Source organism: Rhipicephalus sanguineus, chromosome 4 (genome assembly GCF_013339695.2).
Source record: "Rhipicephalus sanguineus isolate Rsan-2018 chromosome 4, BIME_Rsan_1.4, whole genome shotgun sequence".
Taxonomy (NCBI): domain Eukaryota; kingdom Metazoa; phylum Arthropoda; class Arachnida; order Ixodida; family Ixodidae; genus Rhipicephalus; species Rhipicephalus sanguineus.
In genome coordinates this window covers 206,627,570-206,698,739 of record NC_051179.1, presented here as the reverse complement: position 1 = coordinate 206,698,739, position 71,170 = coordinate 206,627,570, and the positions used below count along the sequence as shown (strand labels likewise).

Here is a 71,170-nt window from a genome sequence, read left to right as displayed (position 1 = left end):
GAGTGTGATGGTGCACATGCGCTCATGTCCGACGGTTTTTTTGGCTTTTTATGTTGTCTGTAGCAATAGAACGAGGAACTTGACGTTGGGGGACGTACTGTCACTCGAACTGGGAGCGGCAAAAGCACAACGAGCGAGAGAGGAGGAACGGTTCGGTAATATCGTATACACCGTATTTCCGTAACGTATTACCGTAACTTGCTTAAACGCTCTACTATTGTAGCGTAGGGAACAGGGATCCTATCGAAAAACCGATATGCACTATAGCGGGCGTTATATGAAGACAAGTTATATTAAAATTGCCCCATCAGGATTGCTGCTAGACCTCGACACGTTATATGGCCGGCTGATACCGTCAGTCGTTTAAAGCATCGATAAAATTATGCTTCGCTTAAGGAGGCTGTTCCATGCGCGCTGGGGAGCTTCGTTGATATCCTGCGCTTCAACACGCTGCATTCGATAAATGTTTTGGCCACCAATTGCCAGGGTCAGTTTCCAGGTCAAGCGCGTCATTTGCATTCATTGTGTGTCCCGTATCAGTGTTACTTCCAAAGACCACGTTTTCCCGCTCAATTTAGCGCAACGCTTAATTTATTTAAAGAACGTTAGGCGTAACCTAATGAAATCTCAGCGCTGCGATGGTTCTTACAACAATGTCTAGGGCTCGTGAAACACATGGACGAATACACGACGTAAAGAACTCGTGTAAACTGACCTGTCTTTGGTAAATTACAATGATGAACTACGGGTGCTCTCCTTGTCTGCACAACTTTTTAAAATTATCTACTGTACCATTCTTTATGTCCCACTTTGACTAGATCGCAAGCAACCGCTTTGGCTGCCGCAAAATGCCACGTCTGGACAGCCAACTGTAATCTGTATTTCTCAGATATTGCTAAGGCAGAGACAATCCCCCGCTAAGCGTGAATCTAAAGACAAGGACATGTTGGCTAGCAATATATCATGCTTCAGTGCGCTTCTAATGCCTGTGGCACTGGGAGCCTCATTATGAGCGAAAAGCGCTGGAATAATGTGCATTAGTTCTCCATCCGTGACAGCAGTGCCCTCTAAAGTAAAACAAGACCCTAAAAAATTTTTAAAACGAAGATATAAAGCATGATAAATAGGAACAAAAAAAAACTTTAAGCGCGTTTGAGCTTCGCCTTCAAGAGTATAATGCGATAGCGTAACCGAGCTACGTGGGCACCGCCTTCAACCGACCCACAAGGAAAGGAACGTTTGTGCGCGTAACATTAGCCGCTTCAGACTATCTCAGAATGTCTACTGGATGTTCAGTTGCTAAGTGCTGACTACGCCATAATTCTTCCTTTTGCGAATTGGCGAAGCACCCATACGCGTCCGTAAGGTGTCTCGTGCACCTGCACAGTGGCACACTTTGTAATGGGTGGGTAGCTTTAAACCAGCCGCTCGTTGCACACTTCACTTGTTTTGACGCATGGTGCGAGTCTACGATTCTGCCACGCAGTATTACATGCGTTAAGAAGACAACATCCACTACGTGACATTCTTATAGCGTTTTTTTTTTGTTTCTTTTTTTACGAAGCAGCTTCAAGCATTGGCGAGGCTCCTCGGTAGAACACCTGCTTGCCATGCGAATGTCTTGGGTTCGATTCTCACCCGTACCGAACAATAATAATATATGCTTACTTGCATCTATCTCGAATTTTCGCTCACGCACAAAGCCGATATTTCGCTCACAACCACCGACGCAGACGCCGACCCCGGAATTACTGCGTAACGAGGTCTTTAACGCTATCGCGTTAAACAAGCATGTGTTTTTACAGCTGAAAAATAAAGCTAGCAACCTAATGGTCCGCAGTAACCGAACCCACAACCTCCAAATATGTTACTACCGTTACGCCATCAAAACAGGTAAGATTTGTTTTGTATAACGCTCTTAAAACCCTTCTCGGTTTCGAAGTAGCGCGTCGAAACGCTTGTCCAGTTTTCCACTTCGCCACGGCGCATTTGTTCTATACAAGCTTAACGCCACTCTTCCGTCTCGTTCTCCAACGATTCACACGAAGAACATGTCTGCGTACACCTCTCTATCGGAGAGGCACGAATCCTTGCGAAGCGTGTCATTCGCATGCTCGCCATGGTTTTTGCTCGAACAATGTGTATCGACAGTATGGTTCAACCAAACAATAAATGTCCCCAAGCTGAGCAATCCCCACAGAATCACCCAATTCACGAGGAGCGCGAGAGAGAAAGAAATGAGGGAGTCCTTGTGGGCATTCTTACGTACATTCCCGTATCCTGTATGGCGCCCTCTTTCGCCCGATCACTCGAACACAGCTACGTATTTCGCAAGGGTAATCAGCGCCAAAGACATACGAAACACGCGCGCACAGGACAAGTTATGAACTAACAAATGAGGTCTATGCGATAAAAGGGCATTTCTAACAGTGTAACTCGTGACCAATGACATAAAGCCGCTCACACGAAACATATAGCATCTAACAGACAAGGGCTGTTATCTTTTTAACAGAAGTTAAGAAGTTAAGACGCCGCTGCTTCAGTCACTTCATGCTTGAGTACCTGGACGACACCCGAGGCTCCAGCCACGAACACCAGGCTTCCTCTTGCGCATACCACTGAAAGCGAAAGCTACCACGATTCAGACGAAGTAATAACACCGTTCCTTTTAAGCGTACTGCCGGAGCGGAGGCTCAGCGGAGCCGCCGACGCCAGAATCCTGCTGCCGTAGGCGTACACACGAGGGGGGCAGGGAAGTGGGGCGGCCGCCCCCCTTAATCATCTTAGGGGAGTGCCAAGTCTGTCCCATACATTTCCACAGTCGGACCTGTCCTGTCATTGTTTAATGTGAAAGGTTATGGCCGTGCAAACGTTTGACGCTAATGGCGGCCTAGGACCACTGATGCTGCATTCCAAGAGCTGTTGCTTCCCATTTTCACCGTCGGAAAGTCGGGGACCAAAAGCAGGCGCCGTTATGGAACGCACGTCATCGTTTGATTTTAATCTTTGCATCCTTCTGCGAAGCTTGTAAGCTTGTTTTCTTGGGAACGCAACCAGGGGGGGGGGGGCACTGCGGTGAGACTTCGCCCGTTCCCCTTAATGGGAAACCCTGTGCACGCCTATGCCTACTGCACTCCTGTTTCGCATTAGGTAGTTTTGTACCCGTCGGTGACATTTAACGCGATAGCTTAAAGTGCTTGTTTCGAAAAACTTGTGGTGTCGGCCCGAGTGAGAATCGAACCCAGGCCTTCTGCGTGAGAAGCAGGTGTTCCACCACGGAGCCACGCCAGTGCATGGGACTGCATGCTTTCTAAAGAAACCTCATGCGAATGTCACGTAGTGGGACATGACTCCTTAACGCATGTAATATTGCCTGCCAGAATCGTAGAACTGCACCAGGCATAAAAACACGGAAAGTGCGCAACGAGTGAGTGGTTTAAAGCTGCCCACCCTTTACAATGTGTGCAGCTGCGCATGTGCGCGCGGCGCATTACGGATGCGTAGTGGTTAGTTCTCCAATTTTGCAAAAGGAAGAATTATGACGTAGTGGGCACTTCGCAACTGTGCTTGCAGTAGGCACTGTGGGGTAGTTTGAAACGGCCAATATTACGCTCACAAATATTGCTCTCCTTGTGGCACGGTTGAAGGCGATGCCCACGGGACCTGGTTACGCTAGCGCGTTCTACTCTTGAAGGCGAAGCTCAAGCGTCCTCCAAGTTTTTTTTACAATGAAGCAAGTCACGTCAGCGAAGAAAACATTCACGACTTACTTCCACCCAAGTTCATCCTCGTGTGGATAACCTGTGAACTTGCGAGTGGGTTTTCTGCTGCCAGATGGGTCCATTGTCCGGGGTGCAGTGATGTTCTTCAAGACCGGCAGGGCAATATCGCGAGCACGCCGACCGGCTGCCGCTGCGTCAGTCACAAACTGCCTGCTGGTTCTCCTGGAGTGAGTCGGAGATGCGTCTTCTTTTCGTTTACGGCGTGCAGCTTCGCGTAGTGCGGCCTGTGTTGAAATAAGGAAGTCGCCAGTCACTGGATGAAATGGTCAAGAACGTGTGACATAAAATTGAAAGCTGAAACGCCTTGAACATAACATGATAATATGAAGAGTGGCATGGTTCAACTTCTTATGCTACAGAGTACACTATTGCGTATACATAAGCGGCCGCAATTTAAATGGTAACGCTGGCAGCTATGTATCATTGATATACATAATAATTTCAGGGTTATATTTCTTTCTTAGACAAGAACGCGTATGTACGAAGTGGATTACCTCATATGTGTAACACTATCGCTCCAATTTTGATCATGCCGGTAATTCGCTGGCGTGTATTTCAATCTAGCAAAGTAAGTCAAATGAAACGCCACATTAGAGGGCTACGGAAAATTTTGGAATACGTGCTGTTTTCAACGATTCTTTCTTAATGCGGTACAAGGAGGATAATCCTCATTGATACGGTAGGCTATTGGCATACAGCGAAAATAAAGCACGCAACATTTCTGTATTCTGCTTCCATATCTTAACGTGTCCGCCACAGCCAAGAAACGAGCTCACGCCCTGTCGCTCTCCTTCACTAACAAACTACCTCCAAGCTACTATCTGGACCTGAACCAACTCGCCCAGTCTTGCGTCCTTTTAATAGTATGTGTATTCAGAAGAACACTACACAGGTATTGCAGTGGCTTCAATATCAGAACATGTGCGGCGGACTCGTCTCTGGTATCTACATGTCGATGCAGGCGAACGAGGTCTAGCCATGATTAGAATGACAGAAAGCCGCTGTTCATCGAAGGAAAGGTTCAGAAGTACAGACAAGGCCACAAGTGAAACGGGATGCATTAAAGCTCTTACACAAACTCTCAATCCTGTGGTTTCACGTGTCAAAACTACGATACGACTGTGACGCACGACGTAATGACGAACTCCGTGTTAACATTGGCCTCCTGTGTTTCATAAACATTCACCCAAATGTATGTATAATAGACAGCAAAAGTTCGCGGATCATGACAAGCAGAAGCTAAAAATTTGTTTTTGGCACCCTCCACAGCATAAAACTGCTTCAGCGCATAGTCGCACATGCTCATTTAGGGTAAGCTACGTCGCGTAAATCAACCTACCCAAACTGCGGCATCAAAAGAATCCCGAGCACTTGCTTGTGGCTGTAGACGGGCGCCCTTGCCGCTTGACCCTATATGAAAGTCAGGCAGCCGGGGTCTGGGAATCGAACCTTCTACCTAGTGCTTAGCCGCGCATCGACGTAGGCACTAAGCCACCACAGCACGTAACCAAGATGCTTCGAATACCTCAAAGAAATCTTACGTTCGAGCAGTTACCTCTCTCCTAGGCCAGTGCTTGCCCCTGACTGAAGGATAGCACTTCCATTCCTGATCGTGCGCAGCTACGTCGTTTGTACTACTTCTTTTCCGCCACACTTAGACCTTCCAGCGGGCAGCCGACTTTTGTGCTGCCTGTTTCCCAATCACTTGTGTTTTTTAGACGCGAAGCATCTTATGGCGGAGTTCAATCCGCTGGTGGTGGTGTGCGGCGTGACCACCCTTACTGCTCATGCGCAAACTCTCTCCCCGCACCTCCTCTCCCCCTTTCCCATCTCCTCTTTCCTTTCCCCCTCTCCACTCCTCCTCTCTACTTCCCCTCTCCACTCCCCCTCTGAAACGCGGGCTCGACATGCCGAAACGCTGCTTCGCATCGCCTTATGGTCCCCTTTAGCGGGAGATGGTGTGACTTTTCTTCTTTTTTGTGTGAATTTTGAAGCGAGGACAATAAAGACGAGAGACACGAACCTCTCCCTTCGCACCATCCCGGTCCTCGCTGTCGGCCACGAGGCTCTCTTCGTTGAGGAGGCGTCTTCGATGGCGGGAGGCGAACAGCACCATGGACACCACGGTCACCACCAGGAAGGCCACGGCGAACGAGTAGCATGTCAGATCCGGCCTGCAAAAGTAAATAGGGCGCCGACGTACCGCAAAAAGTCAAGAGCGTTGGTGTGGGAAGAGGTGCAGTAGTGAAGCTTGGCTTTCGGCAGCTTTTCAAAGCACTTCTTTCTCTGAACAGCCGACGAAAGTGCGCGATTACATATGTAAAAATACACTAAGAAACGTTACAAGATAGATTACGTGTGAAACCATGGCGGGCACCACATCAATATGTTATATCTCTCTCAAGTATCTTCTTATCAAAGCTCTTAATTTCTCATGTTTGCCGATAATAACTCAGTATGGGCACCTATGAAGGAGTAACAACGACATGAGAAACATGAATGACTTCTTGATACGGACATTCAAAAACTTTACCAACCGCCGCAACCGCGCTTAAACAACCACACAGACAAAATTGCCATGATGCCATCCGCCGCCAAACGTATGCGTAACACCGCGGAAGCGTTGTTTATCGCTGCCCTGTACGCGATATAATGATTTTCGGCATTCGTAACTCGCTCCTACACGAAGGACAGCGGTTTTGTCCGGCAAACAAATGTCGTATATTTTGAGCAAAGGTGGCGGCGCTAGTGGCACGGAAACCGAAACCCCAAATTAACAAAACTATCCCCCTCGTATTCATCTTTGCTAAACTGTTGAAGTTCATGGCTTTTATGTATACTGACGGCTCCACAGACAGAATATATAAAGGTTTTGAAAGCGCGAGAAATTCAAAACGTGTAGTAACAGTTTGCTTTCGGCCAGCAGCAGAGGTGAGCGATTTTAGAGCGGTGCTCTAGTATTTGTTACCCAATCAGTGCAAAAAAAAAAGGGTGTGCTACGCGGGGCTACGCAGCTGCTCATAGGGATGGTAACGTTTCGTAATGCATTAAGAATTCAGCGATGGTGGCTTCTCGAGTACTCATGTGGCATGATGTGGTCGTTTTTAGACTCCGTACCTCATCGGCTTCGCCCAAGGACCTTTTTTCCCCTTACAATGAACGACAAATTCGTGAATCACTCTAAGAGAGGACAAAGCCTCGTCAGGCATCATCATTATCAACCTGACTACGCTCACTGCGGTGCAAAGGCTTCTCCCAGGTTTTGCCAATGAAGCCGGTACTGTGCTTGCTGCGGGTTCATCATCTGCCCACCTAACCTTCTGCCTCCCCCTCGTGCGCTTCCCTTCTAATGGAATTTAGTGTGTTGCTCTTAATGACCAGTGCTTACCTTGCCTTCGCGCTACATGACCTGCTCATGCCTTATTTTTTCTCTTGATTTCGACTAAGATTTCCTTAACACTTGTTTGTCATCATCATACAAAATATGTTCATCAAGCATACCACAAGTCATTTTGCACGTTCGCACCCATTGTGTTACCATGCTTTTCTGACAGCGAAGCCTACGAGAAATGGGATCGAAGGTGCATACTAACCCGACAGTGTCCCGTTCCCTCGTGACGATCACAAACAGCCTCCCGTCGCTCGCAGGTAGGTCGCTAGTTGTAGTGTCCGTAGAGTCCCAATGGTCACTATACCGCTCCGAGGAATAAGGGGACGAGGAACTCATGAATTGTACGAGTTTGGACGTCTTTGTGGTGGCGAGACAGGTCGACAGACAGCCTTCACGTCTTCTTGTCTTCTTCGTCTTCTTCTTTAACTAACTTCACAGCTGAAAATCCTGCCGCTGATGTTCATTTTGATCATGACCATTCTTCAAGCGATACAGCTACGGTTAGACCAGAATAACGGATATAAATTTTACTCTCGTTCACGCCACAATCGCCATGTGATTATGAGACGCACTGTAACAGTGCATTCGCATATACAGGGCGTCCCAGCTATCACGCAGCACGATTTAAAAAAGGAGGAACGCCGTTACGCGAAGCACACCAAGTGCATATTCTTCCCAGTATACTGTAGTAGCCACTACTAATTTTTTCGTTAATGAGCTTTAGTTAATTAGTTCTAATTATGCTTCTAACTCGACAAATACTCACCTAATCACTAAAACGTCAATGAGGCATATGTAGGATGTTTGAATGATATCTAATTGTGCTATTTTCAACAACGTACTAATTGCGTGCTCGCTTTTTAGGAGCTTGCTCCTTTTGCGGGTGGGTAGCCTCTCAGCCCTCCTGCTGTGTACGCTAGTTCTCATTGCTCCCGCTAGAGCCTAAGCTGGGCTCTCCGCTGATTCAAGAACGCTCACTATATGGCGCGCCGCCGCTCACGCGGCTCCGCACTCGGCGCGTGCTCTAGTTCGGTAGGAGACCGCTAGAGGGTCGCGCCTTAGATAGCGTTCGCTCTTCGCGCGCTTCCTTTCTCTTTCGCCAGGCATCACTCAGTGCACTTCACTACTGCTACTCATCATGAACACCGAAGAAACCAAGACAGCAACGCGGGCTAGCCGCCAAGACCCTGCGGTGAGAGCTCGCGAGGACGAAGAGAAACGCCAGCGCCGACAGCAAGCACAAGCCAGTACCAGCACCGAGGCGGCGGCAGCAGCGAGGGCTCGCTGCTGCCGCCGCCATTATACAAAACCATTACACTAAAAGGAAAACGTTCCCCCGAGCTTATGTGATCCGTAAATAAACACTTGAACAAAATGTGTATAATGCATGAATATGTAAATTTGTGTATATAGTGCATCGACATGTAAATTATAAACATTGTGCATATAATGTGTATATACAATCACGCCACAACAACTCTCGTGTCACTTCTTTATGATGATGATTGAGCAGTTCTACAGCGGATTCACAGTTTACCGGATTTAACCTCTGGAGCAAGCTCCTTCATCCTCATTCACTTCGGGGATATGCTGTGATTTTTCGGCTGATAAAGAAAACAGCGAAATCTGAAAATTGACACGTGAGAGAGAGGACAACATTAATAAGGTCCGTTACAGACGTCGGGAAGAGTGTGTGTGTCCCCCCCCCCTGGCTATTCCCACGTTGGGACAGCGACACGTGACTAGACTGCTGCGTGCACCAGGAAGCAGCGCCCTCGCACAGGCTCACTGTGACGTAACAAGTCAAGACTGCACTCCCACATTTTGCGGGTGGGAGCGTAGTCACGTCTTATTTTAATATTTCGCCGGCTTTCCTTATCACCTGCGAAAAATGAGCGCGTAATTAATACGTTGCTGAAAATAGCGCGGTTAGATGTCCCTTGAGTACGCCTACATATGTTTCATTGCCATTTTAAGGATTAGGTGAGTACTTGTCGAGCGAGAAACATGATTCGGACTAATTAACTAAACCTCATTAACGAAGAAATTAGTAGTGGCTACTATAGTACACTGGGAACAATATGAACTAGGTGTGCTTCTCGTAACGATGTTCCTTCTTTTATAAATTGTGCTGCGTGATAGCTGGGACGCCCTGTAGTTTCAAATGCTTGAATATGGTCTTTTTAAGCATCTTGTGGTATCTGTTCAAAAAGCCGGACGTGACCATCATCCAGCTATCTCCCAGCGAAATAAAAAATGTTATCTGCCATACCGTATCTGCACGCCGTGTCACACCGTTTGAAGAAAGTAGGAAATAGATACGGTATAGACATGGTTTTTCTTCAAAAAAACAGGCTAGGCGATGTATGTGCGGCCGTGCAAAAGATAACGCTAAGAATACAGTGGCTCATGAAGAGAGCGTATGCTCGGTTAAACACACGTGCCAGTTAACGTGGTGCAACAAAGATGTGGTTTATATAGAGTCCCACTTTCTTACGACAAAGATCACATAGGCTAGACAGAGTGATGTATAAATGTGCTCTTGATAGAACGTTCTACCTTTGTTAAGGATACGCCCTGCTCTTATTTATCTCTTCACTGCCGCTCCTGTGGTCGTGTGGCCTCATAACAACGAAAGCTGTTATGAGATCAGAATAATAGCCCATTTTCTTGACGTGGTTATCCGCCGCCGGTGTCCGTAGCCGCTATTGCGCACAGTGAGAAAAAAATTCACAGCATATCCACGGAGTGAATGATGATGAGTGGGCGAAGCTGCGGAGGTTCATCGGTAAACCGTGAATCTTCCGTGAATTCTGCCCAGTACATCATTACCGACGTGAGATCGGGCGCGTTTATACTAAAGGTTCGATGAGAGTTATGACGACTTGCAGCTCACTTTAATTTTACATGTACGCTGTGAATTTTCATTGTTTAAAAACCATTGCTTCAGAAAACATCTGGCGTCTTTCGTTAAGCAGCTGGCGTCTTTTCGTTTTGCTTTAGAAACATCTGGCGTCTTTCGTTGGTTTATTTCATCAATCAACGGCGTTTTGAATAAAATTTTTATTGTTTAATCACGCACAGGAGAAATCTCACCAGGCACTACCTTCGAGGTAAACAATGGCTGCTAATGGGAATGAGAGACAGAAGAAGTCGGCTTTTAGCTAACACTTACACTTCTACTTCTACTAACGTTTTCCTACTGGAACATGCCAATGGCTGCTAATGGGGAATGAGAGACAGAAGAATTAGGCTTTTAGTTAACGCGCACGCTACGAATTTTTTATTGTTCAACAACGCACAGGAGAAATCTCCCATCGGCACCACCTTGGAGGTCAAGATCTGGTACTAGCGTTAAGACTGGTTACGCACTACGACGGGGCCGAACGGGTGCCGCTTTAAGGAGCTTCGCCCCTAAAAGAAACGACAGGCCTGCGCGGAAAGAGCAGCACAGTCACAGCGAAAGCTGGAAGAGTGGCATTTCTAGAGCCCCTTGCAAACTCTCTTGGAGCTACTAATACAAGTACACTAGCAAGGTACCCACTACGCCATAAGTCATAATTTTTGTGAAGTTGGGAAGCACCCACTACGCCATTATTCGTCATTCTGTGGAGAAGCGAGGTACGAGCGACACGTCTGTAAGGCACTATGTGTACTTTGTTTATGCGACGGCTGATGACGATCAAGAATTATGGGTGGGCCCTTTGTAATAGGTTGGAAGCTTTAAAGGACCCACTAGTTACGTAATTTGCATTGTGTAACGCCCGGTCGCTATTTCACTCTTCCACCATGCTATATAACATACGTTAACATTAGAAAGAGAGAGAGGGAAAGAACTTTATTGAGATCCTGAGGAAATGGATCGTGGGGGCCCTATGGGCTTCCTTAGGAACGAATAGAAGTGCACTTGCGAGGAACCACTGCGCTATAAGTCATCATAATTTTTGTGAAGTAGAGAAGCAGCCACTATGCCATTTTTCATCATTCTGTGGAGAACCGCGGTAGCCGCTAAACGCATCTAAGGCATTATTTACACTTTGTTGATGCTTTGCCTGATGACGATGAAGAATTATAGCAGAGTCCTTTGTAATGGGTTGGAAGCATTCAACTACCCACTCGTTGCGCAATTCGCATTGCGTGACGCCTGGTTGGTATTTTACGCTATACTACATATGTTAATGTTGTTCCTTCCGGACATGAAGCCTGCATAGGGTCTTTTTGGAAAGCAGTGTTAAGCATCGGCAGGGCTCTGCGGTAGAATACTGGGCTCCCACGCAGAGAGCCCAGGTTCGAACCTCGTCCCATCTTGGGTATTTTTTCCTATTTCGTTTCTTCTCTTATATCGCGCGATAGCGGTTACGGACACCGGAGGCGGCGGCGGCGGAACCCTACGGCGCCAAAAACAGCCGTTGTTGTGATCTCATAAAAGCTTTCGCTATAAAACGCCAGGCCTCCGCGGCACACGCACCAGTCACAGCAAAAGCTGGAGGAGCGGCTTTTGTAAAGCCCGTTTCAAACTCTCCTGGGGCGACTACTACAACCGCAATTGCAAGCTACCCACTACGCCATAAATCAACATAATTTTGGGAAGTACGTAAATATCCACTATGCCATTATTCATCATTCTGCGAAGAAGCGAGGCACCCGCTACATATCTGTAAGGCATTATGCCCACTTTATTTATGCTGGGACTGAAGAGGATAAAGAATTATGGCCGATCAATTTGTAATGGGTGGGAAGCTTTAAATTACGCACTCGTTACGCAATTCGCATTGCGTTACGCTCGGTTGTTATTTTGCTCTTCTACCATGCTTTACTACATCTGTTAACGTGATTCCTTGTCTGACATGAAGCCAGTATAGGGTCTTTTTGCGAAGGAGTTTCAAGAAATTGCGTGGCTCTGTGGTAGAATACTTGACTGCCGCGCTGAGGGCCTGGGTTCAAATCCAGCTCGAACCTGGATATTGGTATCTCATTGCGTGCGATAGCAGTTACGGACACTGGCAGCGGACAACTACGCCACCAAAAATCGGCTCTTCTTGTGATCCCATAACAGCTTTCGCTGTAAAGCAGAGTTAGAGCGAGATTTGAACCCAGACACACTGTGTTGCAGTAGAATATTCTACCCCTCAGCCAGGCTGGTGCTCGAAACTCCTCCCTGAAAATTCCTATACAGGTGCCATGTCGGGCAAGGAATCGCGTTAACAGATGTAATATAGCGTGGTAGATGGTAAAATATCACCAGGCGTTGCACAACGCGAATTGCGTAATGAGTGCCTAATTTAAAGCTTCCCATCCATTACAAAGGGCTCAGCCACAATTCTTTATTGTGATCAGCCGCAGCGTCAGCAAAGTGCACATAATGCGCCTTACGGACGCGCAATGGACACATTGGTTCTCCCCAGAACGATCATAGTTTCAGAGCAAGGCACCTGGCAAGCCGCTGTATCTGGTTATTTGCGGAACTGCTTAACCTCTTTGAGTTTTAAATCTCTCTCTCTCTCTGTCTTTTCTTCTATTACTTATTCTTTCCGTTTATTTCTCTCTCTTTTCTATCTCATTCTCTCTCTGTCTATTTCTCGCTTGCTTCCTCTTTCTTTCTATCTGTTTTTTTCTGTCTATTTCTTTCCTCGTGTTTCTTTCATTATCTCTTTTGTAGCGTTAACTACACTTGCCTAGCCGGAGCCGATTTCACGTGGAGCGTCATGAGCCGTGCTGCGCATGCGCGAGGATCAGTGATGTCACACAACTGGGTCACCGGAGCTGGCATCTCACGTGACCTCCGACAACGCCGCGCGCTGCTTGCCGCTGCTCTGCGCCGCATTCGAGAGGAGTGACGTCGTAGACACAGTGGCGCCAGCGCGCGCGCAGCTTTTCGCCTTCGCTGTGCAGTCGCCGTCTGACACTGCGCCGGGCCCGCTTGATAGCGCCTCTGACTGGCGTTTGCCAGTGTGGTTATGCCATGGAGAAGGAGAGCGCAAATGCTGCTCGACGGCGCAGAAGAGCCGAGAAGCTTATCTCATCGGATCCCGCACGAACATACATGAAGCATGGTTGAACACCCCCCCCCCCCCCCCAAAAAAAAAAAAATTCTGGCTACGCCCCTGGGTGCGTGTATCGCGTGTGCATGTATGTACTGGCGTGCGTGCGTGCCTGTATCGCGAGCGTATGTATGTATGTGCGTGCATGTATATGCGCGTGTGTATGTATGTGCGTGCGTGTCTGTAGCGCGTGTGTACGCGCGTGTGTGTCTATGTGCGTTCGTTCGTGTCTGTATCGCGCGTGTATGCGCGTGCATGTCTGTATCGCGTGTGTACGTGCGTGGGTATGTATGTGCCGGCGTGTCTGTATCGCGTGTGTGCGCGTGTGTATCTGCATGTGTGTGTGTATCGTGTGTGTATGCGCGTGCGTGCGTGCCTGTATTGCGTGTGTACGCGCATGTGTATATATGTTCGTGCGTACGTGTCTGACAGCGGCATTGACACAAAAAGGCTTCCGGCCCACTCATTTCGAGCAATTCAGTAATAATAATATCTGGGGTTTTACGTCCCAAAACCACGAGATGATTATGAGAGACGCCGTAGTGGAGGGCTCCGGAAATTTTGACCATCTGGTGTTCTTTAACGTGCACCTAAATCTAAGTACACAGACCTCTACCATTTCGCCTTCATCGAAATGCGACAGCCGCGGCCGGGATCGAACCCGCGACCTTCGGGTCAGCAGCCGAGCACCGTAACCGCTATACCACCGCGGCGGACTCGAGCAATTCAAGTAAACCACCACATTTCTTCTTGGCTACCTTCTTTGACTATACTTGACTATACTTTATGCTGCTTGCATTATATGCGCTTAATACACCTCCGCGTTACGGACAGCCGAAGCGGCGACGAAGAAGTAAACCGCTCTGCCGGCAGTTGGTATACTCATTTTTTTTTTTCGAAACGCATCCGCGTGTACTTGTCGAAGCGTCTTAAAAATATATATTTGTCAATATGTCCTATCGGAAGCCCACTTTCGTCACGACGGTTTTTAAGCGACAGATTCTCATTTAATGCTTCAAAGGGCCGAATAAACAAGCGCGCGCAGTGTTTCTAATGCGGCTTCGGCGAGCCAGTGGAGGGTTCAGCGTGCCGTGCGGGGGGGGGGGGGGGGGGGGAGGTGATTCTTAAAAGGAAGAAGGAAATGAAAATGGAAATTGGGTGTGGAGTGCACGATAACTGTCTCTCAAGTGAGGACACCTCAACCGATACACTCACGGGGGATTGGGGATTAAAGGGACAGTGAGAGTGAAAAGAGTATGGTAAAAGAAGAAAAACATTGCTGATCCCTCCATCATAGGAATCGGTATAACACGAAAGTGAAACGTGCCTTCACAGAAGTAGTGATTATTGTGTAGTGATATATGAGAGCTTGTACAATGTCTATTCGTGTTTGGCAGCTACAGCACCGTTTGATGTGGATGCACCCATGTTGACGGCATATGTCTCTATCGCGACGACTAACACCCATGATCATGATTAAAGCCCCAACCACATGCACGCGATTTTCGGGCGACAGCGACGAGCGACAGCGACGAGCGACATGATTTGCTGTCGCGGAGGGCCATCCATCGCCGTCGCTTGTCGCGTCGCAGCTTTCTGGAAAACTAGAAAAAATCGCTTGTCGCCCGGAAGTGAGCGTGACGATTTCCGGCAACATGGCAGCATCACCGATCCTCGCTTCGGTTGCAATTTGCTCTTGATGCTTCCAATCGGCGCGTACTTCAATGAATGCAAGTTATAGCCTACCTTCTTTGCAACCCCATCTCACGTGGAGAGCGAGGCAGCGGCCGTATTTTGTCGTTAATTTTGATCGACGGCTCGTTTTAATGTTTCGTTGGTAGCTTGCTGCAATGATGGTAGCTTGCTGCAATGTCAGTTCAAAGTGCGTCGTAGCGTCGTAGACGTCGTAGATGCGTAGTAGATAGATAGCGTGCGCTTCCGTGCGCCCACTCGAGGTCACAGCAGATACTACTGTCGCAGTTAAACAAAACATTGCAAAAAAAGGAAATCCCGTAATTCTGCTGTGACTTCCTTATCTCACACAAGTCAATAATAAATTTGACATGCTGCCATTCATCTACTCTGTAATTCTTTTTTGCAATTTACCTGCGTGCAAGCAATAGTTTTAAATCTAGCAACCATGACACTTTGTCGCGAACATGTGGGTGCTCCCGTCGCGACGCGACATCGCGACGGAGCCCGTTTGTCGCTGTCGCTCGTCGCCGTCGCTCGAAAATCGCGTGCATGCGGTTGGGGCTTAAGCCGTTGTGGTAGCTGACGGTGTGAACATATATTTGGACACAGCGAATCGTGAATCCCGCGTAAGGATGATATCAACAAGCTCATAATCAACACGGGTACCCGGTATGCACTTCTTCAAAGCGTCGTCAAATAAGGAGAGAAACGGCACGGTGTGCGCTTTCTAGTAATGGGTAGCCGACGCCTGTGCTCATGCATACATAACACACACTGCGCTTCAGCAACACGGGAGGTAGAGGTTCGTAGCCTGAGCCGCAAACGCGTGCGTCCCGCTGGCCTCTGTCTCGCAGGCGCTGCTCTCGCTCCACCAAGGCACGACATTCGCCCGTCGAAATCGCGTCCTTTCTGCAACGCATATTGGCAGCAGTTTTGTTAGTCGGTGCTCTCGCAATTGAAGCAGTCGGCGGCGGAGAAATCCCGTTGGCCGTTGGTGCACGTGGAAGCCGCACTACTCTGATCAGCCGACGCACGCTAACACGAAGCCAAAGGCAAAGAACGTAACTGCGTCAAGGGTGCCTCGGCGACGCCAGCGCGGCCAGTCTACCTCTGGTATTGAGACCATTGAGACGCTTTAACCATGATCTCCGATATCGCGTGCAATCTCGGAGCAAGCGCTAGTAAGTGTCGATCGTGAAGCATTACTTCTTTTCACATCTCACAGACGGCAGCACCGCCCCGCTCCGCCCGCCGCGAAAGAGAATGGTGAAAGATATAAGGCGCGTTCGCGCCGCGTCTAGCATCTCCCGAGTTAGCTTAGTCGGTAGCGCGTCGGGCGCTTGCCGTCGCGGCCGCAACGTCGTGGGTTCGATTCCCAGCGGGGTATCTTTTTCTTGGTTTTTTTCTTTCTCACCCGTTGGCGTCCATTTTATCAACGTCATATCCGTGACGGATGTACTTGGTGGACCCCGGCATAAAACACTTTCGTGTTAAAAGAAAGGTATGAGTGAAAAAAAACAGTGAGGGGGTGGGGGGGGGGGCAGGAGAACGGGCGTCCGAGTCACCGTGGTGAGCGGCTAGAAAATTCGTTCGACTAGGCCGGCATCCTCGAGAAAAGCGAGTAGGGCCGCAAGGGCTGATCGGCGACGGTGCACGTGGCCGGTGGGATGGAGCAAGTCCTGTAGGGTCGCACACGGCAGTCCGACGAGGCGGTACTTCATGGCGAGCCGCTTCCGCGCAGTGTTGAGAGACGGACAGTCAAACAATAGGTGGCACAGGGTTTCGATCGCGCCTCAATCCTCCTCAGATTTCTCCCCTCCCCTAGCCGGCGCACCGCGCCGGCTAGGGGAGGGGAGAAATCTGAGGAGGATTGAGGAGGAAAACGCGCGCGCGGAGGAGAGTGTCGCTACTTTCAAAATCAAGGGGCTTTAGATGGGCGTTGTCGGCGCGTATACAAACGCACACAACAGCGCTTTGTTGCGAGCGATTTCACCGGATTTCCGGCAAACAAAATGCGTTGACTGCAGCTTTCTTGTAATATGTGCGCTTTTCATTCCCGAATTAATGCACGAAGCGCGCCGAACGTTACTATTACTTGTGAGAGTAGCGCATTCTGCCAACGAATGGGTTGCCCGCCTTCAACAACAGTCGGCGTTTTCGCAATGGATGACGTAGAGTCACTAGAAAAATTTCAGAGTATCGCATCTGTTTTCCGCGCGCCGCCGCCGACGCGATTGGCTTAGTCGCATCACGTGACCTCTCGCCGCCATATCCCTTCCAAGCGCTTTGAGTGCAGGCGCGTTGAAAGCAGAGCGCTGCCGGACATTTAGCAGTACCACGGTCCCTAGAAATACTTCGTCGCTTTTTTAAACGCGTCATGCAGATGCCAGAGAGTAGCTCACCGGTAACCGAACGTTGCTCGTGAGCTACTCCGGGAATTTTGTATATTTTTGCATTCCGTGTGGGAAACATTAACGTCAAAGAGCGTCGTTGTACGTGGCTGCATAGTTGGCCGCGGAATGAATTCGCCACCCTCGAAGAACGCTCCTTTCTGCAGTGAACTACACAAACTTTGCTGGAAAAGCTCTCATGCAACAGAATGCTTCACCTTTTCGGTTCGCTATGTTCAGCGATATTGAAACTACATACTACATACCTTTCTATTTGCTCGGCTGTTTATATCTCGATCTGTTGAACAGATTGTGCATGCATTTCGAGTTATAAGCGTGTCACGCACGAGAGCGAAATCGAAGACTTATTAAAATAATAACTGTTTACTGTATACCTTGAAGGCAATTGTCGCATGATCATTTGCCACTGCGCAAAACTGAAGCGTGGAACTCTGCTGATAAACTTGGTATAAGGCAATGTTATTAAGCGTATTTTATTTTTTTTTCAAGAAAATGTTGCTAATGCTGCATTGAGCCGAGTGTACCCTTACAATACTGTTTAGGGAGTGAAAAATGGTCACAGCAAAAAAAAAAAAAATCGGCTCATCCTTCCACGCATTCAGGGAATCGATTTCATGCGAGCCCTAGATCTATATACATACTGTGTTGCAGTAGCATGAGCGTTAAAAATTTTCGGGATGTGCTATTCCTGATCAAAATATTATAAAGCACTGCGCCGAGGAAGTTTTAACGAGAGTGCATTACGGAAAAAAAACGTTGAAGTTAAAAGCAGTGCAGAAACCGAACCCCAGCTGTTTACGCGCTGGCAACGCCAAAAAAAAAAAAACTTTGTCGGAACACAGCAAAATATTTGCAAATGCACTGCAACGTTGGGAATATTAAGGAGACATAAAATAGGAAATGAAACAACTGAGTAGTGACGTCAATCATTTTTGATGGCCTATTTTGCTACGTATCTGCTAGGAAATGACAACGTATTCGCAAAATAAGATGTACCTTACCTACCGCACGCCGATTCGCCCGTGCGTCGGCTGCTGGCGTTCCGAACCGAGACAGATACTTCACGCACAACTTCCACTTACCGTACACACACCATTCTATTACAAATAACACCCAGCTGAACAGCAAGCATGGTGCGCAAGTAAGGTATGCGCCAGCGATCAGTCGAAGGACGCAATCATGAATGTTCTCGATGTTCGATAATGTCCTCGAATGCGCTATGAAGTGAACCTGAACACCAACTGCAAAGCTAGCGCAAACAGTCAATATTCACCAAGTGTCGAAGTAAAGGGCATCTCGTACGGTCATTACGCTAATGCAACTATACAGCTCCGCACCTTGCGAACACACCCGGCCGTGAAACGAAAAGAGACCGATGAAGCCACGAAGATAGTTCGCGAGCACATGACAACATTCGCCGCACGTTTCATTAGCTACACCGCTACACTGACTGTCAATGGCTCGAAATCACTTCTGATATCCTTTTGAAGAAACACACACACATATATTGCAGTTACGCCGAGCGTAACACGGCATCGAGGCGACAAGATCGGTCACTTCTCAACACACGCTACCAACGCGCCGGACGGTCCGGAAGGGAAATGGCCGCGGCCGCCCAATGTTGCCCGCGCGCAGCCTACCTTTGCGGTACTCTGAAATTTTCCAGTGACTCTAGGATGACGTTTTCTTGTTGTTTAGTTGCACATGTTTAGCTTGTGTTCCACCTACTATACGCACTGCTGTAGCGCGACTGAATTAATTATTTACTTCTGGTTCATCTGGATACCCCCCCCCCCCCCAACAAAAAGAAAGCCCATATTTCTGCACGGCGAGTTCAAATAGCACTTTGTGCACTGCGTGCTCAAATATTCATCTGCATTTCTTATTCAGTTATCCATCAAATGTAGGACAGTTGATAGGTTTATTGAGGAAAGCTGCGTGGCTGACAGCACTTTAGCGCTACGGGGACGTTTAACACGCACACGCTTGTGTTTATTCCAGTAACAGTACACAAAGATAACTGTACAGCAAGAAACTTTCTTCGATTGATTACTTGTGCGACAGTAATGGAAAAAAGGCCCAGTTCTTTCACGGGACAAAAGTACGTTTTTCATGCCAATAATGTCCGCTGCCTTCCGTCAATCTATAACAACGCAACACAAACGCTCAAGATGTAAAGAAAAAAAGGTGTGGCTTCGCGTGAAATTACTACGACATAAATGTAAAGTACGCCGTTTGGATTAATTTTGACCATCAGGGCTCTTTAACGCGCACCTTAATCTAAGTACACGGGTGTTTTTCTATAAATTTCGCCACAAGTTAAAACTGCGCAGGGCAACTCAGCTTTCTCAGATTTCTGGGTCATTCCATTTTCTGTTCTTTTAAGGGGACAATTTAAGTACCGAAGTGTCAGGCGTGACTTCACAGAAATATTTCTATGTAGTGGGGCTAGGACCGTACACAACTAAAGCTCGTCGCATAACCTATAACGACAGTCCCGAAGTTATACACCTAACCCCAACGCGCAAGTGCATGAGAGCCTTTTCTTACCACCGAGCTGCTAAAAGGCTATATTCACATGAGATTTAATACTTCTCATCTTTAGGGCACGCCTAGTGCACTTTGCAATGCGCTTTAACCGCAGAGCGGCACCTAAACTGATATGACTCTCGTGAACGGAGGGTACGACGACCACACACAGCTCTCGACAAGTGCACTCACCGATAATATTACAGTACATATACAGCCGATCAAGGCCAAATGCTTCTTTACATCGTGTTAGGCATACGTACGTGCGGTTAAAGTTGCACTTACGCAACGGAACAAACCGCCTTTTGAGCACCTGCACGACGTACGCACACATGCAAACACAACGTGGCTAACAGACGACGCATGGAGCAATCCACACTAAGCGCGGTTCAGCCAGCAGCCGCCAGGCGGCGACTCCGCTCGATCTCGCGGCCAATACCAGCCTCTTCTGGTCCAAACGAGCGCGCCTTTTCAATGGTAGGGGGGTTGTCTCTGTTGTAAGGGAGCGCGTGCTGCCTGATCATATGGAGCAACTCATATTTCTTCATGATAACATCTAGTCATTACTTTCATTGTGCTGTGATATTTGCTTGTATTGTGCTGTGATGTGCATTGAAGAAGCCTGGACATTGTGTTCTGGAGTTAACAGTGTATGTTGTATTGCTAGTCAGGCTCTTATTGTATTTTTTTTTCAGATAGCTATATCTTAAATAAAATACTGTTACTGTGGAGGCATTTTTCTTTTGATATTCGATTCGATATTCGACGGTGGATATTCGTATTTGATTCGTATCCGGAAAATTTGATATTCGCACACCCCTAGTATAATGCAACACCTAGCAACTGGCGTTTGTCGATACCTAAAGCACGCCGAATCAGTTACTGCGAATTGGCAAGTCGTCATGCTTGCCACTGAGCTGCTGCGAACTGGTGGTCGATCTCACGTGGACACACAGCGTTGACGGCGAAGCCACGTCGTTCCATATCACGGTACTGGCAACGGCGGAAGGTGTGACTTGCTTATCCCCAGTGTTGGCGAAGAGGCTTATGGTCGAAGGAGCGCCTTACGTCATTCTTTTTCGAGCCGAAGCGCTGGCCGACGGAAAGGCGGAATTAGCCTTATTTTTTGTATTTCCAGATAAAACGTTTTGGGAGTGCGTGCTCGAGTGATTTGGGACCTTTCTCACACTCACACGTAGTTATTAAGTTTTATTTTTTCCAGATTCAAATGACTTGTACATTTTCATCACCCTGTTCTATCACCACTGAACGTGCACAACCTACAACTCCATGGCAAAGTCCTAAGTAGCAACAAAAAAATCGCCCGGCTATAAACGTGTATGTTCTTGGGACCAATGTATTCTTTTCTCACACTCGCACATAGTTATTAAGCTTTATTTTTTCCACATTTAAACGACTTGTACGTTTTCATCACTCTGTTCTGTCACCACTGAACGTGCGCAACCTACAACTCCATGGCAAAGTCCTAAGTAACACCAAAAGAATCGCCCGGCTATAAAACGTGTGTGTTCTTGGGACCAATGTGTCGTAGCATCGGCCCTACACTCGGGAACTTAAGAAAAGTTAGCTTTTATTCGAAAGATCGAACCGCCGTTTGCTGTCCATATCCGCCGTGAGTCGTTGCAGCTCCTCACCAGCCCAGAATGCCTTGGCTGCCCGCAGGTTTAGACAAGGAACGAGCAAGACCTCCGCTTCGTGCCGGCGCTTCTCCGCCAGGGCCTAGACCTCCTGCACGTTGTGCTCGCCTCCGGCTTTGATATCTTCCGGCGATAGCGTCAGAGGGGGCATCACTTCCTTCACAGCGTCATCCATGATGCTGTGGGTGGCACTGCAATATAGGTGCCAGGGCATGCGTTGTTGACAGAAGTGATATTTCGCGAAAAAAACGTAAAGAAGCTGCACATCTGAAGGTCGCACCCGATGATGTCCCTAGTTTTAAGCACACTGTTAAAGAAACACAGCCGCTATTTCTTTCAATTCAGCCTACCGAATTATGGCCACAACTGCCAGCTTTTTACTCATTCATCTCAATACAGATGTAGATGTCTCAGAAGCAATGAGTGTCTCAGAAGCAGTGAGAAGCGCGCCTGTCATAAGAGTAAAGTGAGCGAGCATTAGGCCACGTTGTGCTTTCACGTACGCGACGTCTTAGGCCGGGGGGTGCACTTAATATTTCTCATTTTATTCCGAAATCATAGCGAGTTCTGAGAAGATGGTACTGGAGTAACGGTCGTTGCTTTCTTTTCAGTTAATATCTAACAACTGGGCCGTGATGATGCGAAATAAAGGACGTTCAGTTGAATTAGCATAAAATGGTGTCAACCAGAGGTCCAGAAACAAGATCATACCTAGGGGGTGTGCGAATATTCGGAAATTTCGAATAACAAATCGAACAGCGTTCTATTCGATTCGGTACTAGAGTCAAATAGGGCGTCTTTTCGAGTATTTTTCGAATATTTTCGAAATACTTTTCGAATATTTTTCGAGTAATTAGCATTGATGAAAAAAACCTCAAAGAAACGAAACGTTGAAACAGAGAGGCGTAACGTTTCTTGTTTTAATCGCGGATTTACCAAGATTCATGCACCCCAAGGTTTTACGGGACTATCGACTCTAGATTGATCGCAGGATGAAGGTGTTTTTGCTGAGAACTCCACTGTCGCCGAAGCGATAGAGTAATCAATCCGCTCTCTTCATCATGGCATTCATGATGATGTTGACTCATAAATATTGTTGCATATTTATATATGAGATTTATTTACGATCTGTTGACAAAGTGTCACGCTGAATCATTTCTGCATTTCAACCTGCAGTTACGAAATATTTCTAAGGCTCTAGTTGGCACTGTATACCAGTTTGTCAGTTTACGTAATTGCGGTATTTTTGTGGAATAAAAGGAATCATAATTTATTTCAAATAATATGTCGTGAGATTCTTGGGCTGTCTCAAAAATGGTTACATTACCATTCTAGGGCTGCTTTGAGAATGGTTGCCTTACTTCGAAAACCATTCGAATAGTATTCGATTCGGTGTCATCGCTACCCGATTTGGTTCTAAAATTCACTATTCGCGCACCCCTAGGCATATCGCCCTTTCAAACTGAATTTTGATGTATTAGAGTTCCAACTAGCCCAGCTAACCTAGCCGCTTTAAGTACTGTCCCTTCAAACGCTTTTACATTCGCAATAAGACAGATGGAACGGATTCGCCAGGACATGCTTCAAAACGCAGATCTGGTCAAATTTATTTCAACGAAGAATTGATCTGTGTGCATTACCGACCCAGTAAACTTGCCTGAAGTGCCTTCAACATCATCTCACTGCACGCAGTCGCAACCAGAAAAGTACCGCATAAAAGCGGAATAACATCCGGGGTCTTACGTGTCGAAACCGAGATTTCAGTATGAGGCACGCCGTAGTAAAGGGCTCGGAATAATCTCGATCACCTGGGATTCTTTAACGCGCGCAGACGTCGCGCACAATGCACGGACCTCTAGCATTTCGCCTTATCGAAATGCAAGCGCCGCAGCCGCGATCGAACCCATGTCTTTCGTATCAGCAGAAAGAACATAAAGATCGAAGGCCCTTTGCTGTCCATATCCGCCGTGAGCTGTTGCAGCTCCTCACCAGCCCTGAATGCTTTGGCTGACCGCAGGCTCAGACAAGGAACGAGCAAGCCCTCCGCCTCGTGCCGGCGGAGAAGCCTCTAATAATTAAGATGGTTAACCAAAAATTAACTCCAACTTCATAAATCAATGCCTTGGCAACAGTGGTCTACGTTAACGGTGTACGTCTTGTACGTCTTATGCTTTTCCAGCTGCAGGTCTACGTGTGTTCCGTGGCATCACCATGCACGGAGTCTTCACTCCACTGCTCGAGAACACCCAAACCTCCTTGAGAACACCCAACATCTTCGTCTTTCGCAAGTCTTCTAGACAGCGTTATATGGACTCCATATCGGCTATCCTAAAATCCCAGAATATAGAGAACCAACTCTAGGTTAGCTCTATAAAAAACTCCTATTTACAATGCTTTCTGGCACGGTAGTGTATACGAACCCTTAACCGAACGCGTTGCAGCCAATGGAAAACGCCTGCATCAGCTTTACGTATGCAAGGCAAGCAGGAGCTTGGGTTCCCGGAAATGATAGCTGATTCGGCTTTCTAGGCAACCACGTACGCTGCGTGTACAAAACATACACCATGATTTGAAGCCAACACTGAAGGAGAATATAATGTCAGCCTGAATACCGCATACCATTCCTTTTAACAGCGAAGCTGTTCTTAGTCGGGGTTGTGGTAGCGGTGATCACGTGGCCTCGCAGTGTGGCGAGAGTGAGGCTCGGTAGCAAGGGGAGGGCTGCGTGTGCTGCGAGAGGCGAGGGTGAGGGTGGAGGATGTGGAGGGCTGCACCTTCGAGAAACGCGCCAAGTTGGGGCGACGGTGAGGTGCAGTGGAGTGTGAAATAGCGTGTCAGTGTCAGCGTTCAGGAGTTTGCGCTTTCAAGATGGCGAACATTTCTCATTCTCCCGAAGAAGCCGCCCGAGCGAGAGCTGACGCAAGAATGGGCGTGTCGTCGCCGAGTCAACTGCGATGTTCGCGCAAGAGATGGCGAAGCTAAGCACCGACGTACGGAAAACTTGAAAAACATAGAAGTACGATATAGCCTGATGAAGGACGGGCATAAGCTTCGCTGTTTGGACAGTGTTCGCGTAGTGGAGCTGGCTGGATTCCTTTTTAATCTGCGAATTAATTCTCACTTGATATGTAATGCTATGTTTTGAGGGCGTTCGCGGAGAACGTGTTTTAAGAGAACCGAAAAAAAATACTAATCAAGATATATTTCATTTGAGGTGGTATGTTCGTCTCACCTTCCGTGAATGGCCTGCCCCCTTTCAGAGCCAGTGGTCACTTTCCTTTTCTCAGGTCTGGTTGTTTCTTCTGGCACCTGCATCATTCAGACAAGACTCTAGAATTGAATGTGTGATTTTCTTGCTTTGAATAATCAAACGTTAAAGCGAACTCAAACCTATTTTTCCTGGTACAGGAGTCGTAATACACTCGACGAGACCAGGCGAGTGGGAACGATTTCCAAAAAAAACAAAATGAGGGACCATTCCATTCTGAGAAGGCGGATGACAAGCGAAGGTACAGTACACCACACACGGTTACACAATGTAATTGCTGTGATATACGCTGATTCGTTCGGCTACAAGCTCAGAGGAATTCTTGAACGAAGCAAAATCTACACACTAAATTTCCTGTCTAATAATTTCTTCATTTTGTGTCTTGTCTGCGTGTGCTGCTTCACACGTTAAAATGAACTGTCACGAACTCACCCAATTTTCAACTTTACTACAGGCGACCATTGTTGACTAGTTGGACAATTGGTATAGTTGAGACAATTCGAACCAAGCTCTTCCTGGTAAACTGAGTGAACCATGCATTAGGCCTAGTATTAGGATGACGACATTGATGTCTCCAACTATGATTACAGGTGTTATGTTTTAGCATACAGTGCAAGATTGCGCAGCACCCGTGAGTTATCGTGGCGGTCCAGCATTGCAATACCTCCGTCATCGGCCCATGCTCACCTATTAAACACGAAGCACTTCTTAGCGAGCCACAGGCACTTTGATCGCTTCTTTCTTTCTTTCTTTCTATCTATCTATCTATCTATCTATCTATCTATCTATCTATCTATCTATCTATCTATCTATCTATCTATCTATCTATCTATCTATCTATCTATCTATCTATCTATCTATCTATCTATCTATCTATCTATCTATCTATCTAGTGGCCTACGTCTGGGCGCTATTGGGGTCGTCTCCTTAACTTGGTATGTACCAGTGTTGCGGAATGGGCGCCTCCATTCCATTCCAATTCAATTCCGGGGAATTATAACTTGCCGGAATTCCATTACTTTCAATTCCTCGGAACGAAAAAACTTAACCCATTCCCACTCCGGAAATGGCCGGGCAGGTCCATTCCATTCCTGTAATTCCTCAACCTAGGAAAGGCACCTTGATAATTTTATCGAGTTAGGAATGAACACCCCATAAAGCTGATGTCATCAGATACATTAGAGGGGTACCTACACAAAAATATTGACCTCGCGTTTTTCGCTGCAATGTGTTGCTGGGGGCATGTTAGTCATAACACGGCACTCGTTTGCTGCAGCGTGCGACAGATAATTAATTACAGGCTCCTCATTATCGACCAGTGTCAGTTTCAATTTCGAAAACGACAAGCCTCCGGGTGCAACTATCACCGCCTAGCTGGTGCAGCGCTCGACACGTCAGCACACAGAACTGTGACGCATTTCCGCGCGATTCGCGAGCAGCCGCCAAGAAGTAGGCTGCTGGAGCGAACGCGACAAGAAAACATGGCGGCTATGACGTCGTCATATCTTGTTGCAGCGTGGTCACGTGAGGGAAGTAGGGGGTCACCAAGGGTCACTTTGAGGGTGTCAGTAGTGCGAGGATGTGGATCGCTCACGTAAACTTCAAAATTCATTTAAAATAACTGGCAAGCTATATTCGCTGTTGGTATTTTGCAGATGATATACGCATGTTCACCGGAGTGCATGTGCACCGGAATCGATCCCGCAGGCTGTCTCGGCCGCGAAATATTGTGTCAGTACCCCTTTAAGAACAGCAAAAGTACGCAAAACTCGTTACCAAGGTCTAGGAATAGTAGCTTGGTGACATATCTCGTGCAGTACAACCACCCTACTAATTCCCACAGAGGCAGTTCTCCCGCTACCTATAGTATTTGCATGGTCAGCATGTTTGAACGAATGGTGATGTTTTAATATTGTTTAAGCTTAAATGTGTTAATGATAAAATGACGACATAGCGTATTTTTATGCTGACAGTAGTAGTGTTCAAGAAGGCTATGCAGTTTTGCCACGCGTCTGGAGCGGTCGTGAATATGGAGAAAAATAAGATTTGGTTAATGGGGAACCAAACCCTCTAGATCTGCTGGTATTAGTTGGAACAGAGCACCGCTCGGGTACCTTGTGCCTTTGCCTCTAATACGGAACACTGGGCCGCACTGCTCGTCAGCACTCACGCTTGTCAAACGCGCCTCGCAAGCATGGATGGGGTGAGGAGAACTTTCTGTGTTCGCCTGTGCGCAGGTATGCAATGTCTTCCTTGTCGCAAAGGTTATTTACGTGTGTCAGGTACTAAACTGCTCGTGAGATAAAGATCAGGCTGTGCATAGAGTATTCGCCACATTCGTGTGGGGGTATCAACGGAAACCAACGCGCAGGGATATTTGTTTCTCCCTTCAGTATCTGCTGGGATAATACATTTGTTTGTACACTAACTTATGCCTCGAGTTTATCTTTTACAAATTGGCAGATCGTTAGCACTTTTACACCATGCGTACCCTTGGCTCTGGCTAACTAAAGGTGGACCTAGAGAATGCGTTGTGGACTTCGACTTCGAAAAAACATGTACTCAGGTCTAGATGACCAACTTGAGCATCAGTAGTAGTAATTAAGGGTGTAGCAAAATACGTTGCTCCCCAATGTCCTCTTTGCTTTATTCTTAAATTGGAGGCTCTAATTTACTAATGTTTGAAGTTTGAAAACCAGCGCGTAGGCGAAAACATGCCATATTTTTTTTAAAAAAGACGTAATTCCATTCCCTGCAAAAGGCGCTGCATTCCATTCCCATTCCATTCCTCCAAGCGTTGTCCCCATTCCATTTTGGGGTCGCGAAAATGTGGAATGATTCCGGAGTCATTCCAATTCCGGAGTGGCAACTCCGCAACACTGGTATGTACCAAAATTGGCATAGGAGCACATGTACATGACAAACACGATTCATAGGTCATGACATAAGTAACGCTACTTGCTTGCCACGTACTGTCGGTGGCAAACGTTTAAAGACCACAAAGTCTTAGAAAATTTTGACTTTCCAAGTAATTGTATTCGATCGAAATGCACAGTACGTGCTGTCAGTGCGTTTTAGAACCGGCGGGAGATCTAAATTCAAGGCTGTCTGCCGAAGCAGCGAGAATATTCAGCTTTTTCTTGTGTCTCGCGGTCCATAAACTTGTGTCGCTGACTGTACGCCATGAAACCCATACCAGCAGTCACGTGTGGCACACACCCGCATAACGCGGCCCGTCGTATACGGGTAAATTACATTCATCTTTTTATGATGTCAGAGTACGCAGTGAATGATTTCAATGTTTACTGGGTTAGCTGACCAACGCTAAGTACTCCTTCGAGTTGCGGAGTTTGCAAATTTTCGGTGCCAGCGACCTGACAGCCATTGTAAGTTTTTCGTATGACAGAGTTCCAGAAGCATGTGATCATTAAAGAGACCCTGAAACGGTTTTAACGACTTCGTACAAACACATTGAGCAGGTGGAGGAATTCTTTGGGATCATCTGAAGATCAACCCAAAACCGCGAGTACAGTCATCGCAAATATTCACGCGAAAGCGTTAAGCGGTTAAGCACGGGTTTTCAGCTCGCGTCGCTGAAAATCCCGTGCCCGCTACCTCTTTCTGTCTCATTCAAGCCGCCATGTTTATGTTGCACCGTTATCTACGCCTCTAACGGCTGCGCTTCTGCCAGTCTGTTTCCTACTTTTTTTTTCCAACACTAAATAGCGTGCGCTTATGTCAACTGCGGACCTGTTCGCACCTCCGCCCACTTTAAATATTAAAGCATCTGAATGGTTGGTACCTTCTACGGCTATACACGATTTGTTTGTTTGACGGCGCGAGTTCGATTCCCAGCCGCGACGGTCGCATTTCGATAGGACGATATGCAGTAACACCCATGTACTTTTATTCAGAAGCGTGGTAAGGAACCCAAGGTGGCCAAAATAAACTTGGAATCCTTCACTACGGCGTGCCGCCTATTTATGTCGTGCTTTTGTCTCGTACTAAACCCCAAAAATATAAGTATGCTATGACCCTTGCTGGAAGGTTATCCCAGTGATTATAATTAAGCTGACCCCAGGCGTCAGAGTCGTCTCATTAGAAAAAAACTCACACGGTTCCTTATGTATTTGCCTAAGAGGACTCGAAGGCCAAAGCTATCCCATTTTTCTTCTCAGTCGATTGTACTGATTACCCCCCCCCCCCACGCCAGCTTTCTGCACCCAACGTGGTTTTGCACTGCCTCCGGGATCGGATGCGTTGTAGCCTTTCCGCACCTCACGTGGTTTTGCAGTGCTTCCAGGGTCGGGCCACCTATGACCAAGCAACGATGTCACGTGATGACGTCATCATGTGACTTGATAGTGACGTCGTGATGCAGTCACAAATTTTGGTGACCTGTGACGTCATGGCGATGCCATACAGTGATGTCATCGCATGATGGTCATAATAGGCATCACTCGTGCTTCACTTCTCGCATCTGATGAGGCATCTAAGGCTTTCGCCTTAAAAACTTCGACCTTCGCATTTGTACATCATGACAGTCGCCCGACGACATCCGGTGACTATCACGTGGCTGTTGGGTATGAGTGTATCCCCGGGAATGAGCGCGTTAATGCGCATGTCCGCATCCGGACACTGGAGGACCGCTCACCTAACCCCCCCCCCCCCCCAAAAAAAAAAAAAGCAGAAGAGTAAATCTGCACCTACAATCAGATTACGTCATGTTACAGGAAAGGGAGACGAGATTTGCCTGCCCCTCACTACTCCCTTACCCCTAATCAGAGCCCGGTCTGGCGCCAGCTCCAAACAAAAACATATATCTCCCCCTATCTGGGACATCTGTTGTACCCCGCTCTCCAACAAGCACATTGCCCCACCTGCCGGGCTTTCCGCGCGAATCTTTTCCACTTTTTATGGAGCTGCCCCTAGCCCCTGGCGGTAGACCCTACTCCCAATCCTTATCTTTCCTCGTGGGAGGCCACTCTTCAGGCCACTGGCTCGAACGAACAACTGTGGTTGGTGGACGGGGTCTGCCTAGAGATGTCGGCCTGGGGGCTCCCAGACGTCTAGAGGCCCAACCGCATTCACTTTTAAATAAAGTTGTATCCATCCATCCATCCATCCATCTATCCCTTCGGCTAGGGGACCTACCCGTGATGGCGGTGAATGGTCGCCTACGGCATAAAGGGCAGCGTTGCCCGGCACAACTCGCCCAACGCTTTCCGACGGTGTGGAATGGGCCTTCGCCTTGGGCATCGGTGGGTGTGCTGCCGAGGATTTCCCATTTGCTGCGAAAAAACAAAAATTAGGACGTTTGAGCGTGCGTGAAAAGGTAGTCATTGTTTTACTACGCATGGCTGTAGTGAGAGTGTCTGTAGTAGAGCAGCCAACATAGTCCTCTTTCGCGATTTGCTTTTTAATAAGACAATTTCAAACGAACAGTGACTCTTACTGTATCGCACGAAAAAATTAAAATGGCTGTCATTTAGTTGACCCTGAAAATTTGTAAACTCACTCAAAGTAGTAGTCACTGTTTGCTAGATAACCCAGTGAACGTTGAAATATCTCACTGCGTACTCTGACAACATAAAAGGACCAGTGTCATTCACCCGTGCCTGGCATACAAGGCTACGACGAAAATCTGATGTGTCCAGTGCCCGTATGATATGAGCTGCCCATTTATTCGCCCCCACGCTGCGATACGCTAGAGCCCTGCTCAGCTCAGATGGCACAGAGGCCACGTCGGAAATGCATTCCTCCTTGAAGTGTTGGAATTCAGGGACCAGGATGAAATTTCGTCATCTAAGACACTTTATTTTCTTTTTAGAAAAAGATTTTCTTTGCAGTGTTGTGCTAAAAATAGATGGCTGATAACTTTTTTATAAGCCACTACTTCGTTGGTTCAACGAAAGCTGGAGAAAGTTTCCTTTCTAGGGGCTCTTTTCTTTGTTAGACACAACGAAATGGATCGAGCAGACAGTCAGGCCAAGGAAAGCACAGAGGGACCATAATCGTTGCCTTGAAAGTTACAGGCAAAAATTAATACCACCTATACTTTCCTTGCCCTGCAGTTGTCTATTGGATTCATTTGGTTTTGTCAGTGATTGGTTGGTTATAAATCTTAACGTTTCAGGCGATGAGACACGCTGTAGTGGCAGGCTCCGGATAAATTAGACCACAGGGGGTTCTCTAACGTACACTGAAATCGCACAATACGCGGACCTCTAGCATTTAGCCTCCATCGAAATGCGGCCGCCGTGGCCGAGGTAGAACCCGCGTCTTTCGTGACAGCAGCCAAGCACCGTCACCACTGGGCCACAGCGGCGACGAAGCCACTAAATGTGTAAGACGCCATCTAATAAACCCAATGCATAATCAAGTCAGGGCAGCATAGGGACGTTATCTGTAGGTAACTGAAGCATACTAATTGTGACATAAGGGGAATTGAAGTGGGTGGGCTAAAAATCAACTTGCCGCCAGTGCGCGCCGAGCCCATAATCTGCGAATTACACGTCCGATGCTTTGTCAACTTAACTACGTTTGCGGCCGTTATAAGTGTTATTTGGAAGACCGACAACTATGCCGACCGCTGCGTTCCTGCGTTTTGAGAGCTACTTCCTTTGCCCACCATAATTTTGCCCTAGAAAGACAAGTCACACTCTCTCGGGGGTGTCCAAGCCTCTACGGTTACAAAGCGCGCAGATATCCTCTTTTTGTAGGAATTCAAGGCGTCAAAATGACTAACGGCGGTCGAACAAAGAAAGCGTTTTTGCAAGAAAAATTGCGTTCGTCACAGCAATTGTTCCGTCACGAAGGCAAATTCAGTTATGGAAGCAGTACGTCCAACCAAACATGAACCTAAAACTGGACAAGAACCGCATTTTTTTTGTCGGAACTGCGGCTCAACGGATAATCAGAGAACTTGCCTAAACCAGAACCAAAATAAGAGGATACTGTGTTTTGCTCCGGAACAAAGCGGTTCAAAGTATAATATATAAGAATTGTTCGATTTTTACGTCCCAAAACCACAATATGATTATGAGGGACGCCGTAATGGAGAGCTCCGGACATTTTAACCATCTGTCTTCGTTAACGTGTACCTAAATCTAGGTACACGGGTCTCTAGCATTTCGTCTCCATCGAAATGCTCCTGCCATGGGCGGGATCGAACCCACGAACGTTTCAAGGTATAAGCGACAACGTTTGATGCAGTCAATACGGAGAGATTGATTCAAATGAACACACATCTAAATTATTGTGGCGTAATACTGTTGTCGCATAGATAAGCGGATTCTTGAACAAACGCAAGAAGGTGACTTACACAAATAGTTACCTGCCGTTTAGTATGTTTGTATGTTTTGATGCAGCCACACGCTCGGCACAACGCATGATGGGAAACGAAATGTAAATTAAATATAGAATTGCGGAATAAGCGTCCTGGTGAACATACCAATGCAGTCACTTCATTAGTGCTGCCTTAACTGTTTGAGCTTAGCGAGTCTAAGCTAATAGCATTGTGCAACATGTCGAAGCTTAAGTTAACTCTGCTGGACCGGTTGGTGAACCAGTTCAGTGTTGTCGAATTGTTCGCTAACCGTTAGGGAGTCACCAGCCTGAAGTGTTCGACCTACGCTTGCGTCCACGGACGGGCTATGACGAGCAGATGTTCCTGAACGAGCCGAGCCAGGAGAGCAGGCTGGGCTCTTCCCGTTCCTGAACCGGACTGCTCTTGTGCTGTGCAAGTATGCGGCGCCGGCTTGTTCCACTGCGGCCGGCATTCCTCAAACTGTTTATTCCTTACTGAGCAGGCGTCCCGAACCAACTTGTTTCTGCAACTGACTCTACTTCTGGCGGGCCTCCTCCCCAGCCACTAACCATTGCTACAATAACAGCTTCGTCACTGCGGCCCGACATGACGTGAGGGTGTATCGAGACGACGTGAGGGTGACTGGCGCCATCAAACGTTGACAGTAGTGACTCTGTCCACGGCGACCCAAGCATATAAATGGAGCGAACTCATTTGCGCATCTAACGCGCGCGTCATTCAAGTTCCGGCGTCGCGCCATATAAAACCTATCACTTTTTTTAATCACACTTGCGTGTTTGAGGCCTGACACGAGAACACCATCGCATCTGAACTGTAAGTCCCGTAATGAGAACACAATCACCAAACCCACGACAGTAGAAATATCAGAGATCAGTTCGTTAGTCCAAAACGACTTAGTGCTTTACTTTAGTGCCCCTCGTGACAGAGGTACGCCGAAGCATGCTTCAATGATGTTATAAATGATGTCATAGCGCTAAAAAGACACGACGTGAAAGACGACAGGACGTGCGCTATGACGCGCGTGATTCAATGAGGCAAACTCACAGCCGACGCGGTGACGGTGTTGCTCCGACTCCGCATTGCGCTTGGTGACCGCGACGACATTCTTGGTCGAGTGGTCCGCTGGTCCCACGGGGGCGCCACCCACCAAAGCGCCGCGACGACACGGGCAGTCATCGTCGGCGCGCAGAGCGCTGGTGTTGACTAGTGGCGCCGCCTCCGCGGGGCTGTCCTCGGTCCTTATGGCGAAGGCCAACGTGGCAAGCAAGCACGCGGTCAGCACGATGGCGGTGGCTGTCGCTGGGAGGTACCCGTATCGTCCACTGCGCGGAGAAGAGCGCGCAATCATTAGCTGCGTCAATCACGGACAGCGAAATTTATCTTCAATTATCCAAAATGATCTACTCACCTTAAAACAAGGCGCAAAGCACAGAGAGCACGACGCGTCAATCACAGACAGCGAAATTTGTCCTCAATTTTTTCAAAATGATCTACTCCCCTTAAAACAAGGCGCAAAGCACAGAGGACACGATTGCTCTGGGATAAACAAGTCTCAACAGACGGGTGTTGGCATGGGCAAAAAAATTATGCAGTTGCACTCAACGTGAAAGCTGTAGGAAGTATGGAGCAGTGATTCTGGTGAGAGTGGAGCACGACTGTCTCCGTGGCGCAATTGGCTAGCGCGATCGGCTGTTAACCGAAAGGTTGGAGGTTCGAGCCCTCCCGGGGGCGACGCTTCGCTTTATTTTTATTTCTTCACACTGGCTTCGAAGGAGTGTTCTGACACTGGTGAGTGCAGCACGACTGCCTCCGTGGCGCAATCGGCTAGCGCGTTCGGCTGTTAACCGAAAGGTTGGAGGTTCGAGCCCTCCCGGGGGCGACGCTTCGCTTTATTTTTATTACTTCACACTGGCTTCGAAGGAGTGTTCTGACGGTGGTGAGAGTGGAGCACGACTGTCTCCGTGGCGCAATTGGCTAGCGCGATCGGCTGTTAACTGAAAGGTTGGAGGTTCGAGCCCTCCCGGGGGCGACGCTTCGCTTTATTTTTATTTCTTCACACTGGCTTCGAAGGAGTGTTCTGACACTGGTGAGAGTGGAGCACGACTGTCTCCGTGGCGCAATTGGCTAGCGCGATCGGCTGTTAACCGAAAGGTTGGAGGTTCGAGCCCTCCCGGGGGCGACGCTTCGCTTTATTTTTATTTCTTCACACTGGCTTCGAAGGAGTGTTCTGACACTGGTGAGAGTGCAGCACGCCTGCCTCCGTGGCGCAAAGTCGCCAGGACCTGATGGCATAGGGGCAGGGTTTTATAAAACTTTCAAAAGTGAAACTACGGTAATGCTTTATCACGTTATTACTGAAGCATATGAAGTTAAGCAACTGCGCCCCTGTCCTTTAGGGCGAGTCACGTCATACTCATACCAAAAACTGAAGACGCAGAAAAGTTGCAGTGTGTGGAAAACTATAGGCCCATAAGTCTTACGAATGTTGACTATAAAGTTTAAATGAACGTTCTGGCAAAGAGACTACAAACAGTAATTACGAGTATTGTTGGTGCACACCAGACGTGCGGTATAAAAGGACGAACCATTTTTAACAATATTCACACGGCGAGAACCATTTTAGAATGTTCTGATGCAACTAACGGCCACATAGCGATGATACAATTAGACTTGCAGAAAGCCTTCGACAAAGTGAGTCATGAAATATTAATTGCGCTATTGGTTCACACTAATGTTGGTGGAGTGGTACGAGATGGTGAGAGAATGGCATATCAGAACTGCTATGCTAAACTCGTGATTAACAAAAAACTTAGCGCTAGCATAGCAGTGACATCTAGTGTGCGGCAAGGATGCCCTTGTTCCGCTCTGTTGTTTGCCATTTACTTAGAACCCTTTTGTTTAAAATTGATGAGCAACACAAAAATAACAGGACACCAGTTCTTGACACATGAGATAAAAGTTTTAGCGTACGCAGATGATATCGCGATATTTTGTGAAAATAAGAACAGCATACAGGAGGCGATAAGAGAAGCAAGAACATTTTGTGCCTATACTGGAAGCGCCATCAGCTGGCAAAAGTGTTTGGGTTTTTGGCATGGTGAGTGGAATTCGAAACCAGAGTACTTTGAAGGGATCACATTCACCATCACGCCGTCCAAGTATCTTGGAGTGCCTTTAAAATATTATCAAGAAACCACCGAACAATGGGCTGATGAAACTGAAAACATTCGGGCAAAGGCAACCAAGTGGGGAGGATGTGACCGTTCGATCTTTAAGCGCGCAACAGTGTGCAACGTGTTTCTTGTAGCAAAAGTTTTTTACATGCTACAGGTATTAAATATGTCTCGAATATGTGTACAAAGGTTGCATAGAATATTTGCAGTGTTTATTTGGAAGTCTACTTGGGAACGAACTGGCCGAATTAATCTTTTTGACAAGCTTAAGAAAGGGGGAGTGGAATTGTCGCATTTGTTCCTCAAGGAGGTTATTCTAAGATTTTTTTACTTAAGGGATCAAAATGATGAATTCTTGTGTGCGGTGATGCAAGTGAGACTACGTGATAAGCTACCACAGTACATTGTATCATCGTATTCTCCAACGCAGGTAGCGGTGAGAGGTTTTTTTAAAAAAAGTTGTTTATGCCTTCCAGTTCCTCCAAGTGCACTTTTCGTTAGAGTATTTGTCATCGGTAACCAAAAAACAACTGTATAAGGATTTAGTGGATATCATGTGCCCAGTGACTGTATGCCGCAATAGGTATGTATTAGGATCTGAGGAAGATGTGTTTAAACGTATTAACAGAATGCCTGTAAGAGCGTCAACTAAAACTTTTTTCTTTTTGCTACACACTGGCACGCTCCCCGTTAAACCATGGCTAAAAGATAAGGGATTCTATCTACCATGGTGTGTAAATTGCTTGATATGCAATAAGCCGGAAACAATCGAACACATTTTCTTAGATTGCGTTGATTCTGTGTCCATGTGGGACATCCTCCAGAGAACTTTAAAAAAAGATTTTCCACTTACACCATTCCGAATACGCTTTTTGCCTTGGGAACAAACAGGGGATGTGCCATAATATAATAATAATAATATATGGGGTTTAACGTCCCAAAACCACCATATGATTATGAGAGACGCCGTAGTGGAGGGCTCCGGAAATTTCGACCACCTGGGGTTCTTTAACGTGCACCTAAATCTAAGTACACGGGCCTCAAACATTTTCGCCTCCATCGAAAATGCAGCCGCCGCGGCCGGGATTCGATCCCGCGACCTTCGGGTCAGCAGTCGAGCGCCATAACCACTAGACCACCGTGGCGGGGCAGGGGATGTGCCATGTGACATGATAATGCTAGTAACCATGCACAGTGTCTGGAAAACCAGAACGGATATCAGGCATGAAAATGAAGCACCAAAAGCCGCCAAGGTATACCTTCACGAATACTTGTTGTGCATTAGAGATGTGTTACACGAACTTCCTGAGCCACCTTACTGGCTACCCATGATAGAAAAACTGCTCACAGTGAAATATTATTAAATCAGTTACACGGGACAAGATGCCAGTCCCGTTTTTTAAATGTATATGTGAACATGTTGTGAAGTGTTGAATTCAAAGATAAGAATTCCTATGTAAAGTGTGTCTTGACAAAAGCAGGAAATAAAGAAAAAAAAACATCCGTGGCGCAATCGGCTAGCGCGTTCGGCTGTTAACCGAAAGGTTGGAGGTTCGAGCCCTCCCGGGGGCGACGCTTCGTTTTATTTTTATTTCTTCACACTGGCTTCAGAGGAGTGTTCTGACACTGGTGAGAGTGCAGCACGCCTGCCTCCGTGGCGCAATCGGCTAGCGCGTTCGGCTGTTAACCGAAAGGTTGGAGGTTCGAGCCCTCCCGGGGACGACACTTCGTTTTATTTTTATTTCTTCACACTGGCTTAAGAGGAGTGTTCTGACTGTTGTGAGAGAACAGAACGCCTGCCTCCGTGGCGCAATCAGCTAGCGCGTTCGGCTGTTAACCGAAAGGTTGGAGGTTCGAGCCCTCCCGGGGGCGACGCTTCGTTTTATTTTTATTTCTTCACACTGGCTTCAGAGGAGTGTTCTGACACTGGTGAGAGTGCAGCACACCTGCCTCCGTGGCGCAATCGGCTAGCGCGTTCGGCTGTTAACCGAAAGGTTGGAGGTTCGAGCCCTCCCGGGGGCGACGCTTCATTTTATTTTTATTTCTTCACACTGGCTTCAGAGGAGTGTTCTGACTAGTGATGCAGAACTATCGATGGTACTATCGATACTATCGATAGCGGAGTCACTATCGAACTATCGATGGTAAAAAATACTATCGATAGCGCTATCGATAGTAAGTAATATCGGTAGTATAAAATCAACAGCGCGAACTCATTGCAGCATAAACTTGGTTCCCCGCGCGCGCGGTACACAGTGGAGCCGGAGGAGCAGGCTGAAAGGGCAAGAAAGTGGACATGCTTGTGTTCTTCACCGGAGTGCTTCGCTGACACATGATCATAAAGTCAAACTATTCAGCTGTAGCGGAAAGGAAGCAGTTACATGCGATGGTACTACGCGGCTTCAAATTTATATTGCATTTTATGATTCCAAAATACAAAACTCTATCACGAAATGAGTTTGTTAATCGTAAGGTGTAACTGGTTGCTTTTCAATGCGAATTTAATAACTGATATACCCCGCCATTTTCATTGCGTATATAATTTATTTCTCTCGCCGAAAATTCCTCATAAATTAAGCGAAGCTGATAGTAGGCTATCGCAAATATTTTGGCAATATGGCCAGCCTGCAACAGCATCATTATTCGCACCACTATGGATAGTTTGTCACGTGGTTGTGAGAGTGAAGAATGCTGCAGAAAGACTGGGAAATACGAAGCTCCTTATTTGGGGGAACTTGAGCCCAGAAAATCAAAACTCAACATACAAGCAATACACGCTGCACACTGATAGTGGCGAGAACAGTCGCCGGCCGTCGAGTAATCTGATGATCGATGGAACGCTTCGTCTTTTACAGATCAGTCGTTGAACCTTCCAGCGTTATCGCTGGTTCTCGCGTAAGCTCTCGAATAAACTTGACTATTCGCGTCCAGCGCGAAATCTTAACAAAATCATCTCAAACAATCGCGAAGCTTCTCAAACATTGCGGCGTGGTCTGCGTCAAACGCTCGGAGCAGTCTTTGTTGGTGAAACCCGAAAATATCAAGACAAAGCAATAAACACGCGTGCCAGTAACATCGCTAGTAATATTACTGATGGTACTACCGACTGGACTATCGATAGTTTGTCGATAGTAGTACTAGAGTGTACTAGAAGCTTTTGAGTGGCGCGAGCGGCTGCCTGGGCGCGGGCGTTTCAGCATGGAATGATGCGGTGGTGCTGGCGTCGACCAATCTTCCAGAGCGGTTGGCTGGCAGGCGTTCAACGTACCTGTTGGTACTCTCCATCGCGCCTAGTGTGCCGCTCAAAATGATCTCCCTTTTTTTTCTTCGTTGTTTTTACCTCCTCCTTTTTCATAAATAATAATGGAAATAAATATAATGTGACATTATGATTATTATTCTTGAAGTGGCAGCTCGAAGCAGCGTAGCACTGTGTGCAGTATAACGAGCGCGTTTTTTTTTTCCTTTTTTACAGAGTAGATTTCTTAGCTGGTACACACCGCGAAAGCCCCCCCCTCCCCTCCCAAAAAAAAAAGGAATATGCTGCACACAAAACGAAGAACTCTTGGCCCGTACTATGTAAAAGCTGTAATCGAATAAAGGGCGCGTTGCTTATGGTTGCGTTCACACACGACAAAAAGCAGGCTTCATTGAAACTGTTCGAAGAACAGCAGAGTTTTTCCAACGCTCACTTTTTGAAATATGGAAATGGATTTATTGTTGTAGGACCCACAAAAATTCAAACACGTAATACTGCAGAAAAATGTCTTCAATAAAACATAGCAGTGGAAGCTTTTAGAGTTTAAAAAACGCGACACCACTGCAATGCAAAGTCCTAATTGTAATGATAATAATTGATAACAAAAATACAAGGCTTGCATATTTATAAAACAATACATTTGCAATTAAAGAAATTGTAAAAAGCCTAAAATTATAGAGCCAGGATACAAAAGATAACATAAAACAAAGCAAGCAGAACGACAGAGTTTAGGTTGTCTTTCTAAAATGCATTTAAATAAAAAAAGATGTTATATGGTTGCAAAATCCATCGAAGTGACACGAAAGTGGAACAATAAATCAACTTAGATCGATGAATTGGGCTCCAAGAACCCTATGCCTGCAAATTCACCATCACAGGTTTATTAATACAAAAAGATTCAAGATCAAAATTTTATTTGAGATTTTTGCTGTCAGAATTTGCACGTTCTCTCGCTTACAAGCCTCTTCTCGGAAGAAGTTTCTTTTCTTGGCGTACCTTCAAAAATTAAGACTGCAATAAAATATGCACGGAAAATGACATTTTTACGCCACTGTACCAATTTATAGCCTACTCAATTTCGGGTGCTGTTGAGCGCTTCTTCGTTTCTGATCCCGCGACTTGTTCAAACCCTTGATATTCTCAGCCCTCTATTCAAACCCTCGATTCTCAGCCGGCTCACTGATGCCGCTGCTTTGTTTGGGTCCGCGGAGCCGGAGTTTTCAGCGTCAAATATGCAGGCAGGTTGGGCGAGATCGTCGGGACCTAGTCGGCACTGCATCAAGGGCAAGCGTCGGCTTTCCCCTAAGAATTCGGGCTTCAACACCATTGATAACATGCACGCAGTCTCTCACAATGACGCAATGAAATATGGTTCGAAATGTAACTCGCACACAGCACAATTGGCGTCAAGTGGTTTGTCAAGCCGATAGAGGTTCCGCTCCCAAAGAAGTCTTCGTTCTTCGTCTTTCGGGGCCTTAAAAAGGGATAACTTGCGACTTTGTTGCACACGTGGATATCCAGTTGTGCAACCCGGCGCGTAACATGGTTTAAACGCTGTTTTTTTCTCATTTCGCGACCAAAAGAGAGATGCTGACCATGCCACCGAGCAAACCAAGTGGGAAGATTGGGCGATGGCAGCGCCGCCGCTACTTTCGCCGCAAGTTGGGGAAGGGACAAGCAAGCGGAGAGCGTTTCGGTCGCGCCACTCAAAAGTTCTAGTACACTCTAGTAGTACTATCGATAGTTTGTTTACACTATCGATAGTTTCAAATAAACTATCGATACTATCGATAGTCAATTTACCGATAGTTCTGCATCACTAGTTCTGACACTGGTGAGAGTGCAGCACGCCTGCCTCCGTGGCGCAATCGGCTAGCGCGTTCGGCTGTTAACCGAAAGGTTGGAGGTTCGAGCCCTCCCGGGGGCGACACTTTGTTTTAATTTTATTTCTTCACACTGGCTTAAGAGGAGTGTTCTGACTGTTGTGAGAGAACAGAACGCCTGCCTCCGTGGCGCAATCGGCTAGCGCGTTCGGCTGTTAACCGAAAGGTTGGAGGTTCGAGCCCTCCCGGGGGCGACACTTCGTTTTATTTTTATTTCTTCACACTGGCTTAAGCGGAGTGTTCTGACTGTTGTGAGAGAGCAGAACGCCTGCCTCCGTGGCGCAATCGGATTCCACTTCCGGCCGCCACGGGTGACGGACGTGTTTTCATGGGCTCGAACGAGCCAGTGCTTGCGGCACAGTTTAGCCGCGGAAACAGGGACGCTATGGAAGATAACCAGGATTATCAAGTACTGCTGCCACATCTGCCGAAAGGTCGTATTGTTTTGAACACAGTATTTTTGCACGGTGACCTACAAGCGAGACCGTACCGAGTCGAGGACTACAGGGATGCCCTTGCTCAATTGGAATTGCTACCTGAGGTGGAAGCCTTAGGTGCATTTCAAATGAATCATGTGTGGGCCGTGACGTTCAAAAGTCGTGAAGGTATGCAAAAGTTGTTAGCTGCCGGACATATTAATGTGAAAACAGAAAGTGCCTGGTGGTAGACCCAAACAACCAGGAGGTTCGAGTGAAGATACACTGGGTGCTCCACAATGTAACAAATGAGGACATTCGTGTGGCCTTCGAGCCGTATGGCGAAGTCACAGAAGTGAATAGGGACGCTGGCGCGTGTCGGGTGTGTCAGAGAAAGGTTCGACAACGCGTGTGCTAAGCCTGAAGCTAAAGACAGGGGTCACAATTGAAGACGTTCCCCACCAAGTACGTGTCGCCGGAGGAACTTGCTCTCGTCGTAATTCCTGGAAAGGCCCCCCCTTTGTTTGCGCTGCCAAGGAAAAGGTCACATCCGCCGTGACTGCCGAATCCCTCGATGCCAGCGGTGCCGACGGTTTGGCCACGACGAAGCCCAGTGTGTGCCTACGTATGCGAACATAACGGGACCCGCGAAAAGCAAAGATGCTTCTGAAAATTTCATGGACGAAGCTGAAGCCGAAGAAGCAGCAGCGATGGCGCCGGAGAAACCCAAAAAGCCGGAAACGCCCCCCAGTACGACGGTGAAACAGGTGTTGATAGCGAGCGACCAAAGGAAGTCGAAAGAAACGTCAGCAGAACCAAAAAGTGAGGCACCCCAATATAACACGACCGAAATCGTGTGGTAGAAGCGGCTGCGCCGTGCGACCCTTCGAAAGATGAGAGTGTAGCCATGGAAGGCATCGCATCGATGTCCGCCAAACGAGGGCATAACGAAACCTTCGAAGACTCGGACCTTCCTAAGGATGCAAGCGGCGGCCCTCCGCCACCTAAATCGGCTCTGATGCGACGAATGTCGTTCAAGCCGAAACCGAACATTCCTCCTGACGGACGACCAGAGGCGAAACCGCCGAGCTAAAGGCGGGGCCTCGCTTCCCTTGTGCAAGCCAGCGACATGCCTCCTCTAAAACAAAGACGCTTAGACCCTGCTGCAGAGTCCAGCCACCGGACATCTGTTGAGAGGGAAGACACGGGGCAGCTGGATGATGCCGACTGTGAATTGCCTCAGCACGGTGAACCCTCTTATACATCTCTGCGCTCCGAGGTAAACGCTGTGCGATCTAAGTGCTCCTCACAAATTAAGAACGGAAAGCTTGCCGTGTCCTTACGAATCGCCACTTTGAATGTACGCGGACTAGCAGCCAAGAAGCGTCAAAGTCAAATTAATCGTCTCTTTCTCGAAAATAACTTAGATCTGGCAGCTGTGCAAGAAACCAAGATTGAAAGTGAGGAGCACACGGATCGTATGGTGGAAACTTTTCGAAGACACTATAATGTTTGTGTGAGCCACTCAAAAGGTACATCCGGGGGCTGCGCAATTTATATAAGAAACAACGTAGGCATTGAAAGTGAAAAAGTTGTAGCGTCAGAGGAGGGGCGCTTGATTGTGCTTGACTTTTTGTATTCTGGAAAGGAATGGCGTGTTATTTGTATTTATGCACCAAACACTGATAATGAACGTGTTGTATTGTTTGAAAGAGTAGAACAGTTTCTGAAATGTGAAAATGCCTTATCATGCTAGGTGATTTTAACTGTGTTTGCATGGCTGAAGATAGAACTAGAAGTGTGCCTGCACGAGATAAAAGTGAGCGACTACTCATTTCGCTGCTGGAAGAATATTACATGGAAGATTTAGGATACCTACTTTCAAAAGTAGGCCGTCCTACTTTCACGCATTACCAACGCGGAAGCTGTGCTAGGCTGGATAGGATATACGCTACGGTCTCTCTTGCCAAAGAGTGTGTTAACCTCGAAGTTAAACACGTATCTTTTAGCGACCATAGCCTTGTAACAGCCACACTTGGAACCAATTTAAAAAGAGCCGGTTCAACTGGGAACTATGGAAGTTCAACGTGAAACTCTTAGAAGACGAAACATTTACACAAAGTGTAAAACAAAGAATCGAAGACATGGTATCGACAAAAACACACGGATGGATAGCGGAGTGGGAAAACTTTAAAAACGCGGTCAAAATGACTGCGATTGAAAGGGGAAGCATACTTTATCAGAAAGAAAAGACTAAAGAGAAAGAACTTCAATGTCAGCTCAATTATCTTATGTGCATGGAAAGTGCAAATCCCGGCTTATATACAAAAGAAATACGCGAGGTAAAAACAAGCTTGAACTTATCGCAACAGAGAAGTACAAAGCAGCAGTGATAAGAGCACGAGCTGAAAAGATATGGATGGGTGAAACGCCCCAACAAGCGTGCGCTGTGCGACGAATAAGATATTCAGTCAAAAATGAAATACGCCAGATTCATTATCACAATGAAGTGACGTGTGAAAAGAGTAAAATCGAAGATGCATTTGTAGAATACTACAGTGAGTTATTCACGAATAAAACGAACCATGCAGCTAGTTCTAAAGCTGCGATCATTAATTTAATGCCAAAGCTTGAAAATGAAATCAAAACGCGAATGGAGCTGCCAATAAGTGTGAACGAAGTGAGAAACGCGATTAAGGAACTAGCCGTAGGGAAAACTCCGGGACCCGATGGATTAGGGGCCGCCTTTTACAAAATGTTTATTGAAGAGATCAGTCCGATTTTACACGAGGTCATCAGCGAGGCGTACGAAAACAAAGCGTTGCCTCCCTCCTTTCTTTCTGCTCATATGGTCCTAATACCAAAGACAGATAATCCAGACAAACTAATGTCAGTAAGAGCTTACCGCCCAATAACTCTTACAAACGTAGACTATAAAATATATACAAGAGTTCTAGCCAAACGATTACAAAGCGTTGTCACGCTGCTCGTAGGACCGCATCGGACGTGCGGCATAAAGGGTCGTTCTATTTGTACCAATGTGCATGTAGCCCGCAGCGTTTTAGAGTGTTGCGATGCCATGGCGGGACGGGTTGCTATGCTTCAACTTGATCTTGCTAAGGCGTTTGACCGTGTCGCACACGAATTTCTTTTTTCTTTGCTTGAACGCGTCAGCCTTGGAAAAGTAATGCTGGAAGGTTTAAAGATGGCTTACAGTAATTGCACAGTGCGAATACTTGTGAACAAGAACCTTACAAGAAGAATTGACGTCAGGTCATCCATAAAACAGGGCTGTGCGCTGTCTTCTCTGCTTTTTGCGCTATACCTTGAACCTTTCTGTCTCAGCTTAATTAACAACAGCAAAATTAATGGCTTCGTGCTTCAAACGCAACACGTCAAAGTTCTCGCATATGCTGATGACGTTGGTGTTTTCTGCACTGATCGCAAAAGCATAGAAGAGACGATAAGCGTCACGGAGGCATTCTGCGAACAGACAGGATGTGCGATAAACTGGGAGAAGAGCATCGGATTCTGGCGTGGCACGTGGGACGTTAAGCCGCAATCATTCGCGAGCATCAGATGGTCCAACACACCCACTGCGTATTTAGGTGTGCCCCTGGAACATTATAACCAGACAGGAGATTACTGGGATGACCTGACGTCAAAGGTGAAGCAAAAAGTTGGTGGATGGTAAGGCCGTGAATTGTTAATGTACGCGCGTGCGAGTGCTTGCAATGTTTTCCTGATTGCAAAAGTGTGGTATGTGCTACAGTTTCTGTCAATGTCTCGCGTAAATGTGCAAAAATTGCACCGTATTTTTGCGGTCTTCATTTGGGGCTCAAACTGGGAAAGAGTCAGCAGAACAAATCTTTTTCGTTCAGTGAAAGACGGGGGCCTTGGCCTTTCACATCTGTTCATCAGACAAATTGTGTCGCGGTTTGTGTTTTTACGGGACCAGAAAGACCCGTTTTTTGAGAACCGTTATGCATGTGAGGTTAAAAAATGCAATTCCTGATTTTGTTGTGTCTAGTGCAGCTGCAATTGATGGCGGTATAAAGGCTACCTCAAAGAAGTGGTGATGGCATTCAGGATACTTCAAGCACGATTTTCACTCGAGTATTTGAGTCTTGTATCAAGAAAAAAGCTGTACAAAGACATGATCACCGTAATGATGCCCACACCATTATATAGATCACTAAACCATAAAGGCCCCGGGCAAGACGTGCTAAAAAGAGTAAAAAAATGACCGTTAGAGGATCTATAAAATCGTTTTTCTTTAAATTACACACGAACACATTACCTGTGAAAACATGGCTTAAAGACAAAGACATATTTATACCGTGGACGACAAACTGCACCCTGTGTAACAAACCGGAGACGATCGAACACACATTCATTGACTGCTGGGATTCAATATTTTTTTGGGATGTGTTACAAAGAACCCTGAAGAAAGAGCTACCGATAACACCACATGGAATACGTTATCTTTCAGTGCAGAATGAGTGTGGTGTTCCATACGACATGATAATGTTATTGGGGCTTTACAGTCTCTGGATCACACGCATGGCCGTGAGGCATATGGATCCTAAAGCCAAATTGACACGGGAAAACTTTATTGAATGTGCAATGTATGTGCGCGAGACATATCGAACGTTGGATGAACCTCCAGATTGTATGGAGGTCAACAGGGCTTGTTGCTGAGCTAGTTGGTTCATAACTTGAGGAAAAACTGTAACGACGCAAAGAAGACGGGGACGAAGCGAAGACACGAACAGACAGACACGGGCGCCCGTGTCTGTCTGTTCGTGTCTTCGCTTCGTCCCCGTCTTCTTTGCGTCGTTACAGTTTTTCCTCAAATTGTATGGAGGTATTTGATGAATTGGTGAAAATGAAATGTTCTTAATCCATCGCAATGGTCGAGTAGGCCAATGTGGTTTTTATACATATGTATTGCTTTGTTTCTGAATAAAGAAGGTTAATTAAAAAAAAAGCCTCCGTGGCGCAATCGGGCTAGCGCGTTCGGCTGTTAACCGAAAGGTTGGAGGCTCGAGCCCTCCCGGGGGCGACACTGCGCTTTATTTTTATTTCTTCAGACTGATAGTTTCAAAGTAATCTTCTGAAATTGGTGAGTGTGCAGGACGACTGCCTCCGTGGCGCAATCGGCTAGCGCGTTCGGCTGTTAACCGAAAGGTTGGAGGTCCAAGCCCTCCCGGAGGCGACGCTTCGCTTTACTTTTACAGTGAAACCTCGGTGATACCAATCTCACGGGACCACCAAAAATATTCGTATCATCCAAAATTCGTATCACCAGAAAGCATGGAAAATTGGCATGCGACAAACGAAAGCTGCCGTACATATTCATTTATGGTTTTTCAGGGCCGCAGCAACGTCAGGAAGAACCCTGAATGATTGTCAGTTACGTTTTTAGACGTCGGCAATCATAACAGCATTCGTAAATATACGGCCCGTACGCGCTTGTTTAATTATTGAACCAGGTGCGTTGTGACTCACGACAGCAGTAGCCCCTCCAATTTAATAGTATGCTTTTTTGCATGACATTGGAGTACTGCAGCGAAAGTAACAAAAGAAGCGTTTTGTCGCGATGGATCAAGGCCACAAAATTACAAAACCACGTTCCTGTGTACAGATTTCGTTATCGCGTAGGTGTTGGGGATGTCTTGGGAGATTTACGACCGTGCCCGCGCCAGTGAGACCTCAACGGTCGCGCATGATGACGTTGTGAGGTCTGACTCCTTCGCCAAGACCGTCCTGGCCTTCTTTCGGTCCTCGTCCACCTTAGAAAAGTGTTTTCCTACACCGTTGATTCTGACAATTTGGCGGTGCGGCGCGCATGCCCACGCTTGCGTTCCCGCGCTCGCACGTGCTTGTCGCGTCTCCCGCGACAGCGCGGACAGCACCTCTTCGTACCTGGGCGGTAGCGTACGTTCGTATCAAACGTCGCTGCGTGAAAATCGGTTCGCAACAACCGTACTCCATTACATTGCAGGCCAATGGGCCGTGGCCGGGACCAACGCAAAATTCGTATCACCCCGAAATTCGTATGAACTGTGAACGTATCACCGAGGTTTCACTGTATTTCTTCACACTGGCTTCAGAGGAGTGTTCTGACATTGGTGAGAGTGCAGCATGCCTGCCTCCGTGGCGCAATCGGCTAGCGCGTTCGGCTGTTAACCGAAAGGTTGGAGGTTCGAGCCCTCCCGGGGGCGATGCTTCGGTTTCTTTTTAGTTCTTCACACTGGCTTCGAAGGAGTGTTCTGACACTGTTGAGAGTGCAGCACGTCTGCCTCCGTGGCGCAATCGGCTAGCGCGTTCGGCTGTTAACCGAAAGGTTGGAGGTTCGAGCCCTCCCGGGGGCGATGCTTCGCTTTATTTTTATTTCTTCACACTGGCTTCAGAGGAGTGTTCTGACACTGGTGAGAGTGCAGCACGACTGCCTCCGTGGCGTCATTCTACTTCCGGACGCGCCAGCGAACGGTCGCAGGATGAACGGATCCGATGGAGCGGCGATAGCGGCCCGTGCCGGCCGCGGTAACAGGATGGCTGCCGAAGAAGATAACGATTACGAGATTGTGTTGCCTACTCTGCCCACTGGCCGTGTTGTTCACAACACGTTGTTTTTGCACAGAGACATGCGTGAGCGGCCCTACAAGGTCGAGGACTTCAGAGACGCCCTTACCACGGCTGGTGTGCTCCCTGACGTCGTGGCGTTAGGGGCATACCAAATCAACCATGTGTGGGCGGTGACCCTGAACACAGGCGAAGCCACGAAAAAACTGGCAGCGCTAAAGGAATTGAAGGTCAAAGGTCGCCGGTGCATTGTGATCGACCCTGAGGACCAACAGGTTAAACTTCGACTGCACTGGATGCTTCATGGCGTCCAAGACGAGGACATCCGGACGGCATTTGCAGTCTTCGGCAACGTCACCGAGGTGACGCGTGAGCGGTGGCGCGTCTAAGGAATGAGAGAAAAGGGGTCAACAACTAGAACCGTCCTGCTTAAGCTGAAGCCGGGACTCAAGGTGGACGACCTTCCCCATCAGGTCCGAGTCGCCGGAGAGTTGGCCCTCGTGGTTGTGCCTGGGCCGGCAATGCAGTGCCTGCGCTGCCATGGCACGGGTCACGTTTGCCGAGACTGCAGGGTGCTCCGGTGTTCGAAGTGCCGGCGTTATGGGCACGCGGACGCGGACTGCGTCCGTACCTACGCGTCGGCGACCGGACTTACAAGGGCGGACGACAACGAAGAACTAATGGACGTTGCCGAGGCTGAGGAGGCAGCCCGGGGAATCGACGAGGCGAAAAAGCAGGCGGGGCCACCGGACACGTCGGCGCCTCCCGGTGCTGACGCCCCCAAAGCGGATGCTGCGGCGGGCCATCCGGCAGCAGGCGACTCCTCTGGGTCGAAGGCCAAGCAGCCGGAAACGGAAGCTCTCTCAGAGGCTACAAGTGGCGACGCTCGCAAGGGCGCCACAGCAACGCTTCAAAGATCAGCGGGCGACTCGACTGGGTCATCCGAGACGACAGCAAAGACCCCGACGAGCCCACCACCACCCAAGGGCGGCGAGCTTAAAGGTGCCAACGAGTTGTCACCCGAGAAGAGCGGCGTCCCCACACCGGCCAGTGCCACCGCGGCCTCGAAGCGGCCCCACCCCCAGGCGAGCAACGACGGTGCTGAAGCAACAGCGCCCGGAGTCGACGAACCCCCCGCAAAGACTGCTCAGGGACGGCGGCCGTCTCTTCGGCCGCGCCCAAACGTTACGGCCGATAAGCGTGCCGGCAACGTGGAGCCCGTAGGGCAAGTCCCGACAGTTCCATCGGACGGCACCGCCGGCAATGGCGCCGTCTAGCCCCGTGCTGGACGCGACAGGTAGGCACAATGCTGCTGGTCTCTTTTCATTTTTTAAAAATGGCGTATGTCTCCCCGTTAAATGTCGCCACTATAAACGTTAGAGGATAGGCAGGGAAGAGAAAGCAGAGCCAGCTTTACCGACTTCTAACGGAACGTGACATTGACGTCCTGGCAGTTCAGGAGACGAAAGTTGAAGGTGAAGAAGAGACCGGCAGCATGGTGCAACGTTTCGCGTCTAGATTTTATGTTGTAGTTAGTTATGCAGTGGGCACATCGGCTGGCTGCATACTTTTTGTCAAGAAGTTGCCTGGGCTTCAGGTGAATGCTCATTTTTCGTGTGCGGCTGGCCGGTGTGCTGCTCTTGACTTTTCACTGAACAATGCCGATTGGCGTATTGTGTGTATATATGCGCCCAACAAGGTCGAGGCAAGGGCCCTCTTCTTTCTTGGATCAGAAGAACGACTCGCTGATGGCAGGAATTTAATAGTGCTTGGTGACTTTAACTGTGTACTCAGTGCGCGAGACAAAACGAGCGCTCGTACTTTCAAAGACAAAAGCACCGATATCCTGACACGCATTGTTGGAAAGTGGAACCTTGAGGATGTTGCGGAAAGTCTCCAAAGTACGAGTGCAATAAAGTACACTCGCTTTGAAGGCCCTAGTCACGCAAGACTTGACCGTATTTATGTTTCTGTCGACATCCTTCCGGAATGTAGGAGTTACGAAGTCGTCCCCATTTCACTTTCCGATCATTACTTAGTCCAGTGCTCTATTGGTAGGTCAAGGGGAAATAACTCATTCTCCTGGGAACTATGAAAATTTAATAGTAAACTTCTGCAGGATGAAGAATTTAATTTATCCGTAATGGACGAAATCAGCAAATTAGACCCCGGAAAAGACCTTTATATTTGGCAGCAATGGGAATTATGCAAGGAATCTTTAAAATTAAAAGCAATCGAGAGGGCTACATTTTTCGGCATGCCGAGAAAAAGAAGGAGGCTGAGTTGAAAGCGCTCCTTGATAAGTTACTAAAGCAGGAGTGCCGAGCCCCCGGAAAATGGATCGAAGAAATAAGAAAAGTTAAACAGACAATAGAGCAACTAGACGAACAGCGTTATCGGGGCGCGCTTGTGAGTGCAAGGGCCGAGGATACAGCTGCCGGTGAAATGCCAACGAAACGTGCGTTATGCATGGAAAAAGCACGAGCCGAGAAAAATCACATTATCGAAATAGAATGGCGTGGTACCGTATTGACTTATACAGACGGCATCAAAAGAGCTTTTTTTGAGCATTATCAGGCGCTATTCGGATTGCATAATGTAGACATCGAAAAATTCAAGAACGAGTTTCTTCCAGTTTTACCCCGCCTGGACGAGGAAAGAAAAGAAAGTTTGCAACGGGCAATAACTGTTGCTGAAGTTGAAGTAGCAATAGAGAAGCTAAACCCTGGAAAATCGCCCGGGCCAGACGGATTCACCGCTGCCTTTTATAAACAGTTTAAGAACGAAATAAGCCCTATCCTCGCAGTCATCTTCAATGAGGCGTCCAAATTAAACACACTGCCGCCGTCATACAGGTCATCGTATACGGTACTTATACCAAAGACTGACGACACAGATAAGTTAAGATCCGTTTCTGGGTACAGGCCGATAGCTCTTTCTAGCGTTGAGTATAAGATATACATGAAGGTTCTAGCTCGAAGACTTCAGACTGTGATTAAAGACATCGTCGGGCCCCATCAGACTTGTGGGATCAAAGGACGGTCTATTGTTGTGAACATCCACAAAGCACGCAGCATACTCGAATGGTGTGATTATTTAGATGAACGAGCTGCCATCCTTCAGATTGACCTCGAAAAGGCCTTTGATTGTGTAGATCATAGAATTTTGTTTTCTGTCTTAAATCATGTCAACCTCGGTTCTGTTATCTGCGAGAGAGTGGCCCTGGCGTACCGAAACTGCACTACGAAGTTGATCGTGAATAAGAGCCTGGGGGCCCCCATTAACGTGCAGCGTTCGGTACGTCAGGGTTGCCCCCTAAGCCCTCTGTTATTTTGCATGTACATTGAAACTCTGTGTAGGAAAATTAATAACAATAGCATCCTTGGTTTTAAGTTACAAGCAGCAGAAGTGAAGCTGCTAGCCTATGCAGACGACGTAGCGATTTTCACGCGAGATCAGCGTAGTATAGCAGAGGGTGTCGAAATTGTTCGGAATTTCAGCCAAGCTACGGGTAGTGGCGTTAACTGGTCAAAGTGCCTTGGGCTCTGGCACGGATCGTGGCCAGCGAAACCAGACCACTTCGCTAACGTGCCTTGGGTGACGCCCCCGGGCAAGTACTTGGGCGTCCCGCTCGACTTTTATCGCGACAGCGATCAATATTGAAAAGCGCAGGCCAAGGAAACGCGGGAAAAAACTGAGAAGTGGAAAGGTGCCGCCTTATCGATCTTTGCCAGAGCCACCACTTGCAACCTTTTTTTTATTAGCAAGCTGTGGTACGTAATGCAGGTATTGCATTGTTCACGTACAAATGTGCAGAAGGTCCATAAAATATTCGCTGTATTTGTCTGGGCTTCTGAGTGGGAACGCTGCAGTCGTACCAACTTGTTTCTTCGGGTAAAGAATGGAGGGTTGGGACTGGGTCACCTGTTCTTACGGCAGATTGTAAGCCGGTTTTTGTTTTTTAGAGATATTACCGACCCGTTCCTCCGCACTTTATGTCAATTACGGCTAAGCAGACTGCTCCCCGAGTATGTCGTGTCAACGGAAGAGTGTGCTGGAGGAATCGGTGCTTACTTTAAAGAAATAGTGACCAGTGTAAAATTTCTTACCGTACGTTTTTCAGCAGAATATCTTTATAATGTCAAGCGAAAAGAGCTTTATTTTGCTTTGTCTGACATGGTATTCCCAGTGCCTTTGTACAGATCATTGTACAGTGGCGGCCCAGGTAAAAATGTTTTAAAAAGAGTGAAAAAAATGCATGTCCAGCCTGGAACAAAAACTTTTTTCTTTAAACTACACTCAGGTACGTTGCCAGTTAAAGCTTTTTTGGAAAAGAAAGGTTGCTTTTTGCCATGGGGCACTCATTGCTTAATTTGTAAACTTCCGGAAACAATTGATCATGTTTTTTTGCATTGTAGGGAAGGGGTTTACTTTTGGGATGTTCTGCAGCGATCTGTGAAAAAAGAATTTCCTCTGGATCCGTATGGAATTCGGTTTTTTTTGCGTGAAGAATGAAGATGGCGTTCCTTTCGACGCAATTATGCTCCTGGGCCTCCACTCCTTGTGGAGATCGCGAATGGCAGGCTACCACTTTGATAAGGATGCGCGGCCTGCTCGAGCGTATTTCAGGGAGAGCATTCATTGGTTCCTAGAAATACATAAAGCGGAACCGGAGCCACCCGAGTGGCTTTCAAGACTAGAGCCGCTGGTGACCTTGCCAGAGTTTTAACTTGACGATACCAGCACCATGCTGGTTGACTACACAGTCACATGTACGTTGTACATCGGGTGATTTTATTATCAGTGGTGTTTCATTTATGTGTTGTGTACCAAAGCAGGTAATAAAGAAAAAAAACTGCCTCCGTGGCGCAATCGGCTAGCGCGTTCGGCTGTTAACCGAAAGGTTGGAGGTTCGAGCCCTCCCGGGGGCGGCGCTTCGCTTTAATTTTATTTCTTCACACTGGCTCCGAAGGAGTGTTCTGACACTGGTGAGAGTGCAGCACGCCTGCCTCCGTGGCGCAATCGGCTAGCGCGTTCGGCTGTTAACCGAAAGGTTGGAGGTTCGAGCCCTCCCGGAGGCGACGCTTCGGTTTATTTTTATTTCTTCACACTGGCTTCGAAGGAGTGTCTGACACTGGTGAGAGTGCAGCACGACTGCCTCCGTGGCGCATTCAGCTAGCGCGTTCGGCTGTTAACCGAAAGGTTGGAGGTTCGAGCCCTCCCGGGGCCGACGCTTCGCTTTATTTTTATTTCTTCACACTGGCTTCGAAGGAATGTTCTGACACTGGTGAGAGTGCAGCACGCCTGCCTCCGTGGCGCAATCGGCTAGCGCGTTCGGCTGTTAACCGAAAGGTTGCAGGTTCGAGCCCTACCGGGGGCGACGCTTCGCTTTATTTTTATTTCTTCACACAGGCTTCGAAGGAGTGTTCTGACTAGAGCTGTGCACGGGCCGTATTTCCGAGCCCGAGCCCGGCCCGGGCCCGCTGACTTTGTCGAAGGCCCGCCCGAGCCCGACGGCAAAGGGCTGCGAGCCCGCCCGGCCCGGCCCGACGTACGAAAACACAATCCCGGGCCCGGCCCGGCCCGGCCCGGCCAGGCCAGGCCCGGCTTTTTGAACGACATATGAACGAGCAGGTAATGCATTTCTATATCGAGCAATTTTTTCACAGAATGAAGGCAATTTTTCTTATTATCCTTTTTACCGGGATTGGCTGGCAGAAGAAAAACGGAACGCGAGACAGCCGGCGAGTCACATCCACTCTTCTTGCGTGCTGCCAGAGTTCGCGTAGAGTAGTTACGAGTAAAGGCCAAACCCCATATGCGCCAGAATGCACGTGACAGCTACGAGCGACGAAACGCGCCGTTCGCGCGATGTATCGCGTGGTCGAAATCGCGCGATCGCTCAGTTTTTTCACATTTGGAAACCGTCGCTCATCACCCGGAAGTCACAAAACACCCGAACCGGATGTACATCAGCGACGTACTAAGCACATCAGCTGTACACCAACAAATAACGTAATAATTATCCACGTGCATATAAAAAGTACTGCGAGACAACGGTAAACGTTTTACGTACCAACATGCAACAAATATTTTATTTGCATTGCATACCTGCGACAGCGCGGCACTTTTGCTATACGAGTAGATGGCCTCATGCCAGCAACAATGGAGTTCGCTCGCCAAAGCCGTCACGAGTTATGGGGTATGCCCATGCAAGCGTCAGCTTGCACGAAGGCGATCTACATCGGGTCGCTCGTCGCTGTCGCGTGCATTTTCACTCATATGGGATTTGGCCTTAAATCTAACGCGGAACAGCCGGGTGGCGCCGTCACTAGCTCAGGTTGTGTTACTTCTCTGTTCGTCGGAGTGCAACAGAGGCAGTGCTTTACCTGCTCCCCTTTTGTTTAAAGCAGCGAATGGAAAGGAAAAGCGGTAAAGGGCGGTCGCGGAAAAGGCGCTGTATGCGTGCTGGAAAACAATTCCCGCTCATTCTCTATATTTCGGGCTTGAGTCGGGCTTTGCGCCGGGCCCGAGCCCGGCCCGATAAAACTTCAAGTAGCCCGAGCCCGGCCCGGGCCCGAGGTGAAAATACGTCGGCCCGCCCGAGCCCGGCCCGCGGGCCGGGTCGGGCTCGGGCTTTCGGGCTACCCGGAGCCCGTGCACACCTCTAGTTCTGACACTGGTGAGAGTGCAGCACGACTGCCTCCGTGGCGCATTCAGCTAGCGCGTTCGGCTGTTAACCGAAAGGTTGGAGGTTCGAGCCCTCCCGGGGCCGACGCTTCGCTTTATTTTTATTTCTTCACACTGGCTTCGAAGGAATGTTCTGACACTGGTGAGAGTGCAGCACGCCTGCCTCCGTGGCGCAATCGGCTAGCGCGTTCGGCTGTTAACCGAAAGGTTGGAGGTTCGAGCCCTCCCGGGGGCGACGCTTCGCTTTATTTTATTTCTTCACACTGGCTTCGAAGGAGTGTTCTGACACTGGTGAGAGTGCAGCACGCCTGCCTCCGTGGCGCAATCGGCTAGCGCGTTCGGCTGTTAACCGAAAGGTTGGAGGTTCGAGCCCTCCCGGGGGCGACGCTTCGCTTTATTTTTATTTCTTCACACTGGCTTCGAAGGAGTGTTCTGACACTGGTGAGAGTGCAGCACGACTGCCTCCGTGGCGCATAGGATTCCACTTCCGGCCACGACAGTGAACGGACGTGCCATCATGTGCTCCCGTGTAGGGGCGGTTTCAGCGGCTCGTGTGGGCCGCGGTATCAGGTGTACCGAAAAGCCAGGCGAAGATTTCCAGGTTGTTCTGCCTCATTTGCCTTCAGGTGATTCTGTTTTGCACGCGGTTTTTTTGCATGGCAATTTAAAAGCCAGACCGTATCGAGTGGAGCATGTCCGAGACAGCCTTGCTCGTCTTTCGCTGCTGCCGGAAGTGGTCGCCCTTGGGGCATACCAAATGAATCACCTGTGGGCAGTGACGTTCAAGGATGATGAAGGCAAAAAGAAGATGCTGGCGGCGGAGTCATTCGACGTCAAGGACCATCGCTGTATGGTGATTGACCCCCGTGACCGTGGTGTGCGGCTAAAGCTATACTGGCTGCTTCATGGCGTGCCGGACGAAGACGTGCGAGTTGCCTTGTCGCCTTTCGGAAAAGTCACCGAAATAAGCAGAGACAAGTGGAAGGTCCAGGGTTGCAGTGACAAAGGGTCAACTACCCGCTCGGTTACAATGAAACTGCATGTGGGCGTTAGTGTGGACGACTGCCACACCAACTGCGTGTTGCGGAAGACATGGCGCTCGTCGTCATTCCTGGCAGAGCACCGCTCTGCCTCCGATGCCGGGGCATCGGGCACATTCGACGGGACTGCCGCGTGCCGCGTTGTGGGGTGTGTCGTCGCTATGGCCACGATGACTCTCACTGCGTGCGGTCATACGCCAGCGTTACAGGGCCAAGCCGAACGGATGAAGTCTCTGCGCACCTGATGGACGCCGCGGACGCCGAAGAAGCGAGCAGGGAGGACGACAATGTGGAAATGCCTGTAAAGCCCCTTGAACCTTCTTCAGGAGCCGCACAGGAAGGGACCAGTGAAAGCGACAAGCCCCTTGTTGCGCCAGGAACGAAGGCAGAGAAAAAAGCAGGAGACGACGACGCGAAAGCCGCGAGCGAGTCATCGGCAGCTGCGCGAGAGGTCGGCCCGGGTGCAACGGACGTCGAGATGACCGCGGCAGGAGCCATCGCTTCAAAGCGGGCTCGTGAGGCATCTGACAGCACAGGAAACATGGGCACGTCAGGCACCGGAGAACCTCCAAAAAAGACAGCGACTGGTCGGCGGCCTACCTTGAAACCAAGGCCAAACCTGCCGCCTGACCGTGGGGAGACCCCAACGCCGCCTCCGCCTTAGCGGAGGAGACGTTCCAGAGGAGCACAAGTACCCACTGCTGCGACGTGAGTAGGACACCCGGCCAAGCAACCATCAAGAAATGGCGACTAACTTTAAACCTAATATGCGCGTTGCGACGTTGAATGCAAGGGGACTGTGTTCACGCAGGAGGCAATGCCAGATTAGTCGCATTCTTTTGGAAAGCGACGTAGACCTTTTGGCTGTACAAGAAACTAAAATGGAAAATGAAGAACAAACGGAGCAAATGGTTCAAGTTTTTCGCCCTAGGTACAATGTATGCGTTTGTCATGCTGTGGGGCGGTCAGGAGGTTGCGTCGTTTTCATTCGTAGTAGTATCGCGGTTGTTGAAAATGTGTCCACCTGCGATAGCGGTAGGCTGGTTGTGTGTGATTTTATTTTTTCTGGAATGCCTTGGCGTGCCGTGTGCATTTATGCACCGAACAGAGCGCACGAACGGGCAGAATTTTTTACGGCGGTTGAGGGGTTTTTAAAAACAGAAAGAAGTGTTGTGTTCCTAGGAGACTTTAATTGTGTCTGTAGAGCTGAAGATAAAACGACGAATATCAGTGTGCGTGATAGAAGCGCAGAGTTGAGCGCAATAGTGACCGAGAGAGAACTGGAAGATGTCGGTTACGTAATGACGCGAGAGGGCCAAGTACGGTGCACGCATTTTCAAGGTCAGTCGCATGCAAGGTTAGACAGAATATATTTGTCGGAGAAGTTGGTACCTCTATGCTCATCCTATGAAACGCAGCACCTTAGTTTTAGTGATCATTGTATGGTCACGGTTAATATTGGCGAAAAACGAAAGGCTGCGACGTTTAATTGGTTTCTATGGAAATTTAATGAAAAGCTACTGCAAGATGAAGTATTTGTCACGAAAACCAAAGAATGTCTTACAGATGCCCTTCGTTTAGAAACCAACAACTTCATGTCTGTGTGGGAGCAGTTTAAGTGTGACGTAAAGATGGTTGCCATCGAAAGAGCCTGTGTATTACGTCACAAGGAAAGGCAACAAGAGAAGCAGTTACAAAGTGAGCTGGACTACATGTTAAGCGTAGAAAACGAAGCGCCGGGAAAGTTCAAAAAAGAAATAAAGGAGGTGAAAGCAAAGCTCGAATTTATCGACGAAGATAAGTACCGCGGAGCAATGATAAGAGCACGCACTGAACGATTGTGGATGGGCGAAACGCCCACTAAGCGAGTGCTCAGTGAAGAAAAGAAACATGCAGCAAACAAAGAGATAACTGAAATACGGTATCGCAATCACACTACACGTGATCGTGCAGAGATAAATCTTGCCTTTGTTGAGTTTTACACGGAACTTCTGAGCAATAAAATTAACGACCCCAAGCGCTTCAAAGAGGACTTTCTGGCCCTTATGCCAAGATTGGAAGACTCTGAGAGGGAGTTAATAGAAGCAGAAATTACGGTGGCGGAAATTGAAGCAGCTATAGACGGTCTAAGTAACGGCAAGTCACCGGGGCCGGACGGCCTGGGCGCTGCCATATACAAACATTTTAAGACAGGAATGGCAGTAGCATTACATCGAGTTATCACAGAGTGCTATGAGAAGAAACAGGCACCTCACTCATTTAGGACTGCTCACGTAGTATTGATCCCCAAAACTGATGATCCTGCAAAGTTACTTTCAGTAGAGTCCTATCGGCCCATTAGTCTGACCAACACCGACTATAAAATATACATGAAGGCGTTAGCTACACGGCTACAAAGTGTTATCACATCTCTAGTCGGCCCGCATCAGACATGTGGTATTAAAGGCAGAGCCATCTTCACAAACATACACATAGCCAGAAGTATCCTGGAATGCTGTGACGCAATGCATGACCGCGTGGCCATGATTCAGCTAGATCTGCATAAAGCGTTTGACAAAGTTGTACACGAAGTTTTGTTTTTATTCTTGGAGCATGTGAATGTTGGATCTGTTATTACCGAAGGCGTTAAAATGGTGTACCATGAGTGTACGGCTAAGTTAGTAATCAATAAAGAATTAACTGCTTCTATTCCAGTGCGCTCGAGCGTGAAACAAGAATGTGCTCTGTCGTCTGTCCTTTTCTCGCTATACATGGAGCCATTTTGTTTACGTATTCTTGTAACCCCTAGTGTAAGAGGGTATTCGTTTTTGAGTAGTGAAACCAGAATGTTAGCCTATGCTGACGATATTGCCGCGTTCTGCACTGACAAAGAAAGTGTGTAAGAAGTTGTAAGAATAGCTACAGATTTCTGCGCAACGACTGGTAGTGCAATCAGTTGGCCAAAGTGCCTTGGCTTTTGGCATGGCAATTGGCAGAGCACACCTGAAGTTTATTGTAATATGAATTGGAAAATCACGCCGGGAAAGTACCTCGACGTTCCTTTAGCTCATTACCGGAATGCTACGGAGTACTGGTCCGAGGAAAACAAACGCATCAAAAAGTGTACCGACAAGTGGGGTTGCCGCAATTTCTCGATGTTTGCAAGAGCGTCTGTTTGCAATGTATTTTTGATTGCCAAAGTTTTTTATGTTTTACAAGTATTAACCATGACCCGTACTTCGGTTCAGAAAATGCACCGATTATTCGCGACCTTTATATGGGGATCGCAGTGGGAGCGCACGAGCCGGTGCAATTTATTTCATAAGGTGAAAAATGGTGGCCTATGGCTATTCCATCTGTTCCTTAAGCAGCTGGTGAGCAGATTCGTTTTTGTTCTGGATCAAACTGATAATTTTTTGAGAACTGTGATACAAGCGCGATTGCAGAATCCCCTACCCGATTTTGTTGTGTCGTCATTTTCTTTTGAAGCTGGACGGCTGAGTCCTTATTTGCGTGAAGTTGTTTTGTCTACACGCCTGCTCAAGGAAAGATTTTCTTATGAATACTTGTCTGACGTCACCAAAAAGAAATTTTATCGTTATCTTCGGGGTGTGTTTTTCCAGTACCATTCTATCGAGCTCCGTACAGGTTGGCTCCTCAAAGCGATGTGTTAAAGCGTGTTAAAAGAATGCCGGTTAGACCCTCAGTCAAAACCTTCTTTTTTCAGGTGCATACCGGCACTCTCCCTGTACTGCCATGGTTACAAAATAAAGGGCTCTTTGTACCGTGGTCAGTGAACTGTTTAATATGCGGGAAACCAGAATTTTCCTCGGTTGCCACGATGCTGTATTCTTGTGGGATGTGCTACAACGGACACTAAAAAAGAGTTACCTATTAGCGCTTTCGGAATTCGCTTTCTTCCATGTGCAGGAACAGGGGAAGTGCCAAGTGACATGTTAATGTTGCTTTCCATGCATAGCTTATGGAAGACAAGAATGGATATCCGACATGCTCATATAGAGGCTCACCCAGCAAGAGACGATTTTGTTGAGAGCATGTTGTACAGACCAGACTTGTTCAGTGCACAGCCTGAACCTCCCGAGTGGCTACCTGTACTTGATCAGTTGGCTTCTGTGAAGCCTTTTTAAAGCATACGCACTGGCCAAGCTGAAGCTAGTGTTTTTATAAAGTGTATATATTCTGTATGTGATCATTTTGGTTGTGGTTGTAAAACGCGATAAAGAAAAAAAAAGCCTCCGTGGCGCAATCGGCTAGCACGCTCGGCTGTTAACGGTAAGGTTGGAGGTTCAAGCCCTCCCGGGGGCGACACTGCGCTTCACTTTTATTTCTGCGCACTGGCTTCGGAGGAGTGTTCTGACACTGGTGAGAGTGCAGCACGACTGACTCCTTGGCGCAATCGGCTAGCGCGTTCGGCTATTAACCGTAAGGTTGGAGGTTCGAGCCCTCCCAGTAGGGCCGCGGTAACAGGAACATGGACGAATCGTCACAGGAATATCAGTTTATTTTGCCCCGACTGCCATCAGGTGATGCAACGCTGCATACTGTTTTTTTGCACGCCGATATCAGGGCGCGGCCGTACCGCGTCGAGGATTTCCGTGGCGCACTTATTCGTTCGGCTTTGCTCCCCGAGGTGGCTGCCTTGGGGGCGTACCAAATGAATCATGTTTGGGCCATCACATTGAAGAGCGCTGAGGGCAAGAAGAAAATGCTTGCTGCTGGTGACATAGCAGTGAAGAACCAGCGCTGTATCGCTATAGACCCAAGCCACCAGGATACGAGACTGAAGATTCATTGGCTACTCTATAACGCTCCTGATGACGACGTGCGAACAGCGTTGGCACCTTATGGCAAGGTTAATGAAATAGTGCGAGAACGCTGGCGCGTGTATGGCTGCACGGACAAAGGTTCATCGACGCGTGCGGTGAGCCTCAAACTCAAACCGGGCCTCACGGTAGACGACCTCCCACATCAGTTACGGATTGCAGGAGACCTCACGCTCGTTGTCGTAGCGGGAAGAGCAACGCTATGCCTGCGTTGCCGAGGCACAGGCCATATTAGGAGGGAGTGCCGGGCCCCGCGTTGCGCAGTGTGTCGGCGTTTTGGGCATGACGAGAGCGGGTGTTCGAGGACATACGTAAGTGTAGCCGGGCCCGTGGGGAGCGAAGAACTATCTGAGCACCACATGGACGAGGTCGAGGCAGAAGAGCTCACTGGAGGACGTCGGGAGGAATTAACACCCAGGTTAACGCCCCTTTCTTCACACCCCCTGAGTGCTGGTTCAACTGGTAGCAAAGACAAAGGACCTGCGAATGAAGCCCAACCTACGAGGAGTACTCAAGGTGCAACGACGCCTGAAACGAAGGAAGAAATGCCAGAAAACATGGACACGTCTAGCACTAATAAGAGGACAAGGGAGCAGGCGGAAGGGAAGAAGGTGAACGTAATGAAAGATTCCGAGGAACCGCCGGCTAAGGCGATTAATGTGCGCCGAAGACCGGCACCTAACGTCCTAAGTGAACGTCGTATAGCCGAGACCCAGCCGCCGACCCAACTCCAACAGCAGCAAGAACAGGCTCAGCAACAGCAGACAGTTCATCAAGTACAGACACAGCAACAGCATCCACTGCCGAAGCAGCCGACTCTTCAGCAGTGACAGACAAGTCATCATCAGCAGCAGCAGTTACAACAGCAGCAGATGGCTTCAACGGGGACGGGGTCGCCTTCAAATCAACAGCCCCCGTAAGGCGGGGGTTTGGACCAATAGATACAAGTTATTGACCCGGCATCGTACCTCAACAAATGGAGCACATTAATGACGTGTGCCTTAAGTGCTGCGGGAATGATACGCGGCGCTTTACTTTGACGACCAAAAGAACAGGGGCCTGTGAGGCTACATAAAACCATGGACCTGATGGTTATAAAAGAGTACCAGAGGTGAGGATCATGTGCCCGGGATGGCCAGTTATGACCTAATGGCTATTAACGTCGAGACACAATCAAGAGTTGCTACTCTCAACGTTAGGGGCCTTGCTGCTAGACGACGGCAGTATCAATTAAGTCGATTGATGCTTGAGCATGATTTCGATGTTGTTGCCATTCAGGAAACGAAAGTAGAAAGTCAAGATCAAACCGACCGCATGGTCTCTCCATTTAGAGCGCGGTACAATGTGTGTGTGTCTCATGCTGTTGGAATGTCTGCTGGTTATGCACTACTACTTAGAAATTCTCTTGGTATAGTAGAAGAGACTGTAATTGTGTCTAGTACTGGGAGATTTATAGTATCTGATTTTACATATAAGAAAAACTGGCGTGTTGTCTGTGTGTACGCGCCCAACAAAGAGGGTGAACGTAGAGTTTTTTTCGTGAGTCTGAAATCTTTTGTTAGATGCGACAGGACTGTCATTATGCTTGGAGATTTTAATTGTGTTTGTAACCCTCAAGACAGTAAAAAAGACAACTGTAAAAGATCAAAGTGCAATGCTACTCAGCACAATTGTACAAGATTGTAATCTTGAAGATGCAGGTGTCGTACTATCTGCAGGGGAGCACTATACGCACTTTCAGCACGAAAGCCATGCAAGGCTTGACAGAGCCTATGTGTCAATAGACTTAATCCGAATATGTTCGAATTATGAAGTAAAAAGTGTATCCTTCAGTGACCATAGCTTAGTGATGTTCACTATAGGGCATAAACAAAAGAGGACGAGCTTTAGCTGGGACGTATGGAAATTAAATGATAAAATTTTAAAAGACGAATTGTTTGTAGAAGGTGCACAGGACAGCATGAACAAAATGTTAGCTGAGCCCCAAGTAAATGCAATCGAAGCCTGGGAGCGATTTAAGGAAATAACAAAGATGAGGGTCATTAAAAGATCGGGTGTGCTGTATAGAAGTGAAAAGGAAAAAGAAAAAGAATTGCAATGTAAGTTAGACTTTGCACTGAGTCTAGAAAGTAAAATACCTGGAAAGTACACAAAAGAAATAAGGCAGTTAAAGAATCAATTGGAGGCGATAGACATTCAAAAATACAGAGGGGCGATGATGAGAGCGTGTGCGGAAAAAGTATTTCTTGGCGAAACGCCTACAAAACGTGCTCTAGGAGACGAAAAGAGGTACGCCAAGCGCAATGAAATTAAAGCGATAACAACTAGTAGGGGAATTGCACGAGAAGGTGAAGCTATTGAGCAAGCATTCGTTGAATACTTTCATGGCTTGCTTGGTCAAGAAGTGAAAGCTGATAAAGGGTTTGAGACCGAGTTTCTGCGTTTGATACCAAAGCTTTCCGATAGCGAAAGAGAACAATTGGAAATGCCGATAAATATTTCCGAGATAGAAAAGGCTATCGACGAGTTGTCTGTTGGCAAAGCACCTGGACCCGATGGATTGGGAGCAGTAATGTATAAGACATTTAGAAGCGTAATAGCTGTAGCCTTACATCGTGTATACACAGAGGTTTAAGATTAAAGGAGCTTCCGTCTTCATTTCGAAAGACGCACGTAATACTAATACCGAAGACCGAAGACCCTATAAAGTTATTGTCCGTGAAGTCTTATCGACCGATCAGCTTAGCCAATGTAGATTATAAAGTGTTCATGAAGGTTCTCGCCAGTAGGTTGCAGGTGGTGATAAAATCATTAGTTGGACCACATCAAACTTGTGGAATAAAAGGACACACAATAAACACCAATGTTCATGTAGCAAGGAGTGTGTTGGAGAGTTGCGTTCGAGAGCAGAGTGGCAATGATGCAATTAGATGTGGAAAAAGCCTTCGATCGTGTAAACCACGACATTTTATTTTTGATACTAGAATATGTTAATGTAGGGTCTGTAATATCGGAGGGGGTAAAAATGGCTTATAGAATGTGCTTTACGCGTATTGTGGTTAATGGGCATGTTACTGAAAGCTTTCAAGTGAGAAATGGCGTGCGGCAGGGTGATCCCATCTCAGCTTTATTATTCGCAATATACATGGAACCTTTCTGTATGAAGATTATTGGGAACGATAGAATAAGGGGGTATCAACTAATGGAAAGTGAAGTCAAAATGTTAACATATGCAGATGACATTGCTGTGTTTTGTCGGGATAAAGAAAGTGTCAGTGAAGTGATACGTAATGTGGTCTCGTTTTGCAAGTTCACAGGTAGTGCAGTAAACTGGGATAAATGCCTAGGCTTGTGGCACGGATCTTGGGAGACCACCCCGCAAAACTATGCAAATATGAGATGGTCAATTGTACCAACTAAGTACCTTGGTGTCCCCCTGCAGCATTACAGAGACACAAATGATTATTGGAAGGAGATATGTGAACGTACACGTGAAAAGACTCAAAGCTGGCATGGTAGGGAACTTTCTATGTTTTCTAGAGCGACTGCATGTAATTGGTTCATTATTTGTAAAGTATGGTATCTCCTGCAGTTGCTCTTCATGACAAGAGCAAATGTGCAAAAATTGCATAGAGTTTTAGCAGTTTTTGTTTGGGGGTCGGTATGGGAGCGTACTAGCCGGACAAACTTATTTCATTCTTCCAAAAATGGTGGTCTAGGATTGGCTCACCTGTTTCTGAAACAAATAGTGTCATGATTTATTTTTTTACGTAACCAATGTAACCCTTCTCTGCGAACGTTTATGCAAATTGTATTGTGTAATAGGATTCCTGATTATGTGGTATCAAATGTGTCTGTAAAATGTAACCTGCGTGGATATTTAAGAGAAGTAGTGATGGCATACGGAATATTGAAGGTGCGGTTTTCAACGAACTACTTATCTGATGTAACGAGAAAGCGTCTCTACAGAGATTTACGTGACGTTCTGTCACCTCAGCCCACCTACAGAGCGATATATCGTGTTGGCCATGAGCGCGACGTATTTAAGAGGCTAAAAATGATGACCGTACGTGCAAGCGCAAAGACATTCTTCTTCCAGCTGCACAGCGAAACATTACCGGTAAAACCGTGGGGACAAGAGAAGGGTTTCTTCGTCCCGTGGTCGATAGATTGCCTTATCTGCAGAAAACCCGAGACTATCAAACACATTTTTCTTGACTGTTGGGACGCTGTGTTTCTGTGGGACATTTTGCAGCGCACCTTGAAAAAGGACTTGCCAATCACTCTATACGGTATTAGATTTTTGGCTACGGAAAATCAATATGGTGTGCCTTATGACATGTTTATGTTGCTTGTGCTTCACAGCGTGTGGCGAACAAGAATGGCTGTGCGCCATGTAGATAAAGATGCCCGATCTGCGCATGAATATTTCACAAAATCATTGTATACATGAGAGATGTGTACAAGTCTAGGGACGAACAACCCGAATGGGTGTCGTTATTAGATGAGTTGGCTGCAATGAAGCGCTTTTAAATAAAACCAGTCGCAGCCAGGCTGGTGATTTTAGACTGGTTACGAAGTGCTTGTAAATTTCTGTTATGTGCAAAGGTGGCAATAAAGAAAAAAAAAAAGCCGTGGCGTAGTGCATAGGGCGTCCGCCTCGGCAACGGTAGGTAGGTGGTTCGAATCCTGCCGCCGGACACCCACCGGTTAAAAGGGCAAGGCGTCCCCCCGACCCGGCGCCCGGTTGTTTACGGGGTGCGTGAACGCCTGCGGAGTATCCGCTAGCAGTTCCCCACCACTGCTGGGACACCAGTTTCGAACGCTAACCCGTAAGTGTGGTTATTCTGTCGGCCATGTGCTGGTCGCCATAATCAACCCCTGGCGCATGGTGATCCACGCCACTCATACCCGGTACCTCGGGATCCTCCTTTTTATACATACAGAAACTGCATAAATGTGAGCGCGACACTTGAATGTAATATGACTAAGGCCTCGTACACGATACGAACATTTTGAGCATATCCTTTATGATGTTAAAATATGTTCAATTTTCTACTGCAATTGCAGCACTACCCGTTCCATAATAATCCAGAATGACAGAAAGTATTGTGCAATAACTAGTTCGAAGCATTCGACCATCACAGCAGGTGGGAGCGATTGCATGTGGTGCTGACGTGACGATACCGTCCGCTTAGCATCACAGAGGCTTCTAGACTGCTTTGCGGAGTGCCAATGACACCTATTTATTGTCCCTTTTATTGCGACAGCAATTATATCGACACTTGCGGCTGATATTTGCCGTAGCCGTCATGTCCCGGCTATGTATATGTATATATAGATTTAAAAAAATGCGTAAAGAAAAATAAAGCAGAAGAAGAAATTTTGGAACCACCGGACCAAGGATTAGAACCATCGAACCCTCGCTCCCCAGCCCGCTGCATGAGACAACTCAACCAGAAGAGGAACAACAGGAATGCAATGAAGAAGTGGATGAAGCTGTCGAGTGCCGGTTCTTGATCATGATAATCTTACATCTACGAAAAACGGCCAATCTCGACCAACAGCTCTGCCTTGAAAAAATGCACAAATGGTCCCGCTGCACTTGTCAATGAAAATTCCTTGTCCCTTTCAATGGTAGTGAGAGCTCAAGTCGAGCTCTTTTGCGGCCTACGTCCCTGGAATTTTCCACATCCAGATGCACTCAGAGAGATGGGTACTGTCGCCATATTCTTCGAAAATAGCCTAAACCCAAGGAGGCTGATCAGCTGAAGGTGCCATTAGATGCCACGCTCTGTCTGTCATGTTCTGCAATGAGCCATATTCGTCAGCCTGTTTCTTTATCGCAATATTATATGGGCAAGCTTTGATCAATTTCTAAAAAAAACAGCATTTCAAGGTATCTCTCTCGAGGTTTCTTTCGTTATATCGTTATTTTGATCTCAGAAAACGCCCCGGAAACGCGATGTTCATTGCGGCAGTGCGGCACGTGCGTTTGTATGACACACACCGCCTCGGGGAAATCTAGCGATGACACACATCGCGCTACGAAACAATTTTGCGGCCCACTAATACTTTTAGAGTTGAAAGTTTCACCGTAGCCGTGGCGTAGTGCATAGGGCGTCCGCCTCGGCAACGGTAGGTAGGTGGTTCGAATCCTGCCGCCGGACACCCACCGGTTAAAAGGGCAAGGCGTCCCCCCGACCCGGCGCCCGGTTGTTTACGGGGTGCGTGAACGCCTGCGGAGTATCCGCTAGCAGTTCCCCACCACTGCTGGGACACCAGTTTCGAACGCTAACCCGTAAGTGTGGTTATTCTGTCGGCCATGTGCTGGTCGCCATAATCAACCCCTGGCGCATGGTGATCCACGCCACTCATACCCGGTACCTCGGGATCCTCCTTTTTATACATACAGAAACTGCATAAATGTGAGCGCGACACTTGAATGTAATATGACTAAGGCCTCGTACACGATACGAACATTTTGAGCATATCCTTTATGATGTTAAAATATGTTCAATTTTCTACTGCAATTGCAGCACTACCCGTTCCATAATAATCCAGAATGACAGAAAGTATTGTGCAATAACTAGTTCGAAGCATTCGACCATCACAGCAGGTGGGAGCGATTGCATGTGGTGCTGACGTGAGGATACCGTCCGCTTAGCATCACAGAGGCTTCTAGACTGCTTTGCCGAGTGCCAATGACACCTATTTATTGTCCCTTTTATTGCGACAGCAATTATAACGACACTTGCGGCTGATATTTGCCGTAGCCGTCATGTCCCGGCTATGTATATGTATGTATAGATTTAAAAAACGCGTAAAGAAAAATAAAGCAGAAGAAGAAATTTTGGAACCACCGGACCAAGGATTAGAACCATCGAACCCTCGCTCCCCAGCCCGCTGCATGAGACAACTCAACCAGAAGAGGAACAACAGGAATGCAATGAAGAAGTGGATGAAGCTGTCGAGTGCCGGTTCTTGATCATGATAATCTTACATCTACGAAAAACGGCCAATCTCGACCAACAGCTCTGCCTTGAAAAAATGCACAAATGGTCCCGCTGCACTTGTCAATGAAAATTCCTTGTCCCTTTCAATGGTAGTGAGAGCTCAAGTCGAGCTCATTTTGCGGCCTACGTCACTGGAATTTTCCACATCCAGATGCACTCAGAGAGATGGGTACTGTCGCCATATTCTTCGAAAATAGCCTAAACCCAAGGAGGCTGATCAGCTGAAGGTGCCATTAGATGCCATGCTCTGTCTGTCATGTTCTGCAATGAGCCATATTCGTCAGCCTGTTTCTTTATCGCAATATTATATGGGCAAGCTTTGATCAATTTCTAAAAAAAAACAGCACTTCAAGGTATCTCTCTCGAGGTTTCTTTCGTTATATCGTTATTTTGATCTCAGAAAACGCCCCGGAAACGCGATGTTCATTGCGGCAGTGCGGCACGTGCGTTTGTATGACACACACCGCCTCGGGGAAATCTAGCGATGACACACATCGCGCTACGAAACAATTTTGCGGCCCACTAATACTTTTAGAGTTGAAAGTTTCACCGTAGCCGTGGCGTAGTGCATAGGGCGTCCGCCTCGGCAACGGTAGGTAGGTGGTTCGAATCCTGCCGCCGGACACCCACCGGTTAAAAGGGCAAGGCGTCCCCCCGACCCGGCGCCCGGTTGTTTACGGGGTGCGTGAACGCCTGCGGAGTATCCGCTAGCAGTTCCCCACCACTGGTGGGACACCAGTTTCGAACGCTAACCCGTAAGTGTGGTTATTCTGTCGGCCATGTGCTGGTCGCCATAATCAACCCCTGGCGCATGGTGATCCACGCCACTCATACCCGGTACCTCGGGATCCTCCTTTTTATACATACAGAAACTGCATAAATGTGAGCGCGACACTTGAATGTAATATGACTAAGGCCTCGTACACGATACGAACATTTTGAGCATATCCTTTATGATGTTAAAATATGTTCAATTTTCTACTGCAATTGCAGCACTACCCGTTCCATAATAATCCAGAATGACAGAAAGTATTGTGCAATAACTAGTTCGAAGCATTCGACCATCACAGCAGGTGGGAGCGATTGCATGTGGTGCTGACGTGAGGATACCGTCCGCTTAGCATCACAGAGGCTTCTAGACTGCTTTGCGGAGTGCCAATGACACCGTTTTATTGTCCTTTTTATTGCGACAGCAATTATATCGACACTTGCGGCTGATATTTGCCGTAGCCGTCATGTCCCGGCTATGTATATGTATGTATAGATTTAAAAAACGCGTAAAGAAAAATAAAGCAGAAGAAGAAATTTTGGAACCACCGGACCAAGGATTAGAACCATCGAACCCTCGCTCCCCAGCCCGCTGCATGAGACAACTCAACCAGAAGAGGAACAACAGGAATGCAATGAAGAAGTGGATGAAGCTGTCGAGTGCCGGTTCTTGATCATGATAATCTTACATCTACGAAAAACGGCCAACCTCGACCAACAGCTCTGCCTTGAAAAAATGCACAAATGGTCCCGCTGCACTTGTCAATGAAAATTCCTTGTCCCTTTCAATGGTAGTGAGAGCTCAAGTCGAGCTCATTTTGCGGCCTACGTCACTGGAATTTTCCACATCCAGATGCACTCAGAGAGATGGGTACTGTCGCCATATTCTTCGAAAATAGCCTAAACCCAAGGAGGCTGATCAGCTGAAGGTGCCATTAGATGCCATGCTCTGTCTGTCATGTTCTGCAATGAGCCATATTCGTCAGCCTGTTTCTTTATCGCAATATTATATGGGCAAGCTTTGATCAATTTCTAAAAAAAAGAGCACTTTAAGGTATCTCTCTCAAGGTTTCTTTCGTTATATCGTTATTTTGATCTCAGAAAACGCCCCGGAAACGCGATGTTCATTGCGGCAGTGCGGCACGTGCGTTTGTATGACACACACCGCCTCGGGGAAATCTAGCGATGACACACATCGCGCTACGAAACAATTTTGCGGCCCACTAATACTTTTAGAGTTGAAAGTTTCACCGTAGCCGTGGCGTAGTGCATAGGGCGTCCGCCTCGGCAACGGTAGGTAGGTGGTTCGAATCCTGCCGCCGGACACCCACCGGTTAAAAGGGCAAGGCGTCCCCCCGACCCGGCGCCCGGTTGTTTACGGGGTGCGTGAACGCCTGCGGAGTATCCGCTAGCAGTTCCCCACCACTGCTGGGACACCAGTTTCGAACGCTAACCCGTAAGTGTGGTTATTCTGTCGGCCATGTGCTGGTCGCCATAATCAACCCCTGGCGCATGGTGATCCACGCCACTCATACCCGGTACCTCGGGATCCTCCTTTTTATACATACAGAAACTGCATAAATGTGAGCGCGACACTTGAATGTAATATGACTAAGGCCTCGTACACGATACGAACATTTTGAGCATATCCTTTATGATGTTAAAATATGTTCAATTTTCTACTGCAATTGCAGCACTACCCGTTCCATAATAATCCAGAATGACAGAAAGTATTGTGCAATAACTAGTTCGAAGCATTCGACCATCACAGCAGGTGGGAGCGATTGCATGTGGTGCTGACGTGAGGATACCGTCCGCTTAGCATCACAGAGGCTTCTAGACTGCTTTGCGGAGTGCCAATGACACCTATTTATTGTCCCTTTTATTGCGACAGCAATTATATCGACACTTGCGGCTGATATTTGCCGTAGCCGTCATGTCCCGCCTAGGTATATGTATATATAGATTTAAAAAATGCGTAAAGAAAAATAAAGCAGAAGAAGAAATTTTGGAACCACCGGACCAAGGATTAGAACCATCGAACCCTCGCTCCCCAGCCCGCTGCATGAGACAACTCAACCAGAAGAGGAACAACAGGAATGCAATGAAGAAGTGGATGAAGCTGTCGAGTGCCGGTTCTTGATCATGATAATCTTACATCTACGAAAAACGGCCAACCTCGACCAACAGCTCTGCCTTGAAAAAATGCACAAATGGTCCCGCTGCACTTGTCAATGAAAATTCCTTGTCCCTTTCAATGGTAGTGAGAGCTCAAGTCGAGCTCATTTTGCGGCCTACGTCACTGGAATTTTCCACATCCAGATGCACTCAGATAGAGAGATGGGTACTGTCGCCATATTCTTCGAAAATAGCCTAAACCCAAGGAGGCTGATCAGCTGAAGGTGCCATTAGATGCCATGCTCTGTCTGTCATGTTCTGCAATGAGCCATATTCGTCAGCCTGTTTCTTTATCGCAATATTATATGGGCAAGCTTTGATCAATTTCTAAAAAAAAGAGCACTTTAAGGTATCTCTCTCAGAGGTTTCTTTCGTTATATCGTTATTTTGATCTCAGAAAACGCCCCGGAAACGCGATGTTCATTGCGGCAGTGCGGCACGTGCGTTTGTATGACACACACCGCCTCGGGGAAATCTAGCGATGACACACATCGCGCTACGAAACAATTTTGCGGCCCACTAATACTTTTAGAGTTGAAAGTTTCACCGTAGCCGTGGCGTAGTGCATAGGGCGTCCGCCTCGGCAACGGTAGGTAGGTGGTTCGAATCCTGCCGCCGGACACCCACCGGTTAAAAGGGCAAGGCGTCCCCCCGACCCGGCGCCCGGTTGTTTACGGGGTGCGTGAACGCCTGCGGAGTATCCGCTAGCAGTTCCCCACCACTGCTGGGACACCAGTTTCGAACGCTAACCCGTAAGTGTGGTTATTCTGTCGGCCATGTGCTGGTCGCCATAATCAACCCCTGGCGCATGGTGATCCACGCCACTCATACCCGGTACCTCGGGATCCTCCTTTTTATACATACAGAAACTGCATAAATGTGAGCGCGACACTTGAATGTAATATGACTAAGGCCTCGTACACGATACGAACATTTTGAGCATATCCTTTATGATGTTAAAATATGTTCAATTTTCTACTGCAATTGCAGCACTACCCGTTCCATAATAATCCAGAATGACAGAAAGTATTGTGCAATAACTAGTTCGAAGCATTCGACCATCACAGCAGGTGGGAGCGATTGCATGTGGTGCTGACGTGAGGATACCGTCCGCTTAGCATCACAGAGGCTTCTAGACTGCTTTGCGGAGTGCCAATGACACCTATTTATTGTCCCTTTTATTGCGACAGCAATTATATGGACACTTGCGGCTGATATTTGCCGTAGCCGT

The 71,170-nt window shown here is 47.7% G+C and overlaps 15 non-coding genes and 1 pseudogene across 15 annotated transcripts; all 16 read left to right on the top strand.

Moving 5' to 3' along the window:
* Positions 1-33,910: 33,910 nt before the first annotated feature.
* On the top strand, positions 33,911-33,984 carry Trnan-guu (transfer RNA asparagine (anticodon GUU)). The gene has a single exon. It is a non-coding gene; the product is annotated as a tRNA-Asn (tRNA).
* A 2,942-nt stretch (positions 33,985-36,926) lies between these two features.
* Positions 36,927-37,000, top strand: Trnan-guu (transfer RNA asparagine (anticodon GUU)). The gene has a single exon. It is a non-coding gene; the product is annotated as a tRNA-Asn (tRNA).
* Positions 37,001-37,076: 76 nt separating this feature from the next.
* Trnan-guu (transfer RNA asparagine (anticodon GUU)) lies at positions 37,077-37,150 on the top strand. Its single transcript has one exon. It is a non-coding gene; the product is annotated as a tRNA-Asn (tRNA).
* A 76-nt stretch (positions 37,151-37,226) lies between these two features.
* Positions 37,227-37,300, top strand: Trnan-guu (transfer RNA asparagine (anticodon GUU)). Its single transcript has one exon. It is a non-coding gene; the product is annotated as a tRNA-Asn (tRNA).
* A 3,090-nt stretch (positions 37,301-40,390) lies between these two features.
* Positions 40,391-40,464, top strand: Trnan-guu (transfer RNA asparagine (anticodon GUU)). The gene has a single exon. It is a non-coding gene; the product is annotated as a tRNA-Asn (tRNA).
* A 76-nt stretch (positions 40,465-40,540) lies between these two features.
* Trnan-guu (transfer RNA asparagine (anticodon GUU)) lies at positions 40,541-40,614 on the top strand. The gene has a single exon. It is a non-coding gene; the product is annotated as a tRNA-Asn (tRNA).
* A 5,212-nt stretch (positions 40,615-45,826) lies between these two features.
* On the top strand, positions 45,827-45,901 carry Trnan-guu (transfer RNA asparagine (anticodon GUU)). Its single transcript has one exon. It is a non-coding gene; the product is annotated as a tRNA-Asn (tRNA).
* A 79-nt stretch (positions 45,902-45,980) lies between these two features.
* On the top strand, positions 45,981-46,054 carry Trnan-guu (transfer RNA asparagine (anticodon GUU)). Its single transcript has one exon. It is a non-coding gene; the product is annotated as a tRNA-Asn (tRNA).
* A 935-nt stretch (positions 46,055-46,989) lies between these two features.
* Trnan-guu (transfer RNA asparagine (anticodon GUU)) lies at positions 46,990-47,063 on the top strand. The gene has a single exon. It is a non-coding gene; the product is annotated as a tRNA-Asn (tRNA).
* Positions 47,064-47,139: 76 nt separating this feature from the next.
* On the top strand, positions 47,140-47,213 carry Trnan-guu (transfer RNA asparagine (anticodon GUU)). Its single transcript has one exon. It is a non-coding gene; the product is annotated as a tRNA-Asn (tRNA).
* A 5,068-nt stretch (positions 47,214-52,281) lies between these two features.
* Positions 52,282-52,355, top strand: Trnan-guu (transfer RNA asparagine (anticodon GUU)). Its single transcript has one exon. It is a non-coding gene; the product is annotated as a tRNA-Asn (tRNA).
* Positions 52,356-52,431: 76 nt separating this feature from the next.
* Trnan-guu (transfer RNA asparagine (anticodon GUU)) lies at positions 52,432-52,505 on the top strand. The gene has a single exon. It is a non-coding gene; the product is annotated as a tRNA-Asn (tRNA).
* A 225-nt stretch (positions 52,506-52,730) lies between these two features.
* On the top strand, positions 52,731-52,804 carry Trnan-guu (transfer RNA asparagine (anticodon GUU)). The gene has a single exon. It is a non-coding gene; the product is annotated as a tRNA-Asn (tRNA).
* A 1,471-nt stretch (positions 52,805-54,275) lies between these two features.
* Trnan-guu (transfer RNA asparagine (anticodon GUU)) lies at positions 54,276-54,349 on the top strand. The gene has a single exon. It is a non-coding gene; the product is annotated as a tRNA-Asn (tRNA).
* Positions 54,350-54,424: 75 nt separating this feature from the next.
* On the top strand, positions 54,425-54,498 carry Trnan-guu (transfer RNA asparagine (anticodon GUU)). Its single transcript has one exon. It is a non-coding gene; the product is annotated as a tRNA-Asn (tRNA).
* Positions 54,499-54,582: 84 nt separating this feature from the next.
* Positions 54,583-55,818, top strand: LOC119392004 (uncharacterized; annotated as a pseudogene).
* The last annotated feature ends 15,352 nt before the right edge of the window (positions 55,819-71,170 follow it).